The sequence below is a fragment of the Lissotriton helveticus genome, chromosome 8 (assembly GCF_964261635.1).
Source record: "Lissotriton helveticus chromosome 8, aLisHel1.1, whole genome shotgun sequence".
NCBI classification, from domain to species: domain Eukaryota; kingdom Metazoa; phylum Chordata; class Amphibia; order Caudata; family Salamandridae; genus Lissotriton; species Lissotriton helveticus.
In genome coordinates, this window is record NC_136069.1 from 1,610,790,170 (window position 1) to 1,610,862,258 (window position 72,089).

Genomic DNA, 72,089 nt, shown 5'->3' on the forward strand with positions numbered 1-72,089 from the left:
CTAGTACTCAGCATATCAAACATGAAAAAGGTCTATGACATAACTGTGTATGCAAAATAAGCTGCAACAGCCTCCAATAGGAAGTCACCGTCTTCATCCGAAAAGAGTTCAGCCATCCAATTTAAAAGCGGAAAAGAACATACGTGCTCTCCCAGCACCGGATCCTCTATCACCATCAGCGGACAGCTCGGTGGGTTTTCAAGAAAGCTCTGTTCCAAGAAAGACTGTGTTGCCGCCAGTAAATTCCAGGGACCAGTTAGTCCATGCATCAATGCCACAGCCATAATCCTTTCGCCAGGACAAACCAACTCGTGAGTAATGATAGGAGTCATCAGCTGATTAAAGTCGACGTCAGGAGAAACCGGTCCGCAGAGACACAAATCAATGGCCCAATCGAAATCACAGGTCAGGCAGTGAAATACAGGCTGGACACAGGTGAAGTAGGAGAATCGAAAAGATAATCCATATGCCGTGCTTAATATCGCCAACGGCATTGTGCCATAATATTCTAGCATGCGATTGCGGAACAGTGTCAGCAGCTGCAGGGCGGGAGCTTGCACAGGAGGGACATCCATATTTAAAAATGTAAAAAACCACAAGAGCGTCCGCTGGTAATGCAAGTAAAAATGGGATTCCACGAAGCACAGTGGAAAAAATAGAATGAAAGAAAGCAGGGATGACTCCAAAGATTTTCTCAAATGAAGTCACGAGACCACTGGTAACAACTTTAAAAAAGTGCGCCAGGGCCTTTGTGGAGGACGCGTTAAAGATAGTCCGAACCATCTTGCTGAAATGGAAAGGCGAATCAGTATTGAAAAGGGTCTGCACCTCTGTACGGGTGTTCGCTATGTGAAGTACGAAAGTTTCACGGGCCGAACTCAAGGCCACCTCTCTCTGAGACAAAAGAGCTCTTATTCTTGCCATGCCGTTGAAATCTGCTCCCAAGGTTGGTATTTGTGGCCAGATTGAAAACTCCCTATGTTCATGTGTGGGAGGAAATACAACATTTCTGCAGCAAATAACCCGTTCACTTACTGTTACGATAAAAGGAATACTTTTAATTAACCCAGAACAATCTTCATTATTGAGCATCAAATAACTACCATTTTCCAACAACTTGAACATGGGGATGAAAGCAGGAACTGGCGTGCCTTGCAACACGCAAGCCATATTTGGTCGGTGTTTGTTGCATGAACCGTGTAACTGTATGTGCCTACACATTAGTGAATGATCTGGCGTCTCAGTGCATTCCTCTCCATTCAGATAAACTTCTTGATCATCTTTGAAACATCTGTATGTGTATGGAAGCGACCAGACCTCATGAAGAAAAGCACTACCTAAAGGTTCATAACGACCTATTGGTATATATTTCATACAATTTGAAAACTTATATAAAGCAAAAGGCAGCGTTATTAAACCGTGGATAAGGCACGTTGCCAAAAAACCCGCAATCCTCTGCTGATGATGTCACTGAGCATGTCATGAATGATGTAATATGTGACATCATCAGCAGTGGATTACGGGTAATAGTATCTCTAGTTTACTCCCCTATAGCTGTCTTTCTTTTAACATAAGTGTCTGTTTCCTTCCCTTATACTTACTGTTCTTTTTTTTAAAAAAAATGTTTGGTTCACTTCCGGTTCGCGTACCGGCGAGCGAACTGGGAAGCGAAGTACGAGAAATAGAGGTTGGCACAGTTCCAAATATTGTACCAATTTTTTAATAACGGGGAGGTAGTTCTGAAAAGAACTTTTTTTTTATTGTTTTTGTTGTTTTATATTTTTTTTATTATTTTTCTGAACATTTTTTTACTTTTTTTGAATTTTTCTGAACAGTTTTATATTTTTTTGGGTTTTTCTTGGAGGGGGCAATGAAAACGATTCATTGTAAAGGGCTCAACAGGAGCAACAAAACAAAAAAAAGTATTTATTATTTGGGGCGTTTCGTACAAACTTGCATATGATAGTCAATAGCTCTGTTGATCAGAGTGATGCTTCTTTCTCCGTAGCAAATGAATCCACTGCAATATACGCAGACTTGTTTTACTTCATGAAATCTCGTTTGTATATTTGGCACCATCTCCCTGCCCTCTGGTCCCGTTACTTCCGGTACAACAGATCTTCCGGCCATAATAGGGAGATTATCTAGGTCGTTACGAAACTGTACAGCACTGTAGTTGTTAGGATGCCACCTAGTCATATGGCGATGCATTGTGTAGTTTCCAAAACTGTATTTTTTGTCGGTCCCTCTGGACAGTCTATCTTGACATATAAGGCAAGTTACGTATCTTGCATTTACTTTTTTCTGACCTTTGGGAATTTTAAAAAATTGCCAAATGAAGTTTTCTTTCCGGTGTGACGTCCTGGGCTCCTCAGGCAAAAAGTGCCTCTCTTCGTGCTCGTCGTCCTGTTCCTCTTCTTCCTCTTCTTGCTGAATTATAACTTGAGCAGGTGGTCCCCTCTTCCTTGGATGTGGTGGAGGTGGTGGGGAAGCACCAGCTGAAGCTACTAAAGAAGCCATTGCTCACTGGTAACAAAGGGTCTTTCTCTCACAATGATGAAAGTCAGAGTGAGGAAAGAAGGAGGGATTTTCATCATTTGGGAAAAACAATAGTTCTCAACCAATGAAAAGTGTTCATTTTAGATTATATGACCTAGTCTTACATCATTAGGAAACCAAAAGTGAAATGAACCAATGAAAAGTGTTATTACCAAGTCACATGACCTGCTGTGTTTACGTTAAGCGCTTTGCAGGGCCTCCCGGTTTGCTTCCAGAAACCTGTGCTTTGCGACTCGGTAAGCGTACCAGTTCGCTAACGTAGCACGTCATATGACATATCACGCGACAACGCGAAACGTCATGCGGACGGGAGGCGTCACGATGTTGTTTTCTAACGCGGCAGTAGCGGTAAAGAAACGTTTACCGGCTCGCGGTCTATTTCGCGGCATCAAGGTCAGCTAACGGGAAGCTTCCCGATTCGCGAAGCAGGAACGAAGAAAAAAAAATATTTAAAATTTGTTTTTATTAATAAACATATAAAATATATTTTTGGATTTAAAGAAGAATACATTTTACAGCTACAGATATTAGCTGTTAAAAAACCAATGAAATTCACTGAAAAAACCATAGGTTATAGACCATATATAGTTAGGAATTAGCATTTACAAAACCTTGAAAATTCACTGAAAAAACCATAGGTTATAGACCACATATAGTTAGGAATTAGCATTTAGAAAACCTTATTTTACTCACACAAAACCATTGAAATTCCATATATAGTTAGTTGCACTAACTATATATCGCGCACCCGCAATCCACTGCTGATGATGTCACATATTACATCATTCATGACATGGTCATGAATGATGTAACTATATATGGTCTATAACCTATGGTTTTTTCAGTGAATTTTCAAGGTTTTGTAAATGCTAATTCCTAACTATATATGGTCTATAACCTATGGTTTTTTCAGTGAATTTCAATGTTTTTTTAATAGCAAATATCAAAAGCTGTAAAATGTATTCTTCTTTTAAAGGAAAAATATATTTTATATGTATTTAATATAATTTTTTTATGTATATAAATTTTTTGAGGGAACAAATTTATCAACTATCATGCTGAAGAAGAGTGTGGGGAAAAAAAAAACAAAGAGGAGGACTAAGAGGAAAGAACAATCAGTTCAAAAATACAATTGCTTTAAAGCATGAAGTGCTTTTCCACACATTTACATTTAAATAACCCATATTAGAACATACAAAATATCTACAGAGGAGACGGTGTACATTGAATTTTAGACTCTTCATTGGTACCTACATCTTGGTACTTACATCACCCACACAACACAACAGATCTATTCAGAGCTACCCTACCTCAAAGCACTCTAAAATATTATTTTACTATTTCCCTTGGTTTTCCCCTTGTTAAGCTTTCCGGAACGCTACCCGGTGCGCGGTCCGGGCGCTAACCGTGCGAAAATATGAAAAAAAAAGTTGTTTTTTTTTACATATATGGGCCTCCTCTGCCACCCTCAGAAAACCTAGGGGGTCAGGATATGTCTCCCGTGCCCCCTTATACCCATTCCCAACATTGTTTATCCTCCATCTTGTGACTAAATTCGTCCGAAACACAAGATGGCGGACTCCCGTTACGCTACCGGTGAGCTACCCACTGGAGCACATATCTTGAGACCTAGCAAAGGCACATCTGGCAAACAGTCTCTACAATTTTGCCAAGTTTCATAGAAATCCATTCAGCCGTTCGAGCTAAAAGTGAGTCCAACCGCCCTATGGAAAACTCAATGTTTTTCTCGGCCCCCGCTTGACAAAACCCCCCCAAACTTTCAGGGGACGCTCAAAAACAAAATGTGCCATTTTCCTGAAAATTTCAGCCAATTCTGTCCACAAACGCCAAAGTTATTAGACATAGAATTTTCAGAAATCCCATAGAGAAAAATTCCTAACTATATATACCTACTGGCTATCTGCAGTAGGTAATATATATATATAGATATATATATATATATATATATATATATCTATATATATATATTATAACCAAGATACCAGTGCACATCCCTTCTTGTTACTATTATCCAATTGGTAACTAGCCAGTAGGTATATATAGATAGGATTTTTTCTCTATGGGATTTTTGAAAATTCTATGTCTAATAACGTTGGCGTTTGTGGACGGAATTGGCTGAAATTTTCAGGAAAATGGCACATTTTGTTTCTGAGCAGCCCTTGAAAATTTGGGGGGGGTTCGTCAAGGGGGGGCCGAGAAAAAAGGGGGGTCCCAAAACGTGTTTTTAACATTGAGTTTTCCATAGGGCGGTTGGCCTCACTTTTAGCCCGAACGGCTGAATGGATTTGCACGAAACTTGGCAAAATTGTAGGGACTGGTAGCCCGATGTGCCTTTGCTAGGTCTCAATATATGTGCTCCAGTGGATTTTGAGAAATTAATGTTCAAAAAAAGATATTTATCTGTAACAGCGGACCGGGCAGCGCTCCGGTTCGCGGACTTTTCGCGGTACGGAGCTTTGTGAAGCGAAGCTGATTGGTTCTCCGGCGTCTGTGAACATTCCAAACAGTCCGTAGCGGCCGCCATCTTGTCTCTCGGTAGGATCGAGAGACAAGAGGAGGCCAAAGCGAAGGGGCAAATGACCATAAGGGGGCATAGTAGATCCTCGCTGACCCCCTAGGTTTGATGTGGAGGTTTTAAAAGGGCCCCGCGGGGCAAAAAAAAAAAATAATAATAATAATCGAACGGCTGAATGGATTTGCACGAAACTTGGTAAAATATTAGGGACTGGTAGCCCAATGTGCCTTTGCTAGGTCTCAATATATGTGCTCCAGTGGATTTTGAGAAATTAACGTTAAAAAAAAGATATATATCTGTAACAGCGCTCCGCTTCGCGTAACGGAGGTTTGCGAAGCTGATTGGTTCTCCGGCGTCTGTAAACATTGCAAACAGTCCGTAGCGGCCGCCATCTTGTCTCTCGGTAGGATCGAGAGACAAGAGGAGGCCAAAGCGAAGGGGCAAATGACCATAAGGGGGCATAGTAGATCCTCCTTGACCTCTTAGGTTTGATGTGGAGGTTTTAAAAGGGCCCCGCGGGGCAAAAAAAATAATAATAATAATCGAACGGCTGAATGGATTTGCACGAAACTTGCAAAATTGTAGGGACTGGTAGCTCGATGTGCCTTTGCTAGGTCTCAATATATGTGCTTCAGTGGATTTTGAGAAATTAACGTTCAAAAACAAGATATATATCTGTAACAGCGCACCGCTTCGCGGAGATAAAATTATATCTGTATTACCTAGCTGTTGCTAACACCAGTTAGCGACGGCTAGTAGGAGATAGCGACCATCTTGGGCCCCACTTTGCATGTGAGTGATATTTATCACTAATGACATGCAAAGTGGGCATGCCAAGATGTTAGCGACTGGAAACAGTCGCTAACATCGCTATCTCCTATTATCAACTTTTAGAAATATTCGCGATAAGCGCGAATATCTCCAAAAGCTAGCACCTGCCCTGAGCAGTTCTTAGCCATGTTATCCAATGGGAGGTGGATAACATGGCTAAGAGCATTAGCTCGGTAATGCATGAATATCGCTGAGTTTTCAGCGATATTAATGCATTGCGGTCGTTTTTTATCGTATTTGCGATAAACCTTGATAATAGCAAGGTTTATCTGCGATAATTTCTGACGATGCTTAGCGGTAAAAAAATCGTTGCTAAGCATCGTTAGGGATAAATATCGCTTAACTTTGGTAATATTCCCCAACGTCTGTTAACGTTCGATTCGAAGGAAATCAGGAAGTGTTGAAAAACATTGTCTGCGCCATCTTGCCTTTTTTCAAATGCCACACTCTTGTCGTGCACGGCAGTCATTTTAGATGCCTTGACCAGACCCACTCTGTGCACGCTGTCGATCCTTAGCATGGCTCCCCACCCTCGCAAGCATCTCCCCCAGGCAGTGGTCACCCCCGCTCTCTGTCTTATGCATGGGTAATAAACCACCACCCATCTGCGCTGCTCTTCCCTGAGAATCACACCCTGTGCCCGCCCGACACCTCCCTTTCGCCCTATTCACTACCGCACCCTCTGACACTCCTTTTCCTCTGTGTCCGATTGTCCAGGCCGGTCCTAGGGTATCAGCTAGCCCTGCAGATGTAGTTTATGGCCCCAGCTGTAAAGAATCACCCCTCTTCAAAGGAGTTATAGTAGATCAAGGCCCACACTCGATGAGATCCGTCACAGCAGACGCGTTCCTATTATCTGAAAACCATCCTGTATTGTGATTGGGGAGGGGACCGAGCCTGAAGCGGAAGATTCCAGGGATGACTCTTTGTACATCAAAGTTTTTTACAATTATGTGTCACATTAAAAATATATAGCACTCCAACAAAGTAGTAAGATTATAAAACTTTAATAACTTATAAATATATACAAGAAAACAAAAACAGTAATAACATATAAACATTTTTAGGGAAAAACAACGAAGTAACGGTCGGCTGTGCGAATAGTCCCAACGCAGCACAACGTCCAGATTTCTGGCGTGGGGCGTCGCGGGGGGTGGGTCATCAGTAGCAAACTGTTGTGCGAATAGTTCCAAGGCAGCAGAACGATGGCACCAAGGTGATGTCCAGTAAGTTGCCGCACTGGTTTTGGTATCCTACAATGCTGCTCCGAATAACGGCGTGGGGCGCCCCGGGGGAGGCGGCGTGAACGGGCCTCTCCAGGTGGAGTCTCGTGTGTTGTAGTGGGGCGCCCCTTTACCGTTTCAGTTGCCATTCCGTCCGGTTTTGGTCCACTGTGTCAAAAGCCGCAATTCAGCTGAGTTGCGCCCACTCTTGCGGTGCAGCGATAGGCGGCTGTCACAGGACTCTCAAAATGGCGGCAGGCTGTTTCCTTTTTGGGCCTGGTCCACTGAAATGGCCCTGGGACACCTTGGAAATCGGACGCTTGTCTGCTAGGTCTTGGACCCCATTCTCGAAAGCGTCCCCTCCGCCTTGAGGATACATCAAAAGTTTTGGGGGCCCCCGACTCCTGTAGGCTTCTGGTGGGGAGCGGCTGCCATGATTGCTCGCGGAATGACCACGACGGAGCTACGAGATGGTGGTGCTCTCATGCTGACGCCAGCTTCAGTCTGAAACATCCAGAAACAAGGTGGGGCTTTCATCGTTTGGGAAAAAAAAAAAGTTTTCATCCAATGAAAAGTGTTGTTTTTAGGTCATATGATCAAGCCTTCCATCATTAGGAAACCAAACGTAAAATGAACCAATGAAAAGTTTTATAAACAAGTCACATGACCTGTTATGCGGCATAGGGTATAAAATGCGGAGAAAATACGTTGGCAAGTGAGGCGGCGTCAGTAGCCGACCGATGTGCGAATAGGCCGAAGGCAACACAACGCGCCAAGAACCGGATGGCACCGAGGTGGTGTCCAGCAAGTTGCAGCACTGGTGTGGCCATCCTACAATGCTGAAAGTCGGCGTGGGGCGCCCCGTTGGCCTGTGAGTTTGCGTCAGTAGCGGACCGATGTGCGAATAGGCCGAAGGCAGCACAACGCGCCAAGATCCGGATGGCACCGAGGTGGTGTCTAGTAAGTTGCCGCACTGGTGTGGCCATCCTACAATGTTGAAAGTCGGCGTGGGGCGCCCCGTTGGCCTGTGAGATGGCGTCAGTAGCGGACCGATGTGCGAATGGGGCCAAAGGCAGCGCAACAATATTTTCTGACTAGAAGACACCACAAGGTGCTGAGATGCCAAGATTCGGATGGCACCGAGGTGGTGTCTAGCAAGTTGTGGTACTGGTGTGGCCATCCTACAATGGAAAAAGTCGGCGTGGGGCGCCCTGTTGGCCTGTGAGATGGTGTCAGTTGCGGACCGATGTGCGAATGGGGCCAAAGGCAGCGCAACAATATTTTCTGTATGGAAGATACCACTAGGAGTTGAGATGCCAAGATCCGGATGGCACCGAGGTGATGTCTAGCAAGTTGCTGTACTGGTGTGGTCATCCTACAATGCTGAAAATCGGCGTGGGGCGCCCCATTAGCCTGTGATATGGCATCAGTAGCGGACCGATGTGTGAATGGGGCAAAGGTAGCGCAAGAATATTTTCTGAAGAGGAGACACCACAAGGCGCTGAGATTCGGTTACCACCGAGGTGATGTCTAGCAAGTTGCCGCACTGGTGTGGCCATCCTACAATACTGCTCCGAATAACGGCGTGGGGTGTCCGAAGGGGGGGGGGGAGGCGGCGTGAACGGGCCTTCCTAGGTGGAGGCTCGTCTGCTGTAGTGGGACGCCCCTTTACCGTTTCAGTTGCCATTCAGTTTCGGCTGCTCTTGATGCTACAGCAACAGGCAACTGCAACAGGACTCTCAAAATGGCGGCCTGTTCTTTGGATTTGGGCCTGGTCCACTAAAATGGCCCTGGGACACCTTAGAACTCGGACGCTCGATTTTTTTTTCCTTTCCTGTACATGCAAAAAAAGGTAAATGCCCGGTACGTTACACGCTTCATCTGCCACGATGAACTCTCCAGAGGAACCGAAAAAAAATATAGTTATGGTAACTATACCATGCATCGTCATATGGAGAGGTGGCACCAATTAATTATAGTGCTGCATAAAAGAGAGATTTGGAGGAGAACCCCTGACCTGCTAGTACATTCATCAGAGAAGTGGCACTGACAGCATCAGAGGCAAGGGAAACGGTCCCAAATATTTAGAAGAACTTTGGAAAGATTAAAATGACACATGTGTTGATCAGTAGCTATATGATTAACTATATGGGTTATTGATTGATTGTCCAAGTATTTGTATGGGAGACTGAGTGTGTGTGTGGCTGGCTGGGAGGTGTGTGACTCTGTGCAGATCAATGTGTACTTGTATCAATGATTGTATAAGAAAGTAAGTATGTGTTAGTATATGTTTGAAAATGTAAGGTGCTCTATGTTTAACTGTATAGACAAGAAAATGGAAGTGTGATTGATTCTTTACAGGACTGACTAGGTGTGTGAGTAACTCCATGGATGAGTGGCAGAGAAAAACCCAAAAAAATATAAAACTGTTCCGAAAAATTCAAAAACAGTAAAAAAATGTTCAGAAAAATAAAAAAAAAAGTTCTTTTCAGAACTACCTCCCCGTTATTAAAAAATTGGTACAATATTTGGAACTGTGCCAACCTCTATTTCTCTTAGTTCGCTTCCTAGTTCGCTCGCCGGTACGCGAACTGGAAGCGAACCAAAAACAGTAAGTATAAGGGAGGGAAACACACACTTATGTTAAAATAAAGACAGCTATAGGGGAGTAAACTAGAGATACTATTACCCGTAATCCACTGCTGATGATGTCACATATTACATCATTCATGACATGCTCAGTGACATCATCAGCAGAGGATTGCGGGTTTTTTGACAACATGCCTTATCCACGGTTTAATAACGCTGCCTTTTGCTTTATATAAGTTTTCAAATTGTATGAAATATATACCAATAGGTCGTTATGAACCTTTAGGTAGTGCTTTTCTTCATGAGGTCTGGTCGCTTCCATACACATACAGATGTTTCAAAGATGATCAAGAAGTTTATCTGAATGGAGAGGAATGCACTGAGACGCCAGATCATTCACTAATGTGTAGGCACATACAGTTACACGGTTCATGCAACAAACACCGACCAAATATGGCTTGCGTGTTGCAAGGCACGCCAGTTCCTGCTATCATCCCCACGTTCAAGTTGTTGGAAAATGGTAGTTATTTGATGCTCAATAATGAAGATTGTTCTGAGTTAATTAAAAGTATTCCTTTTATCGTAACAGTAAGTGAACGGGTTATTTGCTGCAGAAATGTTCTATTTCCTCCCACACATGAACATAGGGAGTTTTCAATCTGGCCACAAATACCAACCTTGGGACACGTTTCAACGGCATGGCAAGAATAAGAGCTCTTTTGTCTCAGAGAGAGGTGGCCTTGAGTTCGGCCCGTGAAACTTTCGTACTTCACATAGCGAACACCCGTACAGAGGTGCACACCCTTTTCAATTAAGATTTGCCTTTTAATTTCAGCAACATGTTTCCGACTATCTTTAACGCATCCTCCACAAAGTCCCTGACACACTTTTTTAAAGTTGTTACCAGTGGTCTCGTGACTTCATTTGAGAAAATCTTTGGAGTCATCCCTGCTTCCTTTCATTGTATTTTCTGCACTCTGGTTCGTGGATTGGCATTTTTACTTGCATTACCAGCGGACGCTCTTGTGCTTTTTTACATTTTTAAATATGGATGTCCCTCCTATGCAACCTCCGACCCTGCAGCTGCTGACACTGTTCCGCAATCGCATGCTAGAATATTATGGCACAATGCCGTTGGCGATATTAAGCACGGCATATGGATTATCTTTTCGGTTCTCCTACTTCACCTGTGTCCAGCCTGTATTTCACTGCCTGACCTGTGATTTCGATTGGGCCATTGATTTGTGACTCTGCGGACCGGTTTCTCCTGACGTCGACTTTAATCAGCTGATGACTCCTATCATTACTCACGAGTTGGTTTGTCCTGGCGAAAGGATTATGGCTGTGGCATTGATGCATGGACTACTTGGTCCCTGGAATTTACTGGCGGCAGCACAGTCTTTCTTGGAAGAGAGCTTTCTTGAAAACCCACCGAGCTGTCCTCTGATGGTGATAGAGGATCCGGTGCTGGGAGAGCACGTATGTTCTTTTCCGCTTTTAAATTGGATGGCTGAACTGTTTTCGGATGAAGACGGTGACTTCCTATTGGAGGCTGTTGCAGCTTATTTTGCATACACAGTTATGTCATAGACCTTTTTCATGTTTGATATGCTGAGTACTAGCATTTCATTGACAATTCATTGACTTATTTGTCAAGTTTTTATTATTTACCTTGCCTATTGGCTTAAGACTCGATAAAGTACTTGGCTGTTTTATTTTTCTTTAGCATTAAATTTTCCTAGTTTTTAATGCTTTACCTTGCGGACCGTCGACATATAAACTTGCAATCTGCTCTCATGAGATGGCACTTCTATTATCTTATTCAGTTCGTTTCCGGATCATGAGGAGGTGTCATCTAGGTCCTGGATATCTTTACACCGTGTTAAGTTAGCATGGGCTCATTACCGGTTTAAACGCCATTTTTCCTTTTTTGCAACTTCTGCACACGACACTTAGTTGTTGCTTTAGCTTTCCACCTAGTAGTTCATCGTGGTTTACATGAGAATAATATGTTATTGGTCTACTATCTGCTTTACTTGTTAAACTATATCTGTACAGCGAGTGCTAAAGTTTCAAGAACAACACGATACAGAATTGTTATGAGGTCTGATCTCCACGACTTCATACTCATAACATAAGTGCAACTTCTGCCAATTCTGGGCATGAGGCGGGTTTTATATTGCTTTGCCGAACACACATACACAACAGTTGATGCGGTTCACATGAAGAGAGAGCTGGTGTATGGTGATGTGATTCCTTCAAATCTAAGACACTAAAGTATGGGCACGCCCTAAACCAACACAAAGAGACCTTCTTAGCAAATAATATAATATGTGTATTAGGGAGGGTGAGATATAAGCAGCCGCGGGCCGTGGAGGGAGTTACGATGGGGCAGGGAGGCGGGGAGGGGGAGAAGCAGAGTGGAGCCCTCTCTACCTTGCCCCTCCCCCTCCCCGCCTCCCTGCCCCACCGTAACTCCCTCCACGGCCCGCGGCTGCTTATAAGTGTTGCTAACTCTTATTCATTTACAGCATGTTAACATACTGTCACCATTCGCTTTTTATGTACTAGTAACTATGCTGGTAATTTTGCTACTGATAATATGTGTACTTGTATTCTCCACCCTGCTTCTCCCCCTCCCCGCCTCCCTGCCTCACCGTAACTCCCTCCACGGCCCGCGGCTGCTTATAAGTGTTGCTAACTCTTATTCATTTACAGCATGTTAACATACTATCACCATTCACTTTTTATGTACTAGTAACTATGCTGGTAATTTTGCTACTGATAATATGTGTACTTTTATTATCTAAGGTACTACGCCTGAGAAGACGGCATTAGTAAATAAACATTTCAAATACACATCTGTTCTTCTTAACTCCATGTTCTGGTTTCTAAGAAATCTATAACGACCGACTGTTCATGAGTTCCACGTATCCTGAGGTACTATAAGTTCATATTCTGGATTGTCTAAACATTGAGAGTTTGTTATATCCAATGTGACACTGTACCTAGCTTGCTAAGGAGTTTTTGATTACTAACGTGAGTTTTGGGACACCCTAATTCGCCGAGGTTCCAATCCTCTGTCCACAGTTCTGTGTGACAACAGAAACCCTGCGACAGGGGCACCCCCGACCCTTGCTGGAGCTTCATCACACTTGCGATACAACTCCAGCAATGCATTCGCCGAGGTTCCAATCCTCTGTCCACAGTTCTGTGTGAGAACAGAAACCCTGCGACAGGGGCACCCCCGACCCTTGCTGGAGCTTCATCACACTTGCGATACAACTCCAGCAATGCGCCACCTTTACGGCACAGATACATCACGCATCTGTGCTGTTTTTGCCCCATGATGCGCCGCATTGTAAATGCAGCACACCATAGGTGACGGAACAGCGGCACAGAATGACTAACACATCCCTGGTGATGCGCCAGTCATCATAAATGTATCCCTATGCTTCTTATCTTGTTAGAGATGAACCGCCATATATATCATCAAAGTTTTTTGCATTTCCTAAATAGCGCACTTTAAGGAATAAATAGCGATTCTTTACCATTCCTAGTTTGCGATGAGCTATTTGCTAATTAGCCGAATGTAGCCCAATGAAGCCCAATGTAGCCCAATGTAGCCCAAAGATGGCCGCCAGACACACAAAAAAACAAATGTAGCCCAAATATCAGCCAGATGTAGCCCAACTATAGCCCAGTGACAGAATGACCAATCAGCTTCGCAAACCTCCGTTACGCGAAGCGGAGCGCTGTTACAGATATATATCTTTTTTTGAACGTTAATTTCTCAAAATCCACTGGAGCACATATATTGAGACCTAGCAAAGGCACATCGGGCTACCAGTCCCTAATATTTTGCCAAGTTTCGTGCAAATCCATTCAGCCGTTCAATTATTATTATTATTTTTTTTTTTTGCCCCGCGGGGCCCTTTTAAAACCTCCACATCAAACCTAGGGGGTCAGCGAGGATCTACTATGCCCCCTTATAGTTATTTCCCCCTTTGTTTTGACCTCCTCTTGTCTCTCGATCCTACCGAGAGACAAGATGGCGGCCGCTACGGACTGTTTGGAATGTTGACAGACGCCGGAGAACCAATCAGCTTCGCTTCACAAAGCTCCGTTGCGCGAAAAGTCCGCGAACCAGAGCGCTGCCCGGTCCGCTGTTACAGATATATATCTTTTTTTGAACGTTAATTTCTCAAAATCCACTGGAGCACATATATTGAGACCTACAAAAGGCACATCGGGCTACCAGTCCCTACAATTTTGCCAAGTTTCGTGCAAATCCATTCAGCCGTTCGGGCTAAAAGTGAGGCCAACCGCCCTATGGAAAACTCAATGTTAAAAACACGTTTTGGGACCCCCCTTTTTTCTCGGCCCCCACTGGACGAACCCCCCCCCCAAATTTTCAAGGGCTGCTCAGAAACAAAATGTGCCATTTTCCTGAAAATTTCAGCCAATTCCGTCCACAAACGCCAAAGTTATTAGACATAGAATTTTCAAAAAACCCATAGAGAAAAAATCCTAACTATATATACCTACTGGCGACCGCCAGTAGGTAATATATATATGTATATGTATATGTATATGTATATGTATATATATATATATATATACACAGAAAAAACCATAGGTTATAGACCATATATAGTTAGGAATTAGCATTTAAAAAACCTTTTTTTACTCACACAAAACCATTGAAATTCCATATATAGTTAGTTGTACTAACTATATATCGCGCACCCGCAATCCACTGCTGATCATGTCACATATTACATCATTCATGACATGGTCAGTGACATCACTGATGACATCACTGATGACATCTCAAATGACATCACTGATGACATCACTGATGACATCTCAAATGACATCACTGATGACATCACTGATGACATCTCAAATGACATCACTGATGGCATCACTGATGACATCACTGAAGACATCTCAAATGACATCACTGATGACATCACTGATGACATCTCATTTGACATTACTGATCACATCACTGATGACATCATTCATGTGATAATACAATGAACCTCTTCAGACTCTAATATAACCTTAGATACACTCAGTGTAAACAGACACTCACAGACTGTCACTCATCCATTGAGTTACTCACACACCTAGTCAGTCATGCAAAGAATCAATCACACCTCCATTTCCTCAACTATACAGTTATACACACCTTACTTATTCAAACATGTACTAACACATATTTACTCTCTTATACAATCCCTCATACAAGTTCACAATGATCCATACAGCCACTCACACATTCACTGGCTCTTATGCACAGTTATTTATATATGTCAACTCTCACATGTACTGTGTTTTACATATGTACTTACTTTGACATGTAGCACTGATATATCCATTCACTCACCAATACACTCATTCACACATTCAACCGCCCATACAGCTGTTTCCACATGCACTTTTGAACCCATACATCTAGTGAATCAACTGCTCACACATCTATGCACAGAGCCATACACCTCCCAGCCACCCACACACACACTCAGTCTCCCATACAAATACTTGGGCAACCAATCAATAACCCATATAGTTACTCATATAGCTACTGATCAACACATGCAGTAGTTTACAGAACAACAGACATAATGATGCACAAATTAAGACAGTTTAGTCACTAACCCATGCACTCAGTGAGACACATTTAATCACTCACTCATACAGTCAGTCATGCACCTACTAAATCCTTCATCCAGACACTTATACATCCACTCATTCTTCAATATGTAAGACATATTTTAACTTTACAGAAACATACAGTCACTGGATGTTGTCATCAGTGATGTCATCAGTGATGTCATTTGAGATGTCATCAGTGATGTCATCAGTGATGTCACTGACCATGTCATGAATGATGTAATATGTGACATGATCAGCAGTGGATTGCGGGTGCGCGATATATAGTTAGTACAACTAACTATATATGGAATTTCAATGGTTTTGTGTGAGTAAAAAAAGGTTTTTTAAATGCTAATTCCTAACTATATATGGTCTATAACCTATGGTTTTTTTCTGTGAATTTCAATGGTTTTTTAATAGCAAATAACAAAAGCTTTAAAACGTATTTTTCTTTAAATCAAAAAATATATTTTACATGTTTTTAATACAATTTTTTTTTTGTTTCGCTCCCGGTCCGCGAACCGGTTAGCTTCCCGTTAGCTCAATTTGGTGCCGCGAACCGGTAAACGTTCCGTTTCCGCAACTGCCGCGTTAGAAAACAACATCGTGATGCGTCGCGTCAGCGTGACGTATCGCGTTGTCGCATAATACGTCATATGACGCGCCACGTTAGCGTACCCGGAAGCGAACCGGTACGCTAACGAGGCGCGAAGCGCAGCTTCCCGGAAGCGATCCGGGACGCGGCGCAAAGCGCGTAACGTAAACACAACAGGTCATGTGACTTGGTAATAACACTTTTCATTGGTTCATTTCACTTTTGGTTTCCTAATGATGTAAGACTAGGTCATGTGATCTAAAATTAACACTTTTCATTGGTTTAGAACTATTGTTTTTCCCAAATGATGAAAACCCCTCCTTCTTTCCTCACTCTGACTTTCATCTTTGTGAGAGAAAGACCCTTTGTGATCACTGAGCAATGGCTTCATTAGTAGCTTCAGCTGGTGCTTCCCCACCACCTCCACCACCTCCAAAGAAGAGAGGACCATCTGCTGAAGTTATCATTCAGCAAGAGGAGGAAGAAGAGGAAGAAGAGGAAGAGCAGGAAGAGAGGCAGTTTTTGCGTGAGGAGCCCAGGAGGTCTCATGTCAAAGAAAATTATATTTGGCAATTTTTTAAATATCCCCGGGGCCAAAAAAAAGTCAATGCACGGTACGTAACTTGCCTTATATGTAAAGATAGACTGTCCAGAGGGACCGAGAAGAAGTACAGTTACGGCAATTACACAATGCATCGCCATATGGGTAGATGGCATCCTAGGGAGAGGTGTGGCGCCGCGGCCAGGGCGACTGACGCTGGAATCTGGGGATCACGGTTCGATCCCCGGCTCTGGCGGCAGGTTAGCCCAGCACCATGTGACTCTGGGCAATAGCTCGCTTAATCTTCCCGACGGCCCCCCAGCGCCTAGAGACCCTTACGGGTGATTGTGCGCTTTACAAATGTGGACTTTACTTTACTTTACTTTATCAACTACAGTGCTGCGCAGTTACGTGACCAGCAAGATAATCCCCCTTCTATGGCCAGAAGATCAGTTGTACAGGAAGTGACGGGACCAGAGGCGAGGGAGATGGTCCCAAATATACAGATGAGGTTCGGGGAAATCAAACAAGTGTGCGTGCGTTGCGGTCAGTTGATTTGCTACAGAGAAAGTAGCATCAATCTAATCAACAGAGCTATCGACAATCATGATTGTCCGAAACGCCCCAGAGAATAAATTCTTTTTTTTTTGTTGCTCCTGTTGAGCCCTTTACAATGAATCGTTTTCGTTTCCCCCCCCAAAAAAAAACAAAAAAAATATAAAACCGTTCAGAAAATACAAAAAAAGTAAAAAAATGTTCAGAAAAATAATAAAAAAATATAAAACAACAAAAACAATTTAAAAAAAAGTTCTTTTCAGAACTACCTCCCCGTTATAAAAAAATTTGATAGAATATTTGGAACTCTGCCAACCTCTATTTCTTTTGGTTCGCTTCCCGGTTCGATCTCCGGTACGCGAACCGGGAGCGAACCAAAAAAAAATTTTTTAAAAAAAAGAAGAGTAAGTATAAGGGAAGGAAACAGACAGTTATGTTAAAAGAAAGACAGCTATAGGGAGTAAACTAGAGATACTGTTTAATAGATCTATTTACTGAAGAAAAGATTTAAGAGGGTATAATTGTGAAAAACAAAATAGATAAGGAAGTGAGAAAAAAAAGGAGAGTAGAAGAATAACAAACAAGAGTTTCTTAGAGAATGTGACTGAATGATCAAATTAAGATTAAAACATTGGAATAACAGAGAGAAAAAAACACAATGCAGAAAAGAAGAAGTAACAGAAAAGGAATGATTGAAACAGCAAAGAAATTTAAATAACATAGGGGCATATTATCAACATAGGCGATAAAAATTTTGCTTCTTTTATCAGCAGAAATCTGACGCTAAAGACGCTTTTGCGGCAGTTTTCTGCCGATAATTACTGCTTTTATCGGCAGAAAACTGCTGCTAAAGCTGCTTTTCCGGAAGAAAACTGCTGCTAAAGCCACTTTTGCGGCAGTTTTCTGCCGATAAAATCACCGATAATTTTATTGCCTGTGTTGATAATATGCCCCTTACTGTGCTTGAACTACAGAGAGAAAGCATAATGAACAAGTAGTGAAAGAGTGATCAGTCAGAAACAGTGAGAGTAATAGAGACAGAGTGAATGAACAAGAGTGAGGAAGTATGAGAAGAGAGGGACTGAGAAAAATAGTGGAAGGAGTAGAGTAAGTAAGTAATAGAGAAAGGAATGAGGGAAGTAGCAAAGGCAGGAAAGTGAGGGTTAAAGAAATGAAGTAGTGAAACTAATAGAAGTTAAATGTGATAGAAATGTAACGAAAAGAGTACAAAACATTTACCTTATAATTGTCGTTAACTTAGTCACTTGTTATTTTTATACTTTCAATCTGTGAAAGAGAGAACAAACATTTGAAAAATATTAAAACATGTATTTAAAAATTAGAAAAGACAAGGGAAAAGATTGAAGGACAAACAGTTTTTCAACAACTTTGACACTTACAGAAGCCTCTGCTTCTCCATGCCCCTACACAGTCCTAAAAATAAACATTTTAAACTAACAGTATCTTGATGCAGATGAAGTGAGGCCTATCTTGCAACATGGTGCATCTTTTGCACTGCTGCTGTCTCACAACAGTGATGCAATGGCAGCGCAAAAGAGGCGCACACCTATCATAAATCTGTCCCTAACATTTTAAATGATTGATTCAGGATGACGATAAGGTGTAACCTATCCACACATTTGTTTCAGGTAAGTCCTACTCAGGGTTGCAGATGAAATTTAGGCTTGTTGAAGAATACAGAGGAGATAATACATGTGCAGGCCTACCAACGAAGTGAGTCATGTCCACTGCACTCTTGAACAAATGTCAGACCTCCTCTGTCTCCTGGAACAGGCCTAAACCTCATCTACACAATGTGATGTGTAATGTTAGGAAACACAGGTAATGTAATTGAAAAACGAGCAATTTTTTTTGCTCATTCCACAATCACATCACCTGTGTTTCCTTTGCTTAGGTATCTCATTGTGGAAATGTAGTCTATCATATGAAAGACTACGTAGAATGTGAGCACTGTATGCAACAACTTTGACACTTACAGAAGCCTCACCTTCTCCATGCCTCCTACACAGTTCTAAATGTACATCATAAATACAAACAGTACAGAATTAATTATACATGTTAAATGGTTTATTTTTGCTGTTCTCAGAATGTATCAAATTTCACTAAAAACAGTGACTTGAAGGTATTCATCATATAACAGTGGGGAAAAAAACACAATCAAAATGATTGTGTTTAAAAAACCCATATAACATAACCAATCAGAAATCAGAACTCCTCAAAAGTAACTTACTTTCCATGACGTCGAAGGATGTCCTATGAACAGCTTACACTCTGTTGTGCTGTTTTTATTTTCAGCCCGCCACTTTCTGAAAGAAAACCTCCATCGTTTTGAAAAATATGTTACATACAATAAATGACTTCTCGCTCTCTACCACACGTTTCCACAAGGCCAAATCATGTAAGAGCCATTTACAACTCTTGGAATTCTTGTAAGCAAATCCCCTCATTTTCTATTTCCGCAACTTTCAGAAAGAAAACGTTCAAGATCACTTTCACAATCCTGGACTAGTAATATCTTACCCTTCTTGCTCACTCATGTTCTACATTTCCTATGACACTGATACTGCTTACTATGAAGCAGACTTACACTACCTCTATGACTACTACAATTATTTAATTCTCTACATCACTTTTATTCACAAAGCAGTAGATAAAATTATATCAACCCCTAGAATCATTATACGCCAGTTACCTACCCTAAATTCTCTTTTCTGAAAACAGAAAGTAAGAATATTTTTAAGTAAAAAGGCAACATTGTATCGTAGTCAAATGGGAATAGTTTCCGAAACAGCACATTTTTTTACATTTTCAATAAGCTGTGTGATAAGCGGATCTTGTCAAATGACCATCATGCCATATAATAGCTGCAGTTACAAATGTTCTTCCTAAAATCAACGACTGTTTAGCCACAACATTTGTAATTAAAGTTGAAGACTTACTTTCATCAGGTTTATATAGTTGGATTTTTAAAATGACATTATAATCAAAAGTTTGGACCAATAATCTAGACAGCATTGCAGACTTACATTCCCTCTACTCCATGTTTTGAATTAGCTTATAAAAAGAAACAGTTTTTCTGAACTCATTCAAAGTGCAGTTATTTTTCCATAACGTCAAGTGTTATGGTAAGAACACCGTTTGCTTTGGGAAATACTCTGTTGTCCTTCAACTAATCTCTTCCCACCACTTTCTGTAAGAAAATCTTCTTTTTTTCCAGGAACTATTTAAAACTCAAAAATAACTTTTGACTCTGTACTACACTTATCCTCAAGGCCAAATCGTGTAGGAGCCATTAGAACCTCTTGAAATTCCTCAGAGCAAATCCCGAGATTCCTTCTCTAAAATTTTGGTTTTAAAAACACCAGGTAAGAATTTTTAAGGTCATACAGCAATTTTTTTTTTAAAGTTAAAACAGAATCGTTGCAGAATGACCAGCCATTTCTAGACTTTAAATAAGCTGTGTAATGTCCTGATGTTATTGAAGGACCGTCATGATATATAATTGCTGCAGTTACAAAAGTCCTTCCTGATATTGACAACTGCGAAGCAACAACATTTTTTATTAAAGTTGTCAATTTTGTTCCATCAGGCCTACATCGTTGAAACATTAAAATGACATACTGGCCATATGTTCGTATAAATAATGTTGACATCATTTCAGATTTACATTGGCTACACTTCATGTTGTGATCAGCTGCTTTTACTAGCTTATTAAAGGACACTGATTTACTGTCTGGCAAAGTTAAATATATAAATCTTTCTGAGTCTACACTAGTAGTACTTGATACCCTACAGTTCTCGCAGTCATGCTGCCATTGATAAGAAAGCCCAAACAGGTGATCTACATCTACACCTTCAGCATGCAATACATCAAGCATGTACATTAAAAACTCCTGACAATCTTGCTGAATATTTTGAGAGAATTGTGTTTGACCCGAACATCTGTCTAACAGATTTCGAATTTCAGACACACTTTCTATTTTTGTTCTATCAGTGCTACATTTCTCTAACACAGAATTTAACAAACTGCAAAATCTTTGATCCGAATTGACCACAATCTCTTCTTTTACATTTTCTAGAGAAAACAAAACATTAACCACTACATTAGCATAGCAGTTGACACCAGAACTGTTTTCAAATTGAAAACCAACAACATCTTCAACAGAATCCTTTTTCTTTCTGCTTATAATTTTAGGTTCATCGACTTTTCGTCTTTTTGCTACAACCTCCCTACTTGGTCACATTTCTTCGTTTCCGGCCTACCACACGTTTCTCAAACAAAGGATATTGAGGCAAATGTGGCGCATACTCTCTTCTTAACCTATTGTATTCCTTAACACAATCTAGATCCGCACAAATGTTTGTGACATCACACTCAATCAAGTACAATCCCGATAAAGTTCTAACTCGTGACAATGCCACATATGCCATACCCTCCTTGAACACAGAACTGCCAATATTCACCAATGCACTGTCTACACTTAAACCTTGCGATTTATGGATTGTCACCGCATATGCCAAGCAAACAGGAAAATGCTTACGGCGAACATATAAGTCTTTTACAAGCAAAAATCTAGCAGAACAACGACCAATTAGCTATACTTCCTCAATGCCATCAAATTTAATTTTTAAAAATTCAATTCCATCTCTATTTCTGTATTTCACAAAATCAACAACATTACCCATTGATCCATTTACCAGACCTCTTTCAACATGTAAATTCCTTCTTAAAATTATACGGCAGTTTAAGCACACATTCAGAGTCTTTTCAAAACCTGCAGTTTTAGATATAGTCTTCTCTAATGAATCCAATTTTGTTTTCAAATTCTCAGACAAAATAATTGTTGATCCCATATGCTCTACTCTGTCAATAGCTTCCAGTTTCACAATCTCTTGGTTTTCTAAATGCAACATTTTGTTGTTGAAGATGGCACATTCTGCAAGAGTTGGCATCAAACATATTCCAGATTTCTTCTCAGTAATTTTCGGAAAAATATTCTCAGGCACAACGTCTTGTTCTGGATATAAATTTGACAGTAATCGTGCATGTAAAGCTTCTTTCCCATGCTCGGTCACTTTTCCAATTCTAACATCTTGTAGAATATTCTTGTAATTTTCATCCTTCGCCTGACGCATATTTTCATGCAGTTCAGCATAATTTAAGTTTAACCATATATTGACATTGCCAATGCTCCCTAGGCACTTCCTGGTATCTTCATGCGTGAGCATTTTGAACACAGGTTGTCCTTTCACTGGTGTCAGCTGCAGAAGATCTCCGAAAACAATGATGTGTTTGCCACCAAATAACACATCATACTCTGTTTTAAGAACTTCTTGCATTCTCAAATGCGCAAAGGCAAGCATGACATTGGAAACCATGCTTACTTCGTCAATGATAAGAAGTTTCATTTTCCTCAAGACTCTTGAAACTTCACAACAAGCATCTCCAGATAACTTGTGGTATTGTAATTTGTTGTCATGCTCCACTGGCAGCATCAGTAGACGATGCAAAGTAATACCTTTAATGTTATGTGCTGCCAGTCCAGTTGGAGCGGTGACAACACAAGACAGCGATGACTCAGTCCTTTCCTGCAAATAACATGAAATTGCTTTAATGAGGAAACTTTTTCCAGTTCCCGCTTCTCCACTCACGTACAGTCGGACAGGCTTCAACGACGTACATGAGCACTCTTTCTTCTCATGACTTATTCCATGATCAATTTGCTTGGTAACTTCGTCATATATTTTCCTCTGCTCAACGTTGAGTTGTCTTTCCAAGTCTTCTAAGTTAACCGCATCCTCCTGAGCATGTGCCATGGCTCTTTCCACTTCATTCATGGCAGTGGCAGCTTCATTTTCGATAACAGGTCCTCCTAGTGGATCCTGACTCAATGAAACAGAACTCTGACTGTCCTGAGAAGTGTCTCTGGCAATCTCGGCTGCAATCGTTGCTTCCTGCTCGATTTCCGCATTCAACATTTCTAGATATTTGGGAAAAGCAGGACATTCTATGGTCTCCTTGGCGGAAGTGAAAGAGTGTTCGTAACAGAGGAAAACTCCAAGCAGTTCCTCTTCTGCACGCCAAGGCTTGAAAAGTTGCAAAAGTGCTAAATAGAAAAACTCCTTTTTTTCAGGAGATTCGCCACTCAATTTTCGATGGTTTACCAAGTGGCATTTTCTTTGCTTGACCAGACATCCCTCACTTCCAATTACAGCATACACTCCTTTCTCAATATCTTCTTTGATGTTCCTCTTGAATATGTAATTTTGTAGAACCTCATACAGACAAACATTCTCGAGGTGACTGCTTCGATTTGGATAATATGTATCCAACATGTTGGTCTTCAAAATATCGGTACTGTTCGGCTCCTTTTCCGCCAAATACTCAATTTCCGCACAGGTTTCAGAACTCGATTACGCGTTGCAGCAAGACCAAGACTCGCCCAAACGATACTCCTGGATTTGGCATAGAGACTTGCTGAAGACAACCGGTCAGAACATTCGTAAGCTCCTATTTCTCGATGTGACAACATCTTCAGACTGAAACTGTACAACTTCTTGCTGAGGCTCTTTTCATGGGAAATGTCCTCCCACATATCCTTCAATTCTGTCTTTTCTTTTTTGGTGATGTAAGATGTCACATACCGAGCCACAGCCATACAGTTATCAGCCACAAACTGTATATCCATGTTAGCATTCCACATGGACAAAATCACTGGGTTGTAGTCGTTGATGTACTTGGACTCTTCGTTCCTTTTCAAATTGTATGTGTTTTTAGGTGATTTCTTCATCACATTATGTCGCAGCGAAGACATCAAACTGTTTACTCTTCCTTTAGAAATCACCGGTCGTGGAAAGCCGAAAAGACATTTGGTGTAGAACTTGTCCTTGTTTCTGAATTTACGACGACAGTACTTTCCACAACGATGGCTTTGGAAATGTAGAACTTGTTCTCTTAGGCTTTTCTTCTCCTTTGCGTTTGGAACAGCACACGTAGAATACTGTTGTATGAAACTCATCACTAAGTCTTCTGGATCTGTTCCAAATTTAGGTGCATCCTTGATCCACAGCAGCATATGTATATGAGGAGCACCTCTTGCTTGGTACTCCTTTCTCCAGAAGAAATCCAACACCTCTCCAAGAGGTGGATTCTTCTTATTCATGATGAAAGACATCATAGCTTCAAATCTATGATTGAAGTACCTGCATACATTCACTGGATCCAAAGAGCACAGTTCTCCGGGTGTCTTGAATTCGATATTTTCAATGTTTCCATTTGCCTCTCGTAGAAATTCAAGTAAGTCTTCCCAGCCATACTCGGCACAGCTCAGAGTGAGGAACCATGTGGGAGTTCCTAAGTTCCTCAGCATAATTTTAAATCACCATGACGATGGTACCAGTACTCATTAGTACCACGCTGACACGCCATGAGATTAATCAGGTGACAATCCAAAATACTGTCTTGAACATTGACTTTATCCATAAAGTCACTTGCAGAGATGTTTTGCATCTGTATACCACTTTTCAAGATGTGGTTCACTGCATATGACAGTCCAGACAGATCGCTTTCAAACAGGAGATGAAACAAATAGGGAATGCATTGTCGAAACCTAGCATCTTCTGCATACAATCGTAAAGTCCGGTATTCAGAAGCAGGAATTTGATGAGGTCACTCATCATATCTTCCTCCTTGACCTGTTGGAAATAGCTGTGGGAAACACCGAGCTTCCAAACTTTCCTCCCAAACACTAATGGGACTCCCTTTGGCTTGTTTCATTTGAAACAACTCAATAGCATTCCCCATGACTTCCTTGGAATGCAAAGGATGAACACTATAATGTTCATATATTTCTTCACTTTTAGAGGGTTCTACTTTCTCAATTTGACCAGCACACAAATTGCTATCCTCTTCTTCACTTACTTCCTCTTCTGCAATATATACATTCTTATAGTACTTATTATTTTTTTTCAAATACAATGTTGCCTTTTTGACTTTCCTAACATCCACTAAATCTTGCCATATTTTCTTACTCTTTGTCGGAACCCCATTAACTAAGATAACCAGAGGTTCCTCTTCCACTTTTTCTACTCCAATTGTATTAATGTTTTTCTTCAAATCTAGAGGCAAATAAACAACTCTTCCCTTTAATCCTCTCTGTAAATCTGATGGAGGCAATTTCCCTGTCTTTGGCTCCATTCTTACAATAGCCTGAAAGGGATGGATACTTTGAATCAAAATAGATTCATAAGTATTTAAATCCTTCAATTCAGAAGGAATCTCAACCAATTCCAGATTATTATGAACCGCTCTAGCAGGCATCTGGTTTTGATTTAATTTGTTACATCATCATCATCATCATTTAACTTTATTTCGGTTTGTTAATGAACCATAAAAGTACATTGAAAATACAAAAAAACATTGTCAGTTCAACTAATGCACAGTTACATCTCAATTTGGCCATTTACAGTAAATCAGTTGTCGTGCGGTTTATAATATGACGATAAAAGCACTATGACAGTAAAATCCATGAAATAACAAGGTTTAAAACACGTTAAAAAAACTAACTGTTGCTGAGACAGAGCAGTCTACTTACAATAGTAGGATACTACAAACGAATCAGTCTTCGTCTAATTAACCACATCGAAAACAAAAATTTAGAAATGGCAGTAACTATCAGTGCATTGGTATCAGTTTTAAAAATTCTAAAATAATCTATATAATTCCTGACTCCTAGGTTCACACATAGCTGTATGATCCATTTTTTTCTGATAACAGAATAAACAGGACAAAACAAGATCACATGGATTAAGGATTCATTTGGATCATTGCAACCTGGGCAAGGATGAGCTAAACCCAATTTCCATTTGTCAGTATAAGAATGGAGGGGTAATGTACCATATCTGAACTGTAAAAACAGTTTTTTTGCTAAGACAGGTTCTATAATGTCTAATTCTTTCTCAAAACTATAGACATTTTTAAAATCCAAAAAGCTGTTGGTGAGACTAGAAGGTCTGGCTGTTCGAAGAACCTCTTCTAAATTAAAATGTTTTATAGACTCAGCCAGGGTTCTCTTCGAGATGGATTTACATGTGTCCTCCGGGTTGGACCAGAGATTCTCCATGCCGATCCTAGACGCCTGCCTCCTTATAAAAGATAACCACTTTATCCTCCCTACACCCGGGCGTGCCATCACGATCTTTAATTCTTCTCTATAGCACTCAAGCTCCGGGACACTCCACAATCTACGCCAGTAGAGAAGCGGACGTGAGGCAATTACTTCTGCAATAGGCCTCAAGTTTGTATCCAACCTTAGTGGAACTAGGGAGTATTGGTTGGTAAGGAGAGCAGCTGTCTAATAAATTTGTTCTCGGTTATACTAATCTCGTTCGCTGGACAGTGGCCCCAGAGTTCCGCCCCGTAAAGGGTGGATGATCTGGTTTGAACCTTATATATTTCTAGGGGTACACTGACTAGCTTATGGACGCAGGATTTCTGGACTTTAAGAATACCCCCCATAGACTGGGAAAGGGTTAAATTAGCCTTGGTCATTTGGGTTTCCCAACTCATTTGATCGTTTAAGGTCAGGCCTAGATAGGTGAAATTATTTACCCTTTCCAGGGCTCGTCCGTCCATAGTCGGGCGAGGGCAATTAGTTGCAGTGCCATTAAACACCATGTACTTTGTTTTGTCTATGTTAATTACCAAATTCCTGTCCCTACAGAACTTGGTAAACTGATCTAACACCCGCTGCATCCCCATAGGTGTTTTTGAGAGCAGCAGGGTGTCATCTGCAAACATGAGTGCAGGAAATTTACCACCCGCTAAATTAGGGGCGTCACTGTTTGGTACACCAGTTAGGTCATCAACAAGGCCATTTAGAAAAAGGGAAAATAGCGTAGGGGCAAGTACGCATCCCTGCCTAACTCCCTTCTCAATAGGAAAATCTCTGGTTAGCTGGCCATTTTTGCCATAACGAACCTTTGCATAGGTTCCTTCGTGGAGTCTTTTAAATTGGAGACATAAATAGGGTGGAATCCCATTGATGTTAATATGCTCCAAAGTTGGTTTCTATCCACCATGTCAAATGCGGATTTGAGGTCCACAAATGTCAGGTAAAGACTCCCCCCTTCCATCACCACATGCTTCCAGTAAAGGACCTGGAGCCGTAGTAATTGATCGATGGTCGATGTTTTAGCACGGAACCCTGCTTGCAGGTGGGAGAGGATGTTATTCCATCTAATCCAATCTTGCAAGCGTTGCAAAAGCAGTTTGGCATAGATCTTTTGAGTAACGTCAATAAGACTGATTGGTCTATAGTTTGACGGGGCCAACGGAGATCCCTTTTTATAAATCGGAATAATTTCGGCCCCCAGCCAAGTACTTGGCAGCTCTTGGCCGTCAAGAATAGCGTTAAATATGACGGTCAGGTAGGGGACCCAAATCTGTGGCTCATCTCTGAAGAGATCACCAGGAATCTTATCCAGCCCAGGGGCCTTGTTACATTTTAGCCCTTGAACTGCGAGTGTAACTTCCGAGATAGTAAAGGGGGAAGGCGAGCATTCTAGGCCCGATCTCAAAGGCTTTATCGATAGTACATTATTGGAGGAAGTAGTGCTGGAGTAGAGATCACCAAAGTAAACACACCATGCTTCCTCAGCAATGTTAGGATCGATCTTTACCTTCCCTTCTGGCTTCCCAGTGTGCACCAAGTTCCAAAAGGTTCGGGCATCTTTCGCTAATAATGCCTTTTTAATGGCCTTCCATTTCTCTGTTTCCCATTCTGATTTTGCGTGAGAAAGGAGATTCTTGTAGGCGTTCCTTGCAGCCATAATGGTTGCTCTGTGGCCTAATTTGATGGCGGAAATAAGAATGGTCTTCGCCTTCCTACAAGACTGGTTGTACCAGGGATTTGTGCCACAAACTTGTCGGTTAGTCTGTTTTGCCGGTTTAGAAAAACTAGCCGCTAGGGTCAACATTAGTTCTTTATGTAAAGTTAAAAATTCAACATCTTTATCAGGTTGTAAGCGTCTTCATACAATATGTTGAGGCGCTCTAGCTGGGGAATAACACTTTTATACAATAATGCCAGGTTATCTGGCGATGACTTGATAGTAGACCATCGAATTGTTTTACCACCCTGGGTAATCCTAATGGCATTAGAGACCACATCAACTTCTTGGTGCTCACCGTCATGGTTGGGCACATCTAGTTCTGCTACCAAGGGGTTGTGGTCACTTTCCACACGATCAAATATGTGGAAACATCGAATCAAATGCCATAAGGACATACTAACCAGAAGATAATCTATTGTTGACGAATGACCCATCCCATTATAAGTAGTCCTTCCCGGGCTGTCCCCCGGGAAGCGGCCATTGCAAGCTCTAAGAGAGAATGTATATGTCAATGAAGTGAGCTGCATGGCCATGGGAGTCCAGATTTTGACTTGATAGACGTTTGGAGGTGGAATCTGACAGGCATCATCCTCATCTGTTGTTAGCTGAGAAACTCCCCCAAGTGGTTCATAGTGGCAATTAAAGTCCCCCCCCATTATGACCTTGGTATCAGTCGAGAGACTATTTAATAGTATAGTCAAGGACTCTAGAGTATGAGAAACCGTACTCCCCAAAACCGGACGTAGGTAGATGTTAATAATCGCTATTTTGGGTGTGTTTCTGCGGGTTAGGAGAATGCAAGAAATATCACAAGAATTGGTGTTGATTCTTTTAACCGAAAACCCAAGATGAACACCAACCCATATGGTCAGTCCACCAGATGGTCTGCCTCTAAGGCCTTTAATAGCAGGCTCGGCATAGGTTGCAAAACCCACTCTATGCTGGGTTGTCCTAGCCCAAGTCTCTTGGAATATACAGATACCATGATTGTCCACATAGTCACACCACTCCATGTTATCTAGCTTTGCAACCAAACCCGCCACATTCCATGATAGCAACATTAGATTTTTATTATTGGAACAATGTTTTTCAACTGGGTGGTTTGGGAGTGTAACATTTTCCACAGTAAAATCACCCACTTCGGGACAAATCTGTTCCTTAGAGATCTCATGGTTATTTACAGTGCAGTTAACATCATCTATACTAGAGGGACAGCTAACACATTGGGGGAATGTAATCAAATACCTTGTCCCACTCTGAATGTCATCCTCTACTAGTCCCCCACCACCAACACTAGAATCCTTAGCAAGGGGGGCAGCCATAGCCTGAAGTCAGTCACAGCCATCAAGGCCGGAAATGGCTCCATATCTGTTCGAGGTTTCCAGTGGAGTAAAAGGGATCAAATGATCCATGTTTCTATTCCCCTGGAAAAACTCTGGCCCCACAGGGGGCTGGCTGCGGCCACTAGCAGGGACTATATTCCACACTGGATTATTCCTAGGAGGGGGAGGCCTTTGAAAGTGACACATATAGGTATTGGTTGGAGGCAGATGAGTATTCCTAGAATCATTGTGATCTAGTACCCCCCCAGAAAAGAGGGCTGGAGTCACATACGACCTTGGGTAAAAATAAGTTAGGTCGTGTGGGACTATAACAGTATTCAGATTCCTAGGGGGCCCTGTTAGTATAGCCCTAACAGCCTCTGGATTCCTAAAGTTAATTTGTTACAACAATAAGTACACACACGTTGATCTGATCCCAAATCAAAACAATTTTCTACCATCAAGTATGTTGCAAAATCCTTCCATTCACTATTATTTTCCCTTTCACTTTTTGCATATAAATCCACTAACTTAGTCTGATTCTTATAATAAGTGCGTCGACAACACACACAAGTGAAATTAGGCCTCTCACTTGATTTCACCTGAAACGTGGCAATTTCCTTCTGAAAATTATCTGTACTGGAAACCTGTACACTGTCTTCCACATTACCCTCTTCTTCTGGGTCAATTTCAACATTCTCCTCTTTACTTCCAAAGTAACAAAACTCAATTTCTTCACAAATATTCTTCACATCTATTTCAGAACCATGCAAAAGAGCAGCGCATAATTGTTTAAGCATAACTGCTGGACTCTTAGCATAATACAACATTCTAAATAATTTCCTCACTTTATTATGATGCACTGCTAGCATCCTGAAATGATGAAAAACACTCTGGCATACTCTCCTGGAAAGACAAGCCAGTGAATGACCATGCAAACCCGTCACTTCTCTCACTCTGCAAGGATCTAATTCTTGCAACAACTTCATTTTCTGCTTCAAACTTTTCTTATTAAATGTCCGTACAAAATCACAAAGCAAATTGATGGAATCCTGTCGTACACTGCAAATACTACTACACTTCCAGGTGTACACAGGACCCTTAGGACATCTTCCTAAAACCTCATTACCTAACACCTCTTCTGTCTCTGTTGTCACAAGTTTTTCTTTTTCAACTGGACAACCATCTTTCACCTCATAAGCTCGACCACTGGTGTCAACTGCATGCACCAAATCATTATCCTGGAAATAACTCTCCTCATTAAAAAATGCCTCACAACTTGAACTATGCATCCATTCTCCGGAAAAAACTTCACAAAAATTACTACATTTAACTATTCTCTTCCATCTACTATTTCTTTTGAAATCATAAATTGCCTTGTTTAGCTTCCTAATTCTATTGATTATCAAAATAAATAACTTTCGCTTTATTTCAAATGCCTGATCAATAACTTTCTCAACTTTTTTTTTTCTCTTATAAAAAACCACTTTCTGTCGACCTTTCTTAATATTTTTTAACAAATTGCCAATTATCCTGTTGCGGAACATTCGTTTACGAATGTCCCTAAACTGTTGTTTCCTTCTACTATCATGCACAGAGTTATCTCTTGCTCTACCAGTAACATTTTTGATTGGCCTTTCCTTTCCGTTTAAATTGCTTCTCTTTTTCTGGACTGAAACATTTTCTGTAGTAATATTTTTTTTTCTACAAATATTTCTTATGAATGATTTTGTTGTCTTACCCGGTGCTTTCTTGGTGACTTGACGATTTTTAATTGTAGAGGACTGCTGCAATAATTGATGAACCTGCTGTCTTTGACGTTTTGTAGCCTTTCTGATTCTATCCTTAGATGGCATTCTGTAATTTTGAAATGATCTGCAGTTGAATCTGTGGTAAAATATAATAAAAAATGTTATTAACCACTATTACCAAACAGTAAATCAATAACAGTCGTCAAAAACTTAACACACTACTTGTCAATTTATCATATATAATAATTTTTAGTGCATTGGCAAATTTAGTATTCACAAATAATAGCAAAGAAATGGAATGCTTCTACATTTTACCTGTGCTATTTTATATGTGAATCTGATCTAATTTTATGAGCATATTATACTATTTTATTAAAGACACTACACATAACCTGTTTTTGAAGTTGTGTTTAATTTTAAATGAAACGGTTTACATTTTTACTTTTTATTTCCGTTAAATTTTAAAAATAAATGTTTATAGTTCCATAGGCTCAAGCAGGTCAGCTTCCCACCTACGTCATACAATTCTGACATATCGGCATCCTCATCATGTTCTTCATCATCCTTAGGATTTAAATCATCTAAGGGATCTACTTCCACTGACGTTTCAATCACAATTTCAACGATAAGATCGAGATCAACTGATTGCTCATTATCACTCATGCTTGATGTTGTTGTTATCTTTAAAAAAAGAGAACAACAATGAGATGTTGCAGAGTAAGACACAAATCTCAGAGACTATAATAGTAAAATTGTTTAACAAGAGTAACATTTTGCGGCTATTATTTAGCCATGTCCAGCGATGCTGAGGAGGTGAGGCCTATGTCCAAGTTTTCAGTGAACAGGACTCATCTCTTCTTAACCTTGGATAAGCCTCACCGACTCTGTGTCCCCTGCTCATACTTAAATGTAAAGGGGCAGATTTATGTTAACTGGCACATCCCCAGGGATGCAAAAGTTAACGTGCACCGCTGCTCTGCCACCCATGGTGTGCCGCATTTACAATGTGGAGCACCATAGAGTAAAAACAGCACAGATGCGTGACGCATCTGTGCCGCAAAAGCAGCACATTGCAGGAATCACGTCATAAGCACAACATGTCTACTGTAATGCACAGGAGGAAGCCACACATTCCATGGTGCATCACTCTTTATGCCTGTTTCAAACAGGCATAAGGATTTGATTCAGCAATGCTATAAAGCTGACTCAGTGAAATCTTCTAAATTTCACTGTGTTAGTTTTACAGGGCTTTCATGCAAATGAATGCCCACCCTGCAACAAAACACCTATATGAAACCTGACGAAAGGTTTCATGTGGCACAGGACTTTACAGCATGACACATCTGCCTAGATGCATCAAGTTGTAAATATGTCGCCACATAGCAAATCTTTTGCACCGCCGCTGCGTCACAAACGTGACTCACAGTGGCGCAAAAGAGGCATACACCTATCATAAATCTGTCCCTAACATTTTAAATGATTGATTCAGGATGACGATAAGGTGTGGCCTATCCAGAGGTTTGTTTAAGGTGAGGCCTAATCAGGGTTGCAGATCAAATTTACACTTGTTGAAGAGTACAGAGGAGATAATACATGTGAAGGTCTACCAATGAAGCAAGTCATGTCCACTTCACTCTTGAACAAAGGCCAGACCTCTTCTGTGTCCGTGGACAGACCTAAACTTCATCTGCAAAATGTCATTCGTAAACTTAGGAAACACAGGTGATGTAATTGAAAAATGTGGAGTTTCTTTTCCTCATTTCACAATCACATCACCTGTGTTTCCTTTGCTTAGGTATCTCATAGTGCAGATGGAGTCTAGCATATCAAAGAGTACACAGAAGTTGAGCAGTGTATACAACAATTTTGACATTTACAGAAGATTCAGCTTCTTATCTTGTTGGAGATGAAGTGAGGCCTGTCTTGCAACATGGTGCATCTTTTGCATCACTGCTGCATCGGTTTCATGTGGCACGGGACTTTACAGCATGACACATCTGCCTAGATGCATCAAGTTGTAAATATGTCGCCACATAGCAAATCTTTTGCACCGCCGCTACGTCACAAAAGTCACGCACAGTGGCGCAAAAGAGGCATACACCTATAATAAATCTGTCCCTAACATTTTAAATGATTAATTCAGGATGACGATAAGGTGTGGCCTATCCAGAGGTTTGTTTAAGGTGAGGCCTACTCAGGGTTGCAGATCAAATTTACGCTTGTTGAAGAGTACAGAGGAGATAATACATGTGAAGGCCTACCAATGAAGTAAGTCATGTCCACTTCACTCTTGAACAAAGGCCAGACCTCTTCTGTGTCCGTGGACAGACCTAAACCTCATCTGCACAATGTCATTCGTAAACCTAGGAAACACAGGTGATGTAATTGAAAAATGTGGAGTTTCTTTTCCTCATTTCACAATCACATCACCTATGTTTCCTTAGCTAGGAAACACAGGTGATGTAATTGAAAAATGTGGAGTTTCTTTTCCTCATTTCACAATCACATCACCTGTGTTTCCTTTGCTTAGGTATCTCATAGTGCAGATGGAGTTTAGCATATCAAAGACTACGCAGAAGGTGAGAACTGTATGGAACATGGCTATGTAAGTCAAATAATCAAAATCTAAATTTGCCAAGCACAGATGGGGGCATATTTACAAGGACCTTGCACCACGGGGAAAGGTTTTAAATTAAAATGGGAAAAATACCATCAGAGAGACTCAAAGGCCTTATAAATATGCCCCAAGCAACCTATGAAACTCTAGCACTACATATCCAGAAACCTAATTGATGTCCAAAAACGTTTTAAAACACATCATCTAATTCAATTATATACCTACATTCATCAGGAAGTGACTTAAAATGCCCTAAGACACATGAAAGCGTATTTTTTTAAACCCTTGCTCCATTTTTAGATCACTTTTAACATGGCTATGTAAGTCAAATAATCAAGATCTAAATTTGCCAAGCACAGATGGGGGCGTATTTACAAGGACCTTGCACCACAGGGAAAGGTCTTAAATTAAAATGGTAAAAATAACATCAGAGAGACTCAAAGGCCTTATAAATATGCCCCAAGCAACCTATAAAGAAACCTAATTGTTTTCATAAATCGTTTTTAAACACATCATGTAAATCAATTATATACCTACATTCAAGGGGAAATGACTTAAAATGGCCTAAGACACATGAAAGCGTTTTTTTTAAGGCCCTTGCAACATTTTTGGGTCATTTTTAACATGGCTATGTTAGTCAAAGAATTAAAATCTAAATTTGCCAAGCACAAATGGGGGCATATTTATAAGGAGCTTGCACCACGGGGAAAGGTCTTAAATTAAAATGGGAAAAATAACATCAAAGGAACTCAAAAGCCTTGAAAATATGCCCCAAGCAACCTATGAAACTCTAGCAGTACATATCAAGAAACCTAATTGATTTCAAAAAACGTTTTTAAACACATCTTGTAAACAAATTATAATCATACATTCATGGGGAAGTGAGTTAAAATACCCTAAGACACATGAAAGCATTTTTGTAAGACCCTTGCACTATTTTTGCATCACTTTTAACATGGCTATGTAACACAAAGAAACAAAATCTATTTGTAAAACACTTGACACAAAGCAACATTTTAAATACACAACTTTCTTCATAATTTTCTCCCTAAAGCATACTATTCTCTATCTAAATTAAATGAATCTTTTCTCACCTTAGCAAATACTTTATGAGTTTCAAAACAGTCTCAGAAACACACCAATTTGTCTTTTGCAGAGCAAAAGGTATGCACTCCAGAGTCTGCAGCCATAAAAAGCACAGAAATGCTGTAACTCATCACACATATCTCTCATGTCACCCAATCAAAACTCTTCCCTCACTTTTTTCAAATCAACACCCTTCCCCCCTCTGCCCTTTCTGCCTTTTTTGCATAGCAACCACCTCCTGAAAGACCTCTGATGTTTGCAAGTTCACACAACAATGTTTCAATTGAACTCTGAACTCTCAGTGCACCTGCATATCCAGTGCAATCTTTCATAAAATGATTTTTTCTTGACCATTCAAATTACATCTTTCAAAGAACTCATCCATGCACCCTAACTTTCTGTTTTCAGCAATCAAAATCCACCAATCACTGCTACTGCTTCCTTAACACAGAAACTCCACAGTTTTTTTCATTTTAAACTCTTATTTTTTCAACTGCCATTTCATTGCCACACTTCATCTGACTGCAGCAGAACCTTCTCTCACCATGTTTTCTGTCTGGATTGTTGGACATAGTTACATCTACTGGGCTCAGAGGTATGCTGATAACAGAAATTTACCTAACCTCAATTTACAAAATGTGGAAATTAAGTGGATTAGCCACAGAGGATTAAAATGTCACCAATTGATACCATTGGTGAAAACCTTTATGCATTTGCCAAAACCTGACCTGTTAATTGTGCACTGTGGAGGTAATGATTTGGGCACTTTGACTGGGGTAGGTCTGGAAATGCTTTTAAAGGACACCTTTGAGCAATTGATGGCACTTTTTCCTCAAACTGCCTTGGTATATTCAAATATATGCCAAAGACAGAAATGGAGGTGGTCGAACCAATTTTGTCCACAAATTGAGAAGTCGAGGAAGCATGTAAACAAATCTGTTTCAGCTTACATGAGAGACCATGGAATGGGCTCCGTGTACAACAATAACTTGCGTTACTACATGCAAGATATCTACAGAGGAGATGGAGTTCACTTCTCAGATGAGGGCAACAGAATTTTCATTTTGAATTTAAGACTGTGCATTGGTACCTACTTATAAGTACTTAAATGTACCATAAACCCAAAAGCTCTTCTCAGAGCTACCCTACATCTGATCACTCACAATTATTATTTTACTCTAACTTTTTTCACTAATTTTCAACAAAGTACGCTCCCCGGAGCGCTACCCGGTACGCGCACCGGAAGCTAACCGCGCGAAATTTTTTAAAAAAATGTTTTTTTTTCGCACATATGGGCCTCCTCAGCCACCCTCAGAAAACCTAGGGGGTCAAGATACGTCTACCGTGCCCCCTTCTACCCATTCTGAACATTATTTGCCCTCCATCTTGTATCTTAATTCGACTGAAACACAAAATGGTGGACTCCCGTAACGCTGCCGGTTCGCGTACCGGGGCGCTCACCGGGAAGCGCTCCATTAAAAAAGGTGCGAAAGTAATTTACAGAAAAACGACTGGAAACACTTTCACCAAATATAGATTAGGTCATACTACATGCCAATCCCTACCATTTTCACAAATTTGGTTGGAATTCCATTTAGCCATTTAGCCTGTAGACCTCTCTAAATACCCTGAGGTAAATTACTTCACAAAACACATCTGAAGTGTTGGAATTGACAACCAATTAAAATGTTACTTTCATTTTCTACTTTTTTTACCTGACATTTGATTGGTTATGTACCTGAATATATATAAAAAAAGAGAGAGAAACACAGCCATTTTGACTACTACTTCCTGAACTACATTGCAAGATCATTTTCACTCACAACTTAAACTTGTTTTTAAAAGGTAAGATATTATTTCATAAATTTGAAAACGTTTTCAGATAGTTATATACTATCCCTCTGTAAGAGTTAGACATTGAGAAAGGCTTGTTTATTATAATTATGGATTGATTTAGGTTTCTGTGGTATAATTATGAATTTACATAGGCTTTCTCACAGGCACTTTTTAATAGTACTACTTCATGCCTCAAAGGTACCTGTCTGAACTTAAACCCAACAGTGCCCTATCTCTACTGATATATTTATTTTTTATTCAAATTTCAGCACAAAAATGCAAGGAGAACAGAACGTTTCCTTTGAAATTGTCCTAGACATGAATAATGAGGAAAAAATTGAACCCATTGACTTGGAATTCATGGATGAATCACGAGACCATGAACTTCTACAATGTGTAGAATCTGTGAATTATTTACTTCATTATGATGACGGTCAAATGTGGGAAGTTATGTTCACTCAACAAGAGGACATATCGGGCAGTCAAATGTTAGACGTTCTATTACATTTTGAAAAAGAATCAGAAAAATAAAATTATATTTAATATTAAAAAATTGTGTGAGTCTTTAATCATTTTTATATGTAATTCATAAACTAGTACCAAATTGATTATAATGTAAAGTCAGACTTATAGTATACTGTACACAATTCCAAAAATACATTTATATTTAATAATCATTAATACTGCTACTTAAATAAAAAAAAAAAGCAACAAAAAGAACAATCAATAAACATATAATATTTCAAAATATCATAGTCTATCATTCTTTTTTCCTTATAGTACGCTCCCCGGACCGCTTCCCGGTGCGCGAACCTGGCGCTCCCCACGCAAAAAAAACAAAAAAAAAATTTATTTTTATTTTGCCCCGCGGGGCCCTTTTAAAACCTCCACATCAAACCTAGGGGGTCAGGGAGGATCTACTATGCCCCCTTATGGTCATTTCCCCCTTTGTTTTGGCCTCCTCTTGTCTCTCGATCCTACCGAGAGACAAGATGGCGGCCGCTCCGGACTGTTTAGAATGTTGACATGCACCGGAGAGCCAATCAGCTTCGCTTCGCGAAGTTCCGTTACGCGTCAAGTACGCGAACCGGGGCGCTGCCCGGAGCGCGCTTACAGATATATATCTTTTTTTGAACATTAATTTCTCAAAATCCACTGGAGCACATATATTGAGACCTAGCAAAGGCACATCGGGCTACCAGTCCCTACAATTTTGCCAAGTTTCGTGCAAATCCATTCAGCCGTTCGGGCTAAAAGTGAGGCCAACCGCCCTATGGAAATTAACATGGGAAAAATGCGTTTTGGGACCCCCCTTTTTTCTCCCCCCCCCTTGACGAACCCCCCCCAAATTTTCAGGAGCTGCTCAGAAACAAAATGTTCCATTTTCCTGAAACTTTCAGCCAATTCCGTCCATAAACGCCAAAGTTATTAGACATCGAATTTTCAAAAATCCCATAGAGAAAAAATCCTAACTATATATACCTACTGGCGACCGCCAGTAGGTAATATATATATATATATATATATATATATATATATATATATATATATATATATATATAACCTACTGGCGGTCGCCAGTAGGTAGTTATAGTTCGGACCTATTTTCCCTAGGAAATCCACAACATTCTATTCCTAATAATTTCGACGCTGGTTGACGAATCTTCACGAAATTTTACAAATTTGTAGGGTGCTCTGGTAAGCTCCTATCCTGAAAGTCTAGGGGTGACTCGTCAAGCGGGGGCGAAGAAAAAATGGGGGGCCCAAAACGTGTTTTCCCCATGCAATTTTCCATAGGAACTTTTAGTCTCAGATACAGCCCGAACTGCAGAACGGAATAACACCAAATTTGGCAAAAAGGTAGCCCTTGGTTCAGAGTCGTGCCTTTTGGTTAAATAGTGTAAATCCGTTCAGTAGTTCCTGAGAAAATCAAAAGTAAAATCACATATATATCTATGGGGGCTGTGCATCCGCTCACCCTGAGCGCACTCTTCAAGCTCCCTCCTGATCAAGAAATGCATGCTAATTGGCTATCAACTGGCTGTCAACAATCCAAATCAGGACGTGTTGGCAGCCATTTTGTGCCTCGGTAGAACCAAGGCACAATAAATCCTTGAGAAAAGTGTGCAAAACGCAAAAAGGGGGCAGTGTAGAAACACCTTGCCCCCCTAGGCCTACTTAGAGGGTCCCAAAAGGACCCCCTGGGGCAAAAAAAATATATATTTTAAAAACGGGATGATGTGCACAGGGTGCGCGGATCTTGTCGATAAAAAAAATAAACGAAGCGCCGGCTCCCGCGCTTCGTTGGTAATAAGCCCCCGTGGGGCCAATTTTATAATGTGAATGGGACCAAGAGGGGCCCGCCAGCCCAGGGGACTGCCAACCTCTGGGGCTTTAATAGTCATGGGGGGGCTCAAAGACCCCCAAGTCCCAGGGACTGCCACCCCCTGGGCTTCTTTAGAATATATGTGGGGGGCTCACAGACCCCTTCAGCCCCAGGGGCCACAACCCCCGGGGCTTTTTAAAAAGCAAAAACCTGTGTGGGGGGTTTGAGCCCCCCAAACACCCCAGGGACCGACATGTCCTGGGGGCACTAAGTATTTTAATTAGGGGGTCCGTGACGGACTCCCAAGCTCCGTGGACCACCACCCCTGGGGCTATGTAAGTGGTGGGAGGAGGGCCACGCTGCTCCCCTCCTGGAACCTGTCATGGCCCTGGGGACCGCCACCCCAAGGGCCGGATCCTGCAGTGTCCCTGGGTGCCCACCCCGGGACACTGCTGTTTGCTATGGTAGGTTTAGAGCCGAGGCTCCCGCTCTGTCATAGCAAACCTGGTTTGGATTTTGAAAGAGAGAGCACGGAAACCTGCTCTCTCTTACAAAATGCAATCCAGATTGCGTTTCCACACAGGGAGCTGCATGTTAGCAGCTCCCCATGTGGAAAAGCAATGCCAGCTCCCGAAGGACGCGGGGAGCCGGCTGGGATCATGGGGGCTTTGGGGCTCCCCTCACGGTCCCCTTCATTGGATATAGGCCCTGGGGGATGGTTTCCCAGGGAGAATAAAAAATAAGTGGTAGGTGCAAAACATTTTTACAGTAAAATTAGGAGTCGCTCATCCAGCCTAGCGCTCAGCGTGGCCCCCTGGTGTGCAAGGGTTGGGTGCGCGATTCCTAACTCATTGGGTGAACGACTCCTAACGCGTTGGGTACGCAACTCCAAGCAAAAAAAAGTAATATTTTTCAGATATATATCAAGCTTATGTGTTTAGATCTTGGGTGGCTCTAAAAAGAGCAGTTGTGTTTATTGGGAGAGTAAGTACCTATGCAGAGTCTAAAGTTGTTGAGGAAGACTCTGTCACCCTCATCTTTAAAATGCACGCCATCTCCTATAGTTGCCATCCGTATTAAAACGCAGATTGTTGTGGTAAACTAAGATAAGCAGAAACAGCTTTATTAACATGTTTCCTAGCTTTTTCAATCTGTGGACAACATTCATAGAACAAGTTCCATTTCTGTCTTTGCCATATGTTAGAATAGACAAAGGCAGTTTGGGGGAAAAGTAAAATCAGCTCTGCAAAGGTGTCCTTCATAAGCATTTCCAGACCTACCCCAGTCAAAGTGCCTAGGTCATTGCCACCACAGTGCACGAGTATGAGGTCAGGATGTTGGAGATGCAAAAAGGATTTGACCAATGGCATCAGTTGGTGCCACTTTAATCCTCTTTGTCCAATCCATTTAACATCTACATTTGGCAAAGCTAGTTGTTCAAGATGATGCCACACAATGTAAGGTGAATAGAAATGGATTTATTAAGGAGCACAGCAAACGAGGTCCTCACACCAGCTGACCTAGACTCCAACTGACATTAGCAGAACACTCAGCAAAGAATACAGAATACATACAAGCATTCTTAAACAATAAACACAGAAAAGGTACAACATATTTACAACATACCTTACTCCTTTAGGGAAAAGAAACAAAAGATCATACAAACTGTTATACAGTAAAAACTTGAAGTAATATTAAAAGAAAACATAATTAACAGCAATAATCATTTAAATACGCTGGTGGTCTGAACACCTCTGAATCCTAGATTCAATAGACACAGGAACATTATGACTGTCCTGTACCTGGACAGAATCAGAAGCATCACCGCCGCCAACCATTTGTCTACTGAATGAACTCAAAGAAAAATTGGACTCTTCAGGAGTGGTATACATGTAGCCACTATTCTCTCTGTTAGAAGAAAAAGAATGAGTGACATCAGTGGAAACACTAGAATTCTTTTGATATAAAGCCACACAACGAAGGTTTCACTTTTCACTATTGGTTAAGACAATGTAATGAGGAAAAACTTCTTTAACACACAATGGACCTTTGAACTTAGACAACCCTTTATGAGTAGAAATGGATTTATTAAGGAGCACAGCAAACAAGGTCCTCACGCCAGCTGACCTAGACTCCAACTGACGTTATCAGAACACTCAGCAAAGAATAAAGAATACATACAAGCATTCTTAAACAATAGACACAGAAAAGGTATTACATATTTACAACACCAGGTCTATGTCAATAGCTCTGTTTTCTGCTCCAGAAAATGTAGCTGTTTCCCACAATCCACACTCTAAGCATCTTGAAGGGAGGTCTGGATACACTCAGAAGGTGTCTTTATATGAAATGGCAGTTTGACAACCAAGGTTTTTCTACAATGGTGGCTAAGATGCAGTTTTGAAAAAAGAAAAGAAATGATTGGCTGGTTGAGAACATTATAAAATAAAAAGTAGGGTGCATGTTTTTTGTTCTTTAAAAGCATGTTTCTTATTGGTTAACAAAAACTGTTTGAAAGAAACATTACATAGAATAAGCTGATATTTTGAAAAGTCAAGCACACTTGCCGTTTGGATTAGTAACATTGTGTGCTGAACTTGTGACCTGTGTGTTCACAGGTTCCATGAACTGTCACTAAGGTAACAGGCAGTAAGAAGATTGGGGGTAGGGTTCAAAGTTATGTCAATTGGAAGGGGTTGAAAGGTGTAACCAATAGAAATGTGTGTTAGCTTTTGAATTAATGTGGGAAACAATGTGATTTGATATTTACATGTATATGTGTGCAGAATGAGAGGGAAAGTTTGCCATTTTTTGGTTTTGCTAAGAGAAGTGCAGTACAGACATTCTGTATAAGAAAATCTGGTGTGTGAGTGACATACTTCTTAATCTACAAATCAATTTGAAAGGTGAGTTATTAATTTGTGAGGGGTTGTATGTAGTGCCTTTGTTTTTATTAAGACTAGTGTGTTTGTTCTGCTAAAGTCCAGGGAGTAGTCTTGCTTGTCTAGAATCTTACTGCCAATCTGTGTGTATTTGGGCAACCATTGTCAGAGAAGTATTTGCTTTATTCATGTATTTTGTGACACATAACTTCTTAAAAACCTATCCTGTTCTCAAGTTTTAATAGAATTAGAAGACTTTCATTGCTTATGCATTTGCAAAATGAGTGAGGCTTTCACACTAGAGTGCAGTACTGAAATATGTGGAATGTGTGCAGTCACCTTACCCCTTCCATACTAGTAAATGTGTTTTGGTAAAGTTCAAGGAATAGTGTTGCTTGTCTAGAATCACACTGTGAGTCTGTGTGCATTTGGGCAACCATTGTGAGAGAAGCATTTGGTTACTTCATGTCTTTGCAGACAGATAACTGCAATAAAACCTGTCATGGTGTCAAGTGTTAGTAGTATTAGAAGCCAGACATTGCTTATGCATTCACAACATGAGTCAGGCATTCACACTAGAGTGTAGTTCTTAAATATGTAGAATGTGTGCAGTCATGTTACTCCTTCCAGACTAGTGAGTTTGTTTTGATGAAGTTCAAGGAATAGTGTTGCGTGTCTATAATCACACTGTGAGTCTGTGTGCATTTGAACAACCATTGTGAGAGAAGCATTTGGTTATTTCATGTCTTTGCAGACAGATAACTGCAATAAAACCTGTCATGGTGTCAAGTTTTAGTAGTATTAGAAGCCAGTCATTGCCTATGCATTCGCAAAATGAGTCAGGCTTTCACACTAGAGTGTAATTCTGAAATATGTAGAATATGTGCAGTCAACTTACCCCTTCCAGACTAGTGAATGTGTTTTGGTAAAGTCCAAGGAATAGTGTTGCTTGTCTAGAATCACACTGTGAGTCTGTGTGCATTTGGGCAACCATTGTGAGAGAAGCATTTGGTTACTTCATGTCTTTGCAGACAGCTAACTGCTTTAAAACCTGTCATGTTGTCAAGATTTAGTAGTATTAGAAGTCAGTCATTGCTTATGCATTCACAAAATGAGTCAGGCTTTCACACTAGAGTTCAGTATTGAAAAATGCATACTGTGTGCAGTCATGTAACTCCTTCCAGACTAGTGAGTTTGTTTTGATGAAGTCCAAGGAATAGTGTTGGTTGTCTAGAATCACACTGTGAGTCTGTCTGCATTTAGGCAATCATTGTGAGAGACTCATGCCTTACAACATGCAGTGTTTCAAACGCCTATCCACTATGCATGCCGTCCTTTAAACACCTACACACTTACACACTTGTCTTTCACACCTTCAATTAGCCAGTCAGTATACATACACTCCTGCAAACACCCTGTTATTCCCCTTGCAGTCCTCTAGTGGCCCACTCAGCACCATGTACTAATTAAATCACTGTGCGAATACATAACCATTTAACCAAGTCTTTCTCTTTGCAGTACTCTAATCATTCAGTTAGTACCCAAATACTCATTGATTGACTTAGAGCCTTACCACATAGACTGCTTCAAACTACTATCCAGTTGCATGTAGTCCTCAAACCATCGACGCACTTTTGTTTGAGGCCTTTAATTCCCCAGTCAGTCTCCTTACACTCCAGAAAAAACCCCGTCACTCACCTTGCAATCCTGTATTGACCCATTCAGCACCATGTAGTAATGCATTCACCCTGCCAAAACCCAACCGCTTGTAATTTCAACCATACATTTTCCCTGCAGTACTCTAATCATTTAATCAGTACACAAGTAGTCATGCAGTGATCCAGGCTTTAGCACTTGGACTGCTACAAATCTTTATTGAATATGCATGCAGTCCTTCAGGCATTATCCATACACCCCCGCAAACATCTTGTAACTGCACTTGCACTGTTGTGGTGACCCATTCAACACTATGTACTAATCCATTCACTGCGCCAAAACTGAACCACTTATAAATTCATCCAGCCACTCTCCTTGTAGTACTCTAATGATTGTTTTGCTAGCCAACTACTTATACAGTGAGCTAGGCCTTAACACGTGCAATGTGTTTGTATAGTAATAGAAAGGTATAATTTATACATTCATTAAAATACATTTATTTATAATTATTTTTCACAGATATTGTTTATCATCATTAAAATACAGTTAACACGCATGAAAACAACAGCAGAAGGATAATTATTTGAACAAAACTGCAGAACAAGTATTGGATGGCCAACATCATGTGGGTAAAAAGAAAGAGTCTTCCGGTATGTGCATATTGAACAAAGTACAAACAATGCTTCGACCAGTAAAAAAGAATATGAGTAAAAAGAAAGGAGTAAATGGGAAATTACATTCAAAAGATACACTGAATGGTACAAGAAGGCAAAATCAGTATAAAGAAATCAGGATTTTTTTTTATATTAGAGTTGTATTTAAGTTGCTTAAAGATGTGAAAAAATATAAAAAAGAGCACTATTTCATAAAAAGAAGAAGCATATTGAATCCATTGTTCAAGAAGCTTTTGAATTAAAAAGGAAATTATTCATTTTAGTTTTAAACAAAATTCGATCACTAGATAAACCAATCCATTTTATGAAGGCCAAAAGTAAGAAGAAAAGAGTAATTAACAGAACTAATTTTTGTGATTTTTTTTGCGGTGAATGGAAACACAGTTCACGTTCGGAGCATTTTGTTAATGAAGAGAGTTATTTTCAGACCAATAATTTATTGCATGCAGTTGATACCAGTGGTCGAGCTTATGAGTTAAGAAATGGTTGTCCAATTGAGAAAGAGAAGATGGTTCCCAGAAAAGTAGCTGTGATAGCTGATGAAGTTCTAGGGCGATGTCCTAAAGCCCCAGTGTATACTTGGGATTGCAGTAGTATTTGTAGTGTAGGACAGAAAGCTGTTGATATTGTACGCAATTTCTTACGAGAATATACTAAAAAAGTGTTTAACAAAAGATTAGGATGTTGCGAGGACAAGACCCTTGCAGAGTGAGAAAAAATACGGGTTTACAAGGTCATTCTCTGGCTTGTCTCTGTAGAAAAGTATGTCAAAGTGTTTTTCATCATTTCAGGATGTTAGCAGTACATCATTCTGAAATGCAGAAGTTAGTCAGCAAATTGTATAATGCAAAAAGTCCAGCACTAAAATTAGATGAGTTGAACAGTGCTCTTCTGCGTGGTTAGTATAAGATGTGAAGAAAGTTGGTGATGAAATTGAGTTTTGTTACTTTGGTCCTGAACAAGAGAATGCAGAACCTGAGACATTAATAGAAGACACTGTTGAAGAGAATGTGCAACATACTACTACAAAACATTTTGAGGAACAAATTACAAAGTTTAAGGTGATTTCAGGTGAAAGGCCAAAATATTCTTGTATTTGTTGCCGGAGAACTCACTATAAAAAACAGACTAGGAGTGTTGTATTTAAAAAGTGAAAGAGAAAATAATGATAAGTGAAAGGAATTTGCTACTTATTTGTTGGTAGAGAATTGTTTTGATTTGGGTTCTGATCAGTGTATTTGCAAATATTGTTTTAACAAATTAGATGAGAATAAAATGCTCGCTAGAGCTGTCTAAATAATCTAGAGTTGGTAACTATTATTCCAGAACTGATAGATTTAAACATGTATGAGTCTATTCTGATTCAGTGTGTACACCCATTTCAGGCTATTGTTCGTATGGAGCCTAAAACAGGTAAGTTGACTCCTAAAGATTTACAGAGAAGATTAAAAGGAAGAGTTGTATATTTACCTCTTGATTTAAAGAAAAGGCTTGAAAGTATTGGTGTAGAGAATGTAGAAAGTGAACTATTAGTTGTTCTAGTTAATGGTGTTCCTACTAAGAGTAAGAAAATCTGGCAAAAATTAGTGGATGTAAGGAAAGTGCAAAAGGTAACATTGTATCTGATAAAAAACAATGAGCACTATAAAAATGTGTAAGAGAGAGAAGAAGAAATACTTTTAGGAGATGACACTGAAATGTCAATTGGTCAAATTGAAAAAGTTGGACATGTCGAAAAGTGTAGAAATCTATGAACATTATAATGTACATCCACTTCATTTGAAAGAAGGGATGTGGAATACTATTGTATAATTCCAAATGAAGGAAGCAAAGGGTACTCCCATGAGGGGAACATCCTTTACAACGCAACTTTTACCATGCAGTGCCTTTACAACGCAACTATTACAACACATGTTAATACAACGCATAACGCTGGGGGCGCTCTAGGATAGGGAATAGATTTAATTTACTATCCAACACCTTCCCTACTATCCACGGGGACTGGAGTTGGAATAGTAAATTAAACTATTCACTATCCAGCACTCCTTAATGCTATGCGTTGTAACAGCATGCGTTGTAAAAACTGCGATGTAAAGGCATGTGTGGTAAAACCATGCGTTGTAATGCCATACATCCCTCCCATGAGTGTATGGGAGAAAAGTTTGGAAGCTCGTTGTTTTCCACAGCTCTTTCCAACTGGGAAAGGTGGACGATATGATACACGACCTGTGCAGATTCCTGCATCTGAATATCATACAACAAGATTGTATGCTGAAGATCCAAGATTTCAACAATGTATCCCATATATATTTCATCTTTTGTTTGACAGCGACTTATCTGGACTTTCATATGCAGTCAACCACATTTTGAAAACAGGAGTACATCTTCAAAATGTTTCTGCAAAGGAATGTATGGATAAAGTTCATCAGAGAGACTATTATTTAGAATCTCAGCTGATTAATTTTATGGCATGTCAGCGTGGTACTAATGAGTATTGGCACCGTCGTCTTGGAGTACTTAAATGCATGCTAGGGAACTTTGGAACTCCTATGTGGTTTCTTACCCTAAGCTGTGCTGCATATGCTTGGGATGATTTTCTTGAATATCTTAGAGAGGCAATTTCGGATATAAAAAATATTGAATGCAAGAGACCTGGAGAACTGTGCTCTTTGGATCCTGTTAATGTATGCAGGTATTTCAATCATAGATTTGAAGCTATGATGTCTTTTAGCTGCAATTAAAAGAATCCTCCTCTTGGAGAAGTTGTGGATTTCTTTTGGAGAAAGGAGTATCAAGCTAGAGGTGCTCCTCATATACATATGCTGATATGGATCAAGGATGCCCCCAAATTCGGAATTGATTCTGATTTGTCTTTTATTGAAGAAAATGCCACATGTCCAATACCCAAAACAACAGAAGAAAAGAACTTAAGACAACAAGTCTTACGATTCCAAAGCCATTGATGTGGAAAAATACTGTCGGCGAAAGTACAAGTCTAAGGAAAAGATTTTATATCAAATGTTATTTTGGATTTCCGGATGTATGACGTTACAACGCATGCTTTTACATCGCATGCCTTTACAACGCAGGTTTTACAACGCATGCCTTTACAACGCATAGTGCTTTGGGGTGCTGGATAGTGAATAGTTTAATTTACTATTCCAACTCCAGTCCCCGTGGACACTAGGGAAGGTGTTGGATAGTAAATTAAACCTATTCCCTATCCTAGAGCGCCCCCCAGCGCAATACGTTGTAATGGTTTGCGTTGTAAAAGTTGCGTCGTAAAGGCACTGCGTGGTAAAAGTTGCGTTGTAAAGGATGTTTCCCTGGATTTCCACGTCCTGTAATATCCAAAGTAAGAGTAATCAGTTTTATGTCAGCTATGAGACCCACCATCACTAGAAAGTCTCCAAAAGATACATACAATTTGAGAAGAAGTGAAGAATCAAAATACATAAATGAATACAATCCGGTTATACTCTCAATGTGGAATACTAATATGGATATTCAGTACGTTGCGGATAATTCCATTGCTGTTGCTCGGTATGTAACATCCTACATTACAAAACCAGAAAAGACAATTTGAAAGTAATGTGGGAAGAGATTTCTCATGAGAAGAGTCTAAGTAAGAAAATATACAGTTTCAGTTTGAAGATGTTATCCCATTGAGAAATCAGAGCGTATGAATGCTCAGATCGGTTATCATTTGCAAGTTTATACTCAAAATCTAGAAGAATCATTTGGGTGAGTCTAGGTCTTGCTGCAACGCGAAATCGAGTACTTAAATCTGTTCAAGAAATTGGATATTTAGCAGAAAAAGATCTGGAAAGAACAGATATTGTGAAAACAAATATGTTGCACACATATTATCCAAATAGAAGTTATCATCTTGAGAACATATGTCTCTATGAAGTGCTGCAAACCCACACTTTTAAACGGAATACTACAGAAAACATCAATGATGGAAAATTTTCAGTGATTAGTTCAGAAGGACGTTTGTTGAAACAAAGGAAAGGAAATTTGATTTATCACAGAAAACTGAGTTTCCAGACTCCTGATAAAAAGGAATTTTACTATTTAGCACTTTTACAACTGTTCAAACCGTGTTGTTCGGAATTGGAATTACTTGGAGATTTTCAGAGCTATGAAGATTCCTTCAATGCTTGTAAAGATACAATAGAATGTACTGTGTTTGCAAATTATCTGAAAATGTTGAATGATGAAATTGATCATGAAGCTACTATTGCAGCTGAGTTTGCTAGAGAGAGTTCTCAAGACAGGCAAAGTTCTGCTTCACTGAGTCAAGAACCACTAGTACAACAAATTGTTGAAAATGAAGCCGCAATCGCTATGAATGAGGTGGAAAGCTTAAGAAGATAATATGGACTTAGGCAACTTGAGAGAACAACTAAATGTTGAACACAAAGAAATATATCAGCAAGTGAGACAACAAGTTGACCATGGATATGTTCATGAAAAGAAAGAATGCACATGCACACCATTTCAACCTATCAAAATGTATATCAGTGGTCGAGGTGGAACAGGAAAAAGTTTCTTAAATAAAGTATTGACCAGTTATCTGCAGAAAACAACTGACTCACATTTGTCTTGTGTTCTAACAGCTCCAACAGGGTTGGCGGCACAGAACATTAAAGTAATCACATTACATCTGGAGAAGCTTTCTATGAAGTTTCAAGAGTGCTGAGGAAAAACAAGCTTCTAATTATTGATGAGGTAAGCATGGTCTTGAACTTAATGCTTGCTTTTGTGCATTTAAGAATGCAGCAAATTCTTAAAACAGAATATGATGTCCTATTTGGAGGACAACTTGTCATAGTTTTTGGAGATCTACTGCAACTTACTCCTGTAAAAGGACAACCAGTATTTAAAACACTTGTGCATGAAGACACTAGAAAGTCTTTGGGAAGTGTTGGAAACATTAATATTTGGTTATATTTTGAATACAAAGAACTAATTACAAATATGCGGCAGGCAAATGATGTTGATTATGGAACTATTCTTCAAGACATAAGAATTGGAGTTGTGACAGAACAAGGCAAAAAAGCTTTGCAAAGTGAACTACTTACGAATTTGTTTCCAAATGAAAATATAGTTCCAGAAAAAATATATATGAACTTTGCAGAAAGTAAATCTATAATTTTCTTAATGCCAACATTGCACGAGTGTTCTATATTCAATGAACAACTTTTGAAGCTAGAAAATGAGGAAATAACAAAATTGACATCTAAAACTGCTGGTTTAGAAAAGAATCCATATATATGTATAAACTGTAGGCTAATTTTAAGGGGTAATTTGGATGTAGAAAAAGGTTTAGTCGATGGAGCAATGGGTAAAGTTGTGGATTTTGTTAATTATCAAAATAGAGATGGAATTGAATTTTTAAAAATCAAATTTGATCAAATTGAAGAAGTAAAACAAATTGGTTGTTGTTCAGTTCGTTTTTTGCTTGTTAAAGATTTACGTCCGTAGAAAACAATTTCACTTTCTCTGACATATGCAGAGACTATTCATAAATCTCAAGGATTAAGTGTAGACAGTGCTTTGGTGAACATTAGAAGTACCATGTTTAAAGAGGGTATGGCATATGTTGCTATGTCCTGAGTCAGAACTTTATCTGGTTTGTTTTTGATTGATTTTGATGAGTCAAAGATTACTGCAGACGCAAACTGTGTAAAAGAGTATAATAGGATAAGAAGAGCGTATGCTCCCAATTTAGGTCAATATCCTGTATTTGAAAAGCAAGTGCTTGGTCGAAAAAGAAGATATGAGAATATCTGTAGTGAAGTTATCGAGAAGTAAACAAATCAAGAACATGTTGAGATTGCAAGCAAAAAGAAAAAGGACACTGTTGAAGAGATTGTTGGTTATCAGTTTGAAAATAGTTCAGGAATCAACTGCTATGCTAATGTAGTGGCCAATTTCTTTTTCTTTCTTTAAAGTTTGCAATAGCAAATTATGGAGAATTGGGAAAAAAGATTTTGTTCCTTGTTGCATTCTGTTTATGAAAAATTGACAACTGATAAAAGTAAAATGCAAAGCGTTTCTAAAATGTGTAATCTTTTGGATATATGTTCTAGTTCTACACAATTTACGCAGAATATCCAACAAGATGCTCAGGAATTTCGAATCCATATGCTTACCGTATTGGAAAAGGAAGGCATAGAAATTGAAAATCTTTTTTGAACTTTGCTATCAATGGGAACATCAATGTGAAAATTGTACGTTTACATGTACCAATGACATAGACACTGAAAGATTTATATATTTGACATTACCAGACTGTAAATCAGTGTCTTTCAACAAACTAGTTAAAGCAGAAAATTAAAACATCGAGTGTAGCTAATGCAAATCAGAAATATTATCACCATTGTTTATATGAAGATATGGACAATATATCATTTTATTGATGCAACGTTGAACAGTTGATGGAAGAAAGTTGGAAACTTTAATTAAACATTTTTGTAGCAAGTCAACTATCAATATCAGGAAGAAATTTCGTAGCAGTACCAATATTATTCCATGATGGTCCTTCTACAACATCTGGACATTACAGTGCCTATTTAAAATGTGATAAAGAATGGACATATTGCAATGATGCTCAATTGGTTTTTAAACAATTTTTGCCTAGCGAATTACCAAATTCCTACCTAATATTTTTAAAGCCAATGTTTTAGGAACATAATTCAGACTCTGAGGAATTCATTAATATGTAATAATACGTTTGCTATTGGACAATTTCAATATAAAGGATTTCAGTAATGCCATTTGGCCTAGAGGAAAGGTATTTATTTGAATTATGGACTTTTTCTTGCACATTCTCTCAGCATATATTTTTAAAGAACAACATTTACAGTGTATAGAAATTCAAGTAGGAACATTTCCTTAGAAGAGAGCATTTTATATATGTGTGATTTGTATTATATGGTATGTTATTGAGGATGTAGTTTTTATTGAATGTTCAGAAATAGTTGAGTATATTAAAAATATTTTAGGAGTACTTTTTTTCTTTTTTAAACAATCTTAATGATGAGTAACATTGAAATCACTGTTTGTAGTGACATTCAATATATTCTGAGAACAGCAAAAAAGGCAAAGAAAATAATATATAAAAGGTTAAAATGATGTTGTGTTGTAAAAAATATAATATTATATATTATAACTTTATATTTTCTTCTCTTTCACAAATCCTAATTCTAAAATATGAAATTTTCAGAAATGTATGTTATAAAAAACGACTGAAAAAAATGTTTAGTGTTTTTTATATCTATTACTGTGAAGGTAAGATTAACTAAGTATTAAAATGGATAGTGGGCTGTGTTTGCACACTGGTGAAGAAAGGGGGATGAACAGAGTAGATATGTGTGGAAAGATGCTCTGTGGCCGTTTTAAGTTCCGGGATAAAGTTGCTTTGAATCCTGAGTGTCCTTGGGGGGCAACTAACCCACCAGATATGTGCAGAAAGTGCCAGAGAGTTGTATTACTGAGAGGTGTAAAATGGGACATGGCTTCGGACCACCTCTCTGCAACACAGCTGTATGGTGTTCAATAGAGAGACATGTTGGGCTAGTAGGACCCAGGGACTTTCAAGATTAAAAGAGACTTAATTCCTCAACACGTCACAGCGAGTGTTTGCACATGTCACATAAGGCCCCAACACTTCCCTTCACCACTCTATACACATGTCCTATCACTTTGCCAAAACCTAAGTACTTATACTTATAAATGTATGTTGTTTTCTGTTTGCACTACTGAAATTACTCTACTTATTAGTCATATAGTTAAGGATTGACCTAGCCCCTAACCCTAGTACAAGTCAATGTCTTTATATACTATTCATGCAGATTGCAAGAAGCTACAAAAGTATTAATACAGTCTTCAAAATACCTAGTTTATACCTATGTAGTTTTGGAATCATAGGATCCCATGTGACCTGAAAAAAAAAAGATTTGATTGGTTCATAACATTTCCCATTCTACCTATTGAAGGACCGGAATCATTTCAATCATTCTTCTTTGAACATCTTTGGAGAGATAACTCTGTGCTTACCTCCTGTCAATCTCATGCAATTTTTCAAACAATGAATTAGCAATATGTAACAGTCTGCCAATACCTAAGTACTTATGGGGCAAATTTAGAAGCATCCTGTGCCAACAATATGTCAATTTTTGTAACATAGTGATGGCGCTGGACACTCTTTCATATTTACAAGGAAAGGAAAAGGCACTCTGTGTATCTTTTCTTTTCCATGTAAATATGACCTAATCATGCACACCACTTTGCGTTGAAGGGGTGTTCTAAAGGTGTTGCTGTGCGTGTTTGCCCAGAAAACTCATAGAACAAAACACATCTCCAGATTTATCAGAAAACATGAATCTGGACATGTGTGTGAATGCTGCACCATTCTCCAATTGGTGTAGCAAGGCTCAACAAGGAGAATTGTTTTCATTTCTCCTCATTTTTTCTCTTTCAATTCATGCTTCACTGCACATCATACATTGAAGGAGGAAAATGCATTCACTGATTGTTTTTGTGGAGGAAGGTGTGTCTTCCTGCACAAAAACAGACTCCAAATGACACAGATATCCTTGCACCATGGTGCCAGGGTACCTGTGTCACTGCATGGCTGCAGTTTAAGCAGCAGTGCAGAGTGAAGGATAGACTTGCAACATATTTATGGATATATATTGCATCCCTGTGCTTTGGAAGTACCACAGCACACACTGCACCTAAAGAGGTTACAGTGTCATGCTGCAGCAATTCCTTAAAGTTCTACACTTATACATTCACCATACACTACTAATGCATTCTTTCAATTAATTATGCACTACGCATACATTCAACCAAACTTTCACACACTATCATACAAATATAGCTCTTTTTTTAACCAGAAAAGTTCGTTCTGAAAAGAACTTTTTTTTTGTTTTATATTTTTTTGTAGTTTTTTTAGATGGAAACCAATATCAGCTTGTGAATCAGTTAAAAAAACTTCTTCTTAGCTCTGAGATGTTCCTTCAAAGAAGGTCTAAGGAAAATGATTGGAATGGGTGGGGTCCTTCAATAGTTACAATAGGAAATGTTTTGAACCAATCAAATCTTTTTTTTAAGGTCACATGGGATCCGAGAACCGTTTGCACAGGCAGCATGCACCCAACGTGACTTCATGAAATTGCATTTAAAACGAACATAAGTTTAATAACAGTAAAAGTACAAAACAATATGACGTCACACACAAGCTTGCGAGCGAGCGTAACATAATACGTATGTGTCGCGTATGCGCCTAGAGTCGCGTACTGGTCTGATAGCATTCACGCAGGAAAATACGCACCCATCGCACATCCTACAGGGATTCTAGACAACAATCCTAAAAGGCGGCTAGGTTCCACGCAGTGATCGTGAAAGGTACGCTTTGGGTGAGCGACAAAAAAAATTCGAAAAAAAAACAATAATATAAATATATTTAAAAAAAATTATAAAACAAATAAAAAACATTAAAGTTTCAATATTTAAAAAAAACATTATTTTTCAATTTATATTAAAAATATATAATGTAATTAAAAAATACATTATGTAAAAATAAATAGTTAAAACAACTTAGAAAATCGTTATCAAAAAATTTAATATAAAATGTATTTTATTTAAAAATTGTCATTTAAAAATCCTTTTGAAAATTCACTGAAAAAACCAAAGGTTTCAGACATGTTATAGATAGGAATTAGCATTTAAAAAACCTTACAAATTCACTGAAAAAACTAAAGGTTTCAGGGACATTTCACTTGTACAAAACCATTGAAATTGCTCCGTTATAGTTAGTTCTACTAACTATAACTTGAGCGCCCGCAATCCACTGCTGATGATGTCAGATATTACATCATTCATGACATGGCCAGTAACATCACTTACGACATCACTGATGACATCTCAAATGACATCATTGATGACATCATCCACAGGACCATCTGATAAACCTTATATATATATAGTATAACTTTTAATCACTCAGTATAAAATACAAAGTACCATTTTTGAAACCATTGACACACCAACACAAGTTTCTAAAACACTCACTGATTGCTAGATCTACACACACATTGAAACACTTATTTACAGAGTCACTCATACATGCTGACAAAGATCAATAGAACACTATCAAATATACTTATACACCTATTTCAACATTACACACCAGCATACATCCTATTCACGTATGCAGTCATCCTACTCACTTATGCAAACAATTAATCATACTTACATTTACTCAGCTGCACACTTATACAAACACCTCCTCATTTATTTATATAGATAGTAACTCCTACGTAGCGTGTTAAATAATCGCTATAACAAGTATACAGTTATCTATACAGTCACTCATACAATCACTGAGTCTTATGTATACTTATTTATATAGAACAACTGTCACATACACTGACTTTTATATTTCTACTTTGTTGGACATGTATCATTGACAAATATATTTACTCATCACTACACCCATAAAGACATTCACTCACCCAAACAACTGTTTCGACATGCAGTCTTAAGCTCATATACCTACAAAATCAACTATTTACACATTTGTGGACAGTCACACACCTTCCACTCAAACACACACATGTACTCTCCTATACAAATACTCACTTAACTAATCAATGACTAATATAGACTTTCACATAGCTACTAACCAACTTATGCAGTATTTTACACAACAAGAGACAGACTGATACAGATATTCACACAGTCTAATGACTATCCCATATATTTAGTGACACACTTTAACTTAGTCACTTAAACAGTCAATCACACTGCTAGTAAATCCTTCATCCAGTCATTCATTCATTCATTTCAAAGCTTTATTCGATTATTAAAAACAATCACAAAAGCATACAATATAAAAACACACTATACGAACATTACAATGAGAACAATAACTCAACAGTAAAGAATTTAAAAGTATTACAACACCAGACTTTTCCTATGCGAAATGGCTTTAAGTAAAAAGGTATTTACAACAAGGGGTGGTGATAGACAGAGTCTCTGAATTAAGCAGAGTACTCTCACCCAGTCAAGAGATCAGGGCTAGATCCAACACCGTTTTTTAGCTCATTGCACCATCCCAGTTTCAGAACCTGGCTGTATGCAAACTAGTCTGTCCCTGGCCCAGTGCATCATGGGAACAGGGCAGACCAGACTACAAAAGCCAATTCTTACACTGGGAAGGAAACAAGCTTCCGGGGACCGGTTTCTGCCATTTCAGGCGTCTTCGGCCCGGCTTGCTTGAATCCTGATGGTGCAATGAGCAAGGGACTCACATCTGAGTATACACTTCCACGCTTAGGGTGGACAAAATTATTTACAACAAGGGGTGGTGATGGACAGAGTCTCTGAATTAAGCAGAGTACTCTCACCCAGTCAAGAGATCAGGGCTAGATCCAACACCGTTTTTTAGCTCATTGCACCATCCCAGTTTCAGAACCTGGCTGTATGCAAACTAGTCTGTCCCTGGCCCAGTGCATCATGGGAACAGGGCAGACCAGACTACAAAAGCCAATTCTTACACTGGGAAATAAACAAGCTTCCGGGGACCGGTTTCTGCCATTTCAGGCGTCTTCGGCCCGGCTTGCTTGAATCCTGATGGTGCAATGAGCAAGGGACTCACATCTGAGTATACCCTTCCACGCTTAGGGTGGACAAAATTATTTACAACAAGGGGTGGTGATGGACAGAGTCTCTGAATTAAGCAGAGTACTCTCACCCAGTCAAGAGATCAGGGCTAGATCCAACACCGTTTTTTAGCTCATTGCACCATCCCAGTTTCAGAACCTGGCTGTATGCAAACTAGTCTGTCCCTGGCCCAGTGCATCATGGGAACAGGGCAGACCAGACTACAAAAGCCAATTCTTACACTGGGAAGGAAACAAGCTTCCGGGGACCGGTTTCTGCCATTTCAGGCGTCTTCGGCCCGGCTTGCTTGAATCCTGATGGTGCAATGAGCAAGGGACTCACATCTGAGTATACCCTTCCACGCTTAGGGTGGACAAAATTATTTACAACAAGGGGTGGTGATGGACAGAGTCTCTGAATTAAGCAGAGTACTCTCACCCAGTCAAGAGATCAGGGCTAGATCCAACACCGTTTTTTAGCTCATTGCACCATCCCAGTTTCAGAACCTGGCTGTATGCAAACTAGTCTGTCCCTGGCCCAGTGCATCATGGGAACAGGGCAGACCAGACTACAAAAGCCAATTCTTACACTGGGAAGGAAACAAGCTTCCGGGGACCGGTTTCTGCCATTTCAGGCGTCTTCGGCCCGGCTTGCTTGAATCCTGATGGTGCAATGAGCAAGGGACTCACATCTGAGTATACCCTTCCACGCTTAGGGTGGACAAAATTATTTACAACAAGGGGTGGTGATGGACAGAGTCTCTGAATTAAGCAGAGTACTCTCACCCAGTCAAGAGATCAGGGCTGGATCCAACACCGTTTTTTAGCTCATTGCACCATCCCAGTTTCAGAACCTGGCTGTATGCAAACTAGTCTGTCCCTGGCCCAGTGCATCATGGGAACAGGGCAGACCAGACTACAAAAGCCAATTCTTACACTGGGAAGGAAACAAGCTTCCGGGGACCGGTTTCTGCCATTTCAGGCCGGTTTCTGCCATTTCAGGCGTCTTCGGCCCGGCTTGCTTGAATCCTGATGGTGCAATGAGCAAGGGACTCACATCTGAGTAGACCCCCTTTCTCACTGCTCCATCAGGATTCAAGCAAGCCGGCCCGAAGAGGCTGAAATGCCAGAAACCGGTCCCCGGTAGCTTGTCTCCTTTCTGGTGAAGAATTGGCTTGGTAGTTTGGTCTGCCCTGTTCCCATGATGCACTGGGCCAGGGACAGACTAATTTGCATATAGCCAGGTTCTGAGCTGGGATGGGGCAGTGAGATAAATAACAGTGATGGATCAAGCCCTGATCTTTGGACTGGGTAAGAGTGGTCTGCTTAATTCAGACACTCTGTTCATCACCACCCCCTTTTCTGAATCGTTTTTGGCCACTATAGGTGTGGCAGGGTATACTCAGACATGAGTCCCTTTCTCACTGCTCCATCAGGATTCAAGCAAGCCGGGCCGAAGAGGCTGAAATGCCAGAAACCGGTCCCCGGTAGCTTGTCTCCTTTCTGGTGAAGAATTGGCTTGGTAGTTTGGTCTGCCCTGTTCCCATGATGCACTGGGCCAGGGACAGACTAATTTGCATATAGCCAGGTTCTGAGCTGGGATGGGGCAGTGAGATAAATAACGGTGATGGATCAAGCCCTGATCTTTGGACTGGGTAAGAGTGGTCTGCTTAATTCAGACACTCTGTTCATCACCACCCCCTTTTCTGAATCGTTTTTGGCCACTATAGGTGTGGCAGGGTATACTCAGACATGAGTCCCTTTCTCACTGCTCCATCAGGATTCAAGCAAGCCGGGCCGAAGAGGCTGAAATGCCAGAAACCGGTCCCCGGTAGCTTGTCTCCTTTCTGGTGAAGAATTGGCTTGGTAGTTTGGTCTGCCCTGTTCCCATGATGCACTGGGCCAGGGACAGACTAATTTGCATATAGCCAGGTTCTGAGCTGGGATGGGGCAGTGAGATAAATAACGGTGATGGATCAAGCCCTGATCTTTGGACTGGGTAAGAGTGGTCTGCTTAATTCAGACACTCTGTTCATCACCACCCCCTTTTCTGAATCGTTTTTGGCCACTATAGGTGTGGCAGGGTATACTCAGACATGAGTCCCTTTCTCACTGCTCCATCAGGATTCAAGCAAGCCTGGCCGAAGAGGCTGAAATGCCAGAAACCGGTCCCCGGTAGCTTGTCTCCTTTCTGGTGAAGAATTGGCTTGGTAGTTTGGTCTGCCCTGTTCCCATGATGCACTGGGCCAGGGACAGACTAATTTGCATATAGCCAGGTTCTGAGCTGGGATGGGGCAGTGAGATAAATAACGGTGATGGATCAAGCCCTGATCTTTGGACTGGGTAAGAGTGGTCTGCTTAATTCAGACACTCTGTTCATCACCACCCCCTTTTCTGAATCGTTTTTGGCCACTATAGGTGTGGCAGGGTATACTCAGACATGAGTCCCTTTCTCACTGCTCCATCAGGATTCAAGCAAGCCGGGCCGAAGAGGCTGAAATGCCAGAAACCGGTCCCCGGTAGCTTGTCTCCTTTCTGGTGAAGAATTGGCTTGGTAGTTTGGTCTGCCCTGTTCCCATGATGCACTGGGCCAGGGACAGACTAATTTGCATATAGCCAGGTTCTGAGCTGGGATGGGGCAGTGAGATAAATAACGGTGATGGATCAAGCCCTGATCTTTGGACTGGGTAAGAGTGGTCTGCTTAATTCAGACACTCTGTTCATCACCACCCCCTTTTCTGAATCGTTTAAGTAAAAAGGTAGCGGTAGAAAAACAGATATCTGCAGAATCAAGTGCAAATAACAATTTCAGGGCTTGGACTGTAGTATACACAGAGAATTTTAGAAACATGGGTCTGAGGTAGAAACGGCGAAGGTGCATATAGAGTGGGCCAATAAGCATAAAGTGCAGAGTGCTTTGCCTAGACTGGCCATCACAAGGGCAGGGGGAATGGCTATGTAATTTCATCACTGGGAAGGCCACTAGATTATGTGCAATACCAATTCCAAATCTCGTAAGGACGAACTGATGAGATTGCTTGGTTATACATTTTAGATACATAGGCATGCCCTTTTCTTCCAACTTATTAGAGTGATAAAATACATGAGTAGGCATGGAGATACACTTCGCTCTGCGTAAGTCAGATTTAGTTCCAATAAAAACATCTTTGAGTTCCTTTTTTGATATAGTAACGGCGCAATATGGGTCATTGACGATGTCAAAGTTAAAAACACCACTATAGGAAGAAGAGACATAACTTAACCAGGGGATCTTGAGGGCTTTGTCCAGCTTCAGGCAATCTAAGATAATCCGCCTGGTAAAGTCAGCCTCTTCTTTAGCCCAGATTGACCTCCATACCATTAAAGGTCTCATTTCCATCAGATCTGTCAAATAATTCAGGCACACCTCGCTATGACACAATACAGTGGGTTCCGAGGGAGGTAAACAAAGCAGCCTTCTAAGGAACCCATTCTCGGTGACTTGCAGTACCCTATGCTGGCAGTAGCCCCAAATACCAGAGCCATATAGAGCTATAGATACACACCTATGCCTGTATATATCTACCATATCTGGTATGCGGCGACTCCCTAGTTTTGCTGCAAATCGAAAAATTCCGGAGGAACTTTTAGCCATTCTACCGTTGACATTTAAAATCTCTTGCGCCCAAGTCCCTTTGTCGTTGAAAGTAACTCCAAGGTAGCAGAATCTGTCCACAACCTCAATTTTATGATTATTAAAATGGAACGGCATGGCAAATTTCATCCGTTTACCACAAGCCATAATAAAAGTCTTGGAGTTATTAACTTTCAGTTTTCTCACGGTAATAAAATTATAAAAAGTATTCATGAGTTTCTGAAGCCCATTTGGAGTGCGCGAGAGCAGCACCGTGTCATCGGCATAGAGCAGGATTGGTACCGGGTGGCCACCAACCTGGGGGGAGTCTGCCTGTACATTCTTCAGTTCCGATTCTATAGAATTAATGAAGAGGGAAAATAACAGGGGGGCCAGTACGCAGCCCTGCCTTATGCCTGATTTAACCTTAAATTTCTCTGTACATTCACCTGACCGGCCAAAACATTTCGGGGCTGATAACTTATTGTAGAGTCGTGCCAGGAAGTGAATGATTGCTGGGGGGGCACCCATACCCATCAATGTGGAGCATAACAAGTTATGATCCACAAGGTCAAAGGCACTCGAAAGATCAGCGAAGCAGAGAAATAAGGAACCCTGCTTCGCTCTCGTGTACTTTCCAATGAGGAGGTCAAGATTGATGCACTGCTCGGTTGTCCCCAATCCTTTGCGAAAGCCATATTGGGGTTCAGACAGAATTTTATCATCCTCTACCCATTCCTCCAGCCTCATCAGGAGAACCCTACTCATAATCTTCAGGGAGGAATCAAGAAGGGAGATAGGGCGGTAGTTCTTGGCCTCTCCTCTATCTCCCTTCTTGTAGATGGGTAGAATTATAGATTCACTCCAAGTAGGTGGTGTATTCTCCAGAACTGACGCATTAAACACCTGCGTCAGGAGTGGACTCCAAAGAGTCGGATTAGATTTATACAGGTCAACCGGGACCCCGTCGGGTCCCGGTACCTTACCCCCTTTACTCCGGCTTATGGAAATAACCACCTCTGATAGGGTAATATCCTAGGGTAACCTCGTTTCAGACATCAGAATAGGAGAGCTGACAAAGTCCTCCCTAGGCGGGTTAAAAATTCCAGAGAAGTGGGCAACCCAGTTTGCTTCGCTGACCTGCGCTGACAGTACGGGAAACTCGTCATTGGCAAGAAAGGGGCTATTAACCGTAGACCAAAAAAGCCTGCTGTCCCGTAGTACCGATGCTTGGTTCAAGGCATCCCAGGCCAGTTCCCTAAGCTCTTGCTTCCTACGTACAAGATTGTTTTTGTAGGTAAGTCTAAGTGATTTAATAGCCTCCCTGTCTCTGGGAAGTTTAGTTAAAGCCTGCTTAAGTTCCCGCAGAGATTTGGTACACATGCTATCAAACCAACCCACATTTTGCTTCCTAATTCGGGCTTTAGTAATAGTAAGACACCTTTTTATAACGATGCCAAGTGCCACAAAATTAGTTGTAATGCTCCCATAAAAGGCCTCAGATTCTAAACAATTGTAAATTTCAGCGAGCCCAGCTTTTAGGATTTTGGCTTGCAGCTTTTCAGAGTTGTCCAAGCTCCACTTTATACGGGTACCATTCTGTCTACAAGGGGCGACATCTTCAATAACCAGATGATCACTATTGGCTGGTGACACCCAAGCAGAAATGAGCATGGTAATAGCATGGTGATCGCTACTTCCAAGGTCAATGACAACAGGGATCGTACAAAGTGGAATAAGATACGTAGAGGCCAAAAGGTGGTCAATAACAGAAGCCGAGATGGGTCCTACAAAAGTTGGAACAGGTTTGCCATCAGCATCTACAGCCGGGGGATGGATCATAAGATCCATACTTAGCATAAGGGAATTAAGGGAGTCACCATAAGGTGAGTGAACAAAATGTGCCCGATTTTCCCCGTTGTCCCAGTCGTATCCACAGATTCTAGTAAATGAATGAGGACAGGTACGAAGGTTGAAATCCCCGCCCCATATGATATCAATTGGTTTATTGATATCTCTTCGCAAGTTCCTCAAGGCAGAACCCAACTCCTCCACCACCGAAGTATTAGAAGCATCAAACAGGTTATTATAGTGGTTGATCACCATTATTACATGGCCCTTTACATGTTCTAATATTAGGATTTGGGAGTGGTAACCCACAGGGTGGTGAGATTTCATACAGACTGGGAGGTTTACTGACAATAAGATCACTAACCCCCCTTTAGCCCTACCCATACCTGACCTTAGTGCTAAGTTATTATATGACACAAACCCATCAAGTTTAATGTCAGTAGTTGCCCAGGTCTCTTGCATGCATAAAATATCATAGTCACAGAGGATCTCACTCCAGCCTAGGGACGCCGATTGCCTACTCCAACCAGCAATATTCCAAGTAGCTAACCTAAAACCAGGGGAATAAGGGGAAGGTTTAATGGGCGCTAGTTCAGTGGTAATTAAAAAGTTGTTAGCAACTAGGGGAACCAGTGAAACAGGGAAAACAGCGGGAAGCACCGAGGCAGTCGAGGACGTTACAGGGCTTGGGGTAGGAATGGGGGTACTGCCAGACGTTATAGTAGGCCCTTTGTCAGAGGAAGGGGGAATGGGATCTGGGGGTGGGGGCAGTCAATCTACACCATCCAGTCTGTTCAAACAACTGAAACGGTTATGATCACAAAAGGGTATCAATGGGGGTTGAAAAACAGGGCGTGCTGTATACCCACAGTGTCTGCCCACCCGATCAACCCTCGTCCAATTACCTTGGGTTTGGTCATGGTACATATGTATACGGGGGAAGAAAAAAGACACTGGCAGAGTCCGAATGGTGGATTCAAGAGATCTATTCGACCCTGCACATATGTGAAGAACAGTCCTTGTATCTCGGAAACTCACCATGATACAATCCCCTGTTATTGACTTCTTGGTCTTACCCAGCCAGGGTACCCTTCTCACCATGATGATTTCGTTGTTAAAATACGCTGGGAGGGGTCTATTCCAGTTCAACCATTTGATTGCTTTGATTTTAAGTGAACGGAAATTCTCACTTTCACCCGCCTCACGGGGGGGAACCCCAGCCATAACTACCATAAAGCCATTAGCCTCGGGGGGAGGTCAGGTCTCCGGGGTCTGGGAGCAGATTTCTCGGGAAGTAGGAGGGGGATACTGTCACCGGTTTTTGCCCCACTAGGGATTATCACTGTGGGGGCTGGACCTGGGGGTTGTGATGGAGGGATGATAGATTTACTATGATGAGACGGGGCTAGTTTAGCCATAAGTGGTTGCAAAAGGGGGATAGCAGTAGTCACCAAGGGAGGTCCCGGGTTAACTAAGGGAGTTTGTGGGGTATGTGAAGTGGTAGAAGGGGGCTTAGACTCAAATAATCTACCTTGGGAGGTTACCTGAGATTTCATACTACTTATTGTAGCCTCCAGAATAGTGAGTCTAATCTCCACTTTCTTGATGCTCTCGCTGATAGGCAAGAGCAAAGATCTAAGAAGGAATTCCAGGTTCCCTAGAGGAGCAGCCGGGGGCAATGTATTAGACGGGTTATTCCCAGGGGCAACAGCAGGATCCAACACATTAATACCCTTATCTGGAATTGGGGTGGGCTTAGAGGATTTTCCGAAATCAGAATGGGGTAGTTTGGATTTACCCTGCCCTCCCCTTGTCTTCCTTCTTCGCTTATTAGGGGGAGGGCCATGCAACTCCACCACAGCAACTAACTTCGGCTTAGCTTTCCTAGCTTTAGATGTTGGGATGGGTTGAGAAGTTAGATCAACAGACGTACAACTAGGGCTGGTGGGAAGGGTAACCGTAGAGGCCTGCACAATGGGTAGACAGGGACTAATAGTACAATCCCTAAACAAAAGCGGGACGTCGTCCTGGGATAATGGCTCCTCACTAACATTCAAAGGGGAGCCACCCTCTATGGAGATAGAGGTATCTACCAGGGGTCTATGTTTCAGATTTTCAATGGAGCGTCGGCGCTCGGCCCTGCGCTCCGCCAGGGAGGTTTCCTTATCCCCATCCCCATCCCCCCCAAAGGGAGTGAAAAATAATTATCCAAAGTCCTGTTTTTCCCACCCCCCGCCTTCACAGTAGGTCCGTCCAGAGCTGGTGAAGGCATAGCAGTTATATAGTACCAGAATGAGAAACAGGGGCAAATTTAATCCAGAACCCCTACAACAGATACAAGAGGGTAGGCCCAGCCCGGCCTACTCCGGCCAATGAGGGCCTTAGAGGGCCTGCCCTTTGCCCGGGCTTCGCCCCGAGCTTCGGCCCGCGCGCGTCCCGCGTGCGCGTGGATGGGCGGGGCTAAATAGGGAGGAGGGGGGAGGGCGGGAAGAGTCGCAGGTGCGCTGGTGACCTGAGCGCTACTCCTGCTGGGACTCGCAGTCCCGCCCTCGCAGCCCACACAAGCTTCTTCACTGCCCCTTGCAGTCCAGGAGGTCCAAGTCAGCACACACGGCAATATTCCGCTTTCCCCCGCCTTCAAAAATCACCTCGGAGTCTCTAGCACAATCACAGGCTGCAAGCGGCTCCCGCGGAGCGGGGGCCGCGAGCCGTCTTTGTACAGCAGGGGGAGGGAGGACGGGGGAGGGCGGGAAGAGTCGGAGGTGCGCTGGTGACCTGAGCGCTACTCCTGCTGGGACTCGCAGTCCCGCCCTCGCAGCCCACACAAGCTTTTTCACTGCCCCTTGCAGTCCAGGAGGTCCAAGTCAGCACACACAGCAATAATCCGCTTTCCCCCGCCTTCAAAAATCACCTCGGAGTCTCTAGCACAATCACAGGCTGCGAGCGGCACCCAGTCACTTATACGCCCACTCATTCTTCAATGCAGATTGCTATATATATAACATATATTTAAATATCAAACCAAAACACATTCACTGGATGATGTCGTCACTGATGTCATCAGTGATGTCATTTGAGATGTTATCAGTGATGTCACTGACCATGTCACGAATGATGTTACATGTGACATCATCAGCAGTGGATTGTGGGCGCGCAAGTTATAGTTAGTAGAACTATCTATAATGGAGGAATTTCAATGGTTTTGTATGAGTGAAATGTCCAGCTAACTACAACACCCCTGAAACCTATGTTTTTTTTAGTGAATATATATATATATATTTATATATATATATATATATACATATATATTTATATATATATTACCTACTGGCGGTCGCCAGTAGGTATATATAGTTAGGATTTTTTCTCTATGGGATTTTTGAAAATTCTATGTCTAATAACTTTGGCGTTTGTGGACGGAATTGGCTGAAATTTTCAGGAAAATGGCACATTTTGTTTCTGAGCAGCCCCTGAAAATTGGGGGGGGGTTCGTCCAGGGGGGGTCGAGAAAAAAGGGGGGTCCCAAAACGTGTTTTTAACATTGAGTTTTCCATAGGGCGGTTGGCCTCACTTTTAGCCCGAACGGCTGAATGGATTTGCACGAAACTTGGCAAAATTGTAGGGACTGGTAGCCCGATGTGCCTTTTGTAGGTCTCAATTAAGCATGGGCGGATCTAGCGGATCTCGCGTACGCGAAATTGCGGATTTACGGATTCGCAATCCGCGAAGATCCGCGAACTCTAGCGGATTTGCGGATTTTTCCGTTTTTTGTGTTGGCGCGTGTTCGCGCCGATTTTGGGACAAGTTTGCAATTGCGAACTTACTTTTCGGCTTGCAACGGCCGCGACTATGTTGTTTCTACGTCTGGTTTATCATCACAGGTTCACAGCACCCTCTGTTTCACCACTGCCACCCTCTGGGACACCCATGCCACCCTCTAGTACATCCTCACTGGCACCTATTAGGTTTATTTATCACTGTAGATTATGGTGGTTGAAAAAAGCAAGCACACCTGCCCTTCTTCAACTGCCATCAATTAATTTGTGTTTCATTAATGTGTCAGTAATTTTGAAAGTTCCAGTCTGGCTGGCACCTGCTTCCTTCCTTATCTGTAATTTGCTTTTTGTTGCAGTGAATTTTTTTTTTTACAGGACCTTTATGGTGCTATTCTATGAGCCTGCTGTTTGGGTCATAGCAGGGTCATAGAATTGTTGCAAACTCTGGAGGGGCCCATCAGGAAGCACTACCTTGAATGTTACTAATGTTAAGTTTGAACTTTTGCACCTGCTCATTGCTTTCATTTTAGCTAAAATCGTTTTTTTTGCAATTTCGCGCGTTATTTGGGGCGCGAATCCGTGCGAGATCGATTTCGGAAGCCGCGAATACGTGCGAATACAAAATTGTTTTTGTTGCGACGTGTATGTTCGCGTGATCTTGCGCGTGTTCGCGAGGCGCTTCTAGCTATTCGTTTGCCAAGTTACCCTATCGGTCGTACACGGGCGCGGCCATCTTGTTGGCGTGACGTAATTCCGTTTCCGCCCGCTATGTGTAATCTCGCAAAGTGTGCTGCTCGCTAGTACAATTTCGCGCGTACTCGCAAGGAAAATCTCGCGCGAACTTACCCACGCGGTCGTGAACGGGCGCGGCCATCTTGTTTCTCATTCATTGCTATGGTTCTGGGCATGCTTTCTGTATCCTCTCTCAATCTCTGCCATCCTTTGCTTGTTTGAAGTTTTTTTGATCTAATTTTACTTATTATCTAACCCTCTATTTTTCTAGCTCTATATTTTTGTGTTTTCTGCAGCTTTTATTTACTTTTAAACTACTTTTTTAAACTCTTTTCTTTTCTTCTTCACTATTCTATTTCTTCTTTATCATTTAAGTTTATTTCTGCCCAGACCATGGTAAAGGGAGCCGGGAAGCACCCTGAGAAGGGGAAGGGTCCCGCACCCCGTGCCCGGCTCCCGTGCGGGCGTTTAAGGGGGGAGCAAGTGGTCCCGAGGGAGATCTTCAGCGCGGAGGAAGTGGCGGCACTGATCTTCCACGTCCAGCGCCGCCTCCCCAAGACGATCCTGGGAGGCGGCAAGATCGCGACCGGCTATGGCATCCGGGAGCGCCGCCAGCGGTGGGAGAAGGTGTGCCGGGCCATGTACAAGATCTCTGGGGTCCGGCGCACATATAACCAGGCCACCCACCGCTGGACCGATGTCATGGACCGGGAGCGGGACTTGCTGGACGCGCTCGGCGTAGAGGTCCCCGGGCTTGGTGAGTAGTAGTAGTAGTACATTTACTACTCTGTTTTATCCTGCTCTGTTATTTGCAAATCTTTGTTCTTTACCAAGAGCAATAATGCTGCTGATTACATTGAGGTAAATTATATTTCAAAATCTTCTATGCATTTCATTTTCAGGTGCACTGCTCTCCTTCTCAGTAGCCTTGCTTGCTACTATGCTTCTTTGTTTTGTATGTTGTGTTCAGAAGCATTTCATTGGCCTGAGAAAATATGTATGAGTGTACTGTAAAGAAAAGAACTGCGTAATGCTAGACAGTAAGGGTCATATTTTCAATTACCGGCGCATCCCTGCAAAGTAGCAGGGATGCGGCAGTAATTGTGTGCCATGCCACCACCACCCATTGGCCCAAAACGTCACAGAAGCCTTACGCATCTGTGCCGTAAAGGCAGCGCATTGCTGGAGTTGCGTGCCAACGATGGCGCAGCTCCAGCAATGCTCTGGGGTACCCTATCTCCCCAATGCTGCATCAAGCCGTACGTCGGCTTCAAGTGCGCAGGGTTTGAGTCATGCATCATTGTCCTAAAAATGACTGATTGACATCTTGTAGATTTCCCTCAGCCACTTTTAGGATTCGTTCCTGCGCAGGTACGCCCTCCCTTGCGCCGGAACGCCCCCTGATGGCGCAGGGCTTTACAACGTGATGCATCGCCCATATGCCCATATGTGGGTTTTTTTTAATATATACGCCGCACCAACACCATGGCGAGTCTTTTGTTCTGCCGCTGCGTCAGAAAAGGCACGCAACAATGGAGGAAAATCAGCCGCAACTTCCGCAAGGGACTTATAAATCAGCCCCAACAGACTGAAGTCCAGTCCTTCCTTTAGACAGTCACATGGCTATCAGAAGAAATAGTGGCGGTGGTGGCGGGTGGATTGATAGTTTGAGTATTCACTGATCTGCAAGCAGGATGGACTTTGTCTGTCACGTGTTGCGCACTGCTGCCTGCAGTGCCAGGCCTAGGCAAACCTCTTTAGTAGTCTGTTTATTGAGTTACATAGGAACTTTCTAAGTCAACGTTCCGCAAATCAGGCAATACGAATAACGTAGTATACCACATGAGATAGATCCCGTGGAATAGTTGTCTATCTATTTGCTATTTTTCCAAAATATGTTGTTATTGTTCTTTTGAAATGTTTGATTTGGTTGAAAAATCTCATCCATGTTTTCTGGTTTTTCTTTCTTTCATGTTGTACATCAGCTCCCCCCAAGGGCAAGAGGACACAGGAGGAGGGTGCTGAGGATGCAGGCCAGGATCGGGCAGGCGAGGGCTCCTTTGCTGGCCCCAGTAAGTTTACATTTTAATAAACAGTACCTATTTTTTCCTAGCGTTCCTCATTCGATTTTTTCTAAATCGTCTTTGATCTTCTTGTAGACTGGATATAAATTCTTATCCTGCCTCGAATATGACTCCCTGTGGTATTACTAGACTATTCTTATTAGTCTGTCTGTGTAGCTAACTAAGATTGGACATTTGGCAATTCCATTGGACTCCCATTATATTCAGCAATACCTCTATGCACTGTCTCCTTACTGACTAGATAGTGTGGCAGAGTCATTCAGCTCCCGAAGTCACCGATTATAGATCCCCAATGATCTCTAGATTATCGTACGCAGGACAAGAGAGTAGTACGGAGTCACAGCACAGTCAAGAAGTGTCAGAGGCACTCATGCTTGCAAAAATTCCAAAACCTTTAGCTCATCCACTCTAGTCTAGAGGAACAAAAACCACAGAGTCTATTTAAGTGTAAAAGCTTTATTAAAAGTAAACACATTTATTAAAATCTACTTTGTCATAAAACTATTTAACTGTAAACGGAAAAGTGGTTAGTGCTGACGATTAATTGGACACATTTCTTGTGGTCGAGCCGAACTCTCACCTAGTTTGAACTTGATCCTGGTCGTGTTCTTAGGACTCAGGAGTCAAGCTTCTGTCTGTTAGGAGAAAAAGTGGTGCGTGTTAAAAATCAAAAGCAAGCATTCATCAGTTGTGCATAAAAGTGCAGCAAGACAACAGCCTTCCCTGGAAAATGGGACATTTTTACTATGGAGTAGACAGTCACAAATTATTACATTGTATTCTGTTTTTTTAACATTTCTCCTAGACCAAATATTATATAGTAGTGAGTGGTGTATTCTAACATTCTTAAATGTACTTTGTAGGTGTAACATCTGGTGACGGGGCCAGCGCGGAGGTGGCTGTGTTGGACTTGGACTGGGAGGCCTCTGGGGAGGAGGCGGCGTTAGAAGAGCTGGTGGCCGTTCCTGTGGGGGATCAAACGGTGGTGGCGGAAACAGATAAGCTATATATTCCTTACTTATTGAGATTGAAGACTGCATAGTGTGCTTTCTGCACGGGTGTATTACAATTACAAATCAACCAGGTAGTAGCCTCCTCGAAATGTACTTCGACTTAGCTGTGAAGTTTTTGGTGAGAAGAATCCCAATAAGTTCTTAGACGAACGTGATGGATGGGATGAACGAAAAGCGAAAGAAGGGTGTAAGTAAGTGGGACGCGAACTTGTATGATGGCTGGCAAAGAAGAACGATATGTGTTTGCTTGGACCCAGAGGTGGCTGGGAAGGAAAGAATATGGTATGGTGCATGGCTGGGTCAATGATGAAGCAAGGATGGGTGGAAGGACAGCAGCCTGGGTGGGTGAAACAGAAACTGTATGTGTGCGTATACTTTGACTGAATGGATGCCTGGAGCATGGTATTCTCTGACTCTTACATAGCACATGTGTATCTAGAGAGAGTAGATGGTCGCCAGGTGAAGTAAGTGTTACCTTGAAGAGCATGTACCACCGCACCCGCACGTCCGTCCCAGTGCAGGGAAGGCAAGGAAAAGAAATTGTAAATGTGTCCAATACTACCATGAATAGTAGCAGTACTTTGTATTGCGTTTGCATTCACAGCATATATCTGGTTATTACGGTGGACACTCCGTACCTCTCTTAATAACTTTAGTTTACTTGTAGTACGTCATTCATGTGTGGGTGTATCACTGTTCACTCAATATTAAGCAGAGCACCTAAAGTCATCTCATCTGTCATTAAATACGTCCCATGTGAAGTGATAGATAATCAAATTAGTTAGCTTCTTCAGTTTCCTTTTCTAGTACTCATTTGCACTGTAGGGTGAAAGGTAAATTAATTAAGCAGTAGCCCTTGTAACAGAGTATTCTCAGTGCCACCCGTAATAGAAAAGTAATAGCTTCACCACCTGCATGTACTGGACCGGTACAGTAACGCAAGTCTGTCTCCATCATCATGGTGTGCAACTTTTTTTCTCGGGTGCAACTTCACTGTGCTGTGTCCATGTCATTCTGCCGGCTTGCATAAGATAACGTACCCATTTCCCTAAACAAGAGAGAAGAAGAAGAATAAGACTGGTGTACTGTCATAGTCGACTGTAATGGAAGTCCATAGTGGTCGTAGAATTAGTTCATTAAACTACCACTACTGTTAGAGCAAGGATGCAGAAGTGGGAGGTTACATAGATACTGTCCTCAATAGTTATGTACTGTGCTTTCAATTTGCTACTTGTACTCTGTGACCCAACTTTCGGCTCAATCACTTTGTGTTATTAATAAGGAGCATTGGTTACAGACTATGTCTTTCTTTCTTCATATAGTTGCTCCTTCCAAATCAACAACAAGGAGGGAGCAGGCTAGATTGGCCCGGCAACGGAGGCTGGAGGCCACAGTCGCCGAGTATCGGCGGCTGGTGGCCCTGGAGGAGGAGGAGGACACGCAGTCGAGCGGGGCAACATCTTCGACTGTGACCACTGCATCCTCCTCCGTGACTAAGCCAGCGGGACCGAGCCGGGCTAAGAAAGCCGACCGCCACCGCCAAGCAACCGAAATACCAGCTGCCCCCCACAGGAGCTGCAAGGAACGCCAACGCCGCCTACGAGTCCGCATGTCCAACCTGGAGCAGGAGGTCCTGAGGTATAAGACCATGGTTAAGGGCCTCCGCTCCGAGCTTGCCACCCTCCGCAAGGAGTATGATGCCCATGCCGCATCATGCACCAGCACCAGCACCCTCCAGTAGTGGAGTGTCCCTTGCCCTTTTTTTATAGACTTTTGGGGGGTGGGATTTGGGAGTTGGGATCGTTTTGGGACGTTTCAGAGACAATCGTTGGGGTTAGGGTGGGTGAGGGAGATTATTTTGTTAGGGATAAATAAATATATTTTTCAACTTTATCTGACCATACCTGTTTTTTACTGCTTTTCAGTCTGGTGGGTGGGGGGCGGGGGTGTAACAGTAACTTTGTTTTCCTGAACAGTCGTAGGACTTTAGTAGTACAACCGTCAATCTCTTGTCTACTCCGAAATAATACTCCATTATACTACCTCCCACCAAACGCTTATCTTACCTGTAATTTGTGTTAGAAATTAGGGCTAGGCCCAGGGCTGGCTCCAGGTGAAATGGGGATTAACGTTGTCATTCCTGGGCGGGTGACATTTCCTCATTGCGGTGGTACTAGTGGTGTGACACAGTGGCAGTTGCATGCCTATGGAAAAAAAGAAAACAAAACCTTGTTTGTACTCCTTATTGTAGCATTACAACGGTTACGGTACGATCGAGAAAATAGCAGGTGACAGTACACTAGAACAGTGCCATAATGTAGCCTAACAAATGGTAAAGTATTGCAAGTATAACTAGTACTTGCGTTGAATTTATTTGACATTGGCTACTACTACTAGAAGATATAGTACTGAAGCTGAGTAAGTCTAGAAGATATCCTCGTATTCCTTCACCAGCCTGTTGCTGCTATCACCTTATCCTCCCCAGCAAGTGTGTGGAATTATTGATGTCATTTTAGTCAGACATCAAGCAAAACAACACAGCCCGGGGGAAGAGGGTTAGGGTTTGTAAAATGGATGGGAATGGGGGTTTCTTTTTGGGTAGGTTTTGTTGAGAGAAGAAAAAAAAAGCAGAGCATGGACAAACAATAATTGAAGATACAGAGTTTACAGACAATCTTTGGTTACAAACTAAAGGTAAGCACATGCAGTCACACTCATAGAATAAAAGACAACAATGGATACTGTATCTGTATTGCGTATGTTGTTGGAGTTGTCCTGTTGAAATTGATAAGTAAGTTGCATGCAGCAAACAATTCCTCTTATTGGCGGCACTCCTCCATTCCAGCTGACGCTTCGTCCATCAATGTGGTGGTGACCACTGACAGAAGAGACACCCTGTCTACTGCCTGCCTGGCGGATGTTGACTGAAACCCGGCCTGTAATTATTGAACGGAAAACAGGAAGTGCTATTACAATACCACTGATAAATAAATAAAAGGTATGTACGCTGTGTGGTTCAAAAAGTGACACTTTGATTTCCCTAATAGACAGTACAATATTTTTGAAATTGCGTGCTCTGTCTGAGTCACCTTTTTAAGGATCAATAAGTATGGCCAAAATATTATAGCGGATCTTTCCCCTCAAGGTGGGTGTACTACTGTGTTTTAGAACAAAATTTGACCTTC